Source organism: Eulemur rufifrons, chromosome 24 (genome assembly GCF_041146395.1).
Source record: "Eulemur rufifrons isolate Redbay chromosome 24, OSU_ERuf_1, whole genome shotgun sequence".
NCBI classification, from domain to species: Eukaryota; Metazoa; Chordata; class Mammalia; order Primates; family Lemuridae; genus Eulemur; species Eulemur rufifrons.
Genome location: NC_091006.1, coordinates 14848840 through 14914369, shown reverse-complemented (window position 1 = coordinate 14914369; position 65530 = coordinate 14848840). Strand labels below are relative to the sequence as shown.

At 55.7% G+C, this 65530-nt stretch overlaps 8 protein-coding genes across 9 annotated transcripts; 3 read left to right on the top strand and 5 right to left on the bottom strand.

Moving 5' to 3' along the window:
• Window positions 1–6912: 6912 nt before the first annotated feature.
• KMT5C (lysine methyltransferase 5C) lies at window positions 6913–15028 on the top strand. Its single transcript, XM_069457518.1, has 9 exons — window positions 6913–6999; window positions 8957–9211; window positions 9370–9535; window positions 9889–9998; window positions 10823–10986; window positions 11128–11147; window positions 13091–13227; window positions 13383–13570; window positions 13854–15028. The coding sequence occupies exons 2-9, from the start codon at window positions 9102–9104 to the stop codon at window positions 14345–14347; spliced, it is 1389 nt and encodes a 462-aa protein (XP_069313619.1). The 5' UTR covers window positions 6913–6999; window positions 8957–9101; the 3' UTR covers window positions 14348–15028.
• A 4344-nt stretch (window positions 15029–19372) lies between these two features.
• Window positions 19373–20152, bottom strand: COX6B2 (cytochrome c oxidase subunit 6B2). Its single transcript, XM_069458270.1, has 3 exons — window positions 20041–20152; window positions 19569–19669; window positions 19373–19477 (listed from the first exon to the last, which is right to left on the bottom strand). The coding sequence occupies exons 1-3, from the start codon at window positions 20150–20152 to the stop codon at window positions 19424–19426; spliced, it is 267 nt and encodes an 88-aa protein (XP_069314371.1). The 3' UTR covers window positions 19373–19423.
• Window positions 20153–20874: 722 nt separating this feature from the next.
• On the bottom strand, window positions 20875–26689 carry GARIN5B (golgi associated RAB2 interactor family member 5B). Its single transcript, XM_069456935.1, has 10 exons — window positions 26540–26689; window positions 26210–26364; window positions 25875–26133; window positions 25603–25627; window positions 25351–25415; window positions 25164–25267; window positions 25018–25070; window positions 24846–24922; window positions 22902–24658; window positions 20875–20887 (listed from the first exon to the last, which is right to left on the bottom strand). The coding sequence occupies exons 1-10, from the start codon at window positions 26687–26689 to the stop codon at window positions 20875–20877; spliced, it is 2658 nt and encodes an 885-aa protein (XP_069313036.1).
• Window positions 26690–28600: 1911 nt separating this feature from the next.
• IL11 (interleukin 11) lies at window positions 28601–31412 on the bottom strand. Its single transcript, XM_069458273.1, has 5 exons — window positions 31406–31412; window positions 30074–30249; window positions 29789–29875; window positions 29502–29663; window positions 28601–28771 (listed from the first exon to the last, which is right to left on the bottom strand). The coding sequence occupies exons 1-5, from the start codon at window positions 31410–31412 to the stop codon at window positions 28601–28603; spliced, it is 603 nt and encodes a 200-aa protein (XP_069314374.1).
• Window positions 31413–36207: 4795 nt separating this feature from the next.
• Window positions 36208–37748, top strand: TMEM190 (transmembrane protein 190). The gene is made up of 5 exons (XM_069458588.1): window positions 36208–36271; window positions 36360–36395; window positions 37139–37264; window positions 37347–37431; window positions 37520–37748. Exons 1-5 carry the CDS (start codon window positions 36208–36210, stop codon window positions 37746–37748), a joined length of 540 nt encoding a protein of 179 aa, XP_069314689.1.
• A 1354-nt stretch (window positions 37749–39102) lies between these two features.
• TMEM238 (transmembrane protein 238) lies at window positions 39103–43320 on the bottom strand. Of its 2 annotated transcripts, XM_069457454.1 has the most exons (3): window positions 43258–43320; window positions 41423–42697; window positions 39103–39220 (listed from the first exon to the last, which is right to left on the bottom strand). In XM_069457454.1, exon 2 carries the CDS (start codon window positions 41955–41957, stop codon window positions 41430–41432), a length of 528 nt encoding a protein of 175 aa, XP_069313555.1. In that variant the 5' UTR covers window positions 41958–42697; window positions 43258–43320; the 3' UTR covers window positions 39103–39220; window positions 41423–41429. The 2 variants fall into 2 exon arrangements, with proteins under 2 accessions (XP_069313555.1, XP_069313553.1); XM_069457452.1 differs by lacking the exon at window positions 43258–43320 and having other exon boundaries at window positions 41423–43215.
• Window positions 43321–43508: 188 nt separating this feature from the next.
• Window positions 43509–46477, top strand: RPL28 (ribosomal protein L28). Its single transcript, XM_069457451.1, has 5 exons — window positions 43509–43570; window positions 43908–43996; window positions 44123–44246; window positions 46036–46154; window positions 46343–46477. The coding sequence occupies exons 2-5, from the start codon at window positions 43916–43918 to the stop codon at window positions 46430–46432; spliced, it is 414 nt and encodes a 137-aa protein (XP_069313552.1). The 5' UTR covers window positions 43509–43570; window positions 43908–43915; the 3' UTR covers window positions 46433–46477.
• A 7530-nt stretch (window positions 46478–54007) lies between these two features.
• On the bottom strand, window positions 54008–59357 carry UBE2S (ubiquitin conjugating enzyme E2 S). Its single transcript, XM_069457599.1, has 4 exons — window positions 59189–59357; window positions 58388–58535; window positions 56741–56931; window positions 54008–54482 (listed from the first exon to the last, which is right to left on the bottom strand). Exons 1-4 carry the CDS (start codon window positions 59189–59191, stop codon window positions 54168–54170), a joined length of 657 nt encoding a protein of 218 aa, XP_069313700.1. The 5' UTR covers window positions 59192–59357; the 3' UTR covers window positions 54008–54167.
• Between the last annotated feature and the right edge of the window lie 6173 nt (window positions 59358–65530).

The window sequence follows — 65530 nt, the reverse complement described above, 5'->3', positions numbered from 1 at the left end:
AGCGAGACTCTGTCTCAAAAAAAAAAAAAAAAAAAAAAAGAAGTATGTTGATGTTTGTATATTGATGTTGTATCGAGCAACCTTGCTAAACTCTAGTATTCTAGTATTCTATCTATTCTAGTATTAATTCTAGTATTTTATCAAGAACTTCTTTTTAGATTTTCTAGTACATAATCATATCTGTGACCTTGTCATAAATTTTATTTCTTTTTCTTGCCTTACTACACAGGCCATGGTCTTTTTTTATTTTTTTGAGATGGGGACTTCCTTTGTGTTTTGTCACCAGGATAGAGTGTAGTGGTGTCATCATAGCACACAACTTCAAACTCCTGGGCTAAATGGATCCTCCTGCCTCAGCCTCCCAAGTAGCTAGAACTACAGGCATGTACCACCATATCTGGCTAATTTGTTTATCTTTTATTTTTGTAGAGAATGGGTCTCAGTATGTTGCCCAGGGTGGTCTCAAACTCCTGAGCTCAACTGATCCTCCCACCTCAGCCTCCCAAAGTGCTAGGGTTACAGGCATGAGCCACTGTGCCCACCCACCCTTTTAACCACTTTTAAGTGTTCAGTGGTGTTAAGTACATTCACCTTGTCATGCAACCATCACCACTATCCATCTCCAGAACTTTTTCATCATCCTAAACCAAGACTCCATACCCATTAAATACTGACTCCTCACACCCTCCTCTTCCCAGTCCCTGGAAACCACCATTCTACCATCTGCCTCTGAGTTTGACTACATTAGGTTCTTCATATAACCAGAATCATACAATATTTGTCCTTTTGTGTCTGGCTTATTTTCCTTAGCATGATTTCAAAGTTCATCAGTGTTGTAGCATGTGTCAGAATGTTTTTCCTTTTAATGGCCAAATAATATTCTGTTGCATGGATATATCATATTTTTAAAATTCATTTATCTGTTGATGGACAGCTGAGTTAGTTCTACCATTAGGTTATTATGAATAATGTTGCTATGAACATTTGTGTATGACTTTTTGTGTGGACATATGTATTCATTTCTCTTGGGTGGATACCTAGAATTAGAATTGCTGGGGAGTCCACTTGCTCAAGGCCTCTTGGGCGTGGCTCCGGGTCAAAAAAAAAAAAAAAAAAAAAGAATTGCTGGGTCATATGGTAACATTTTCAGGAACCGCTAAACTATTTTCCACATTTTTTTTAAGACAGAATCTTGCTCTGTCACCTTGGCTAGAGTGCAGTGACATTATCATAGCTCCCTGCAACTTTAAACTCCTAGGCTCAAATGATCCTCCTGCCTCAGCCTCCCAAGTAGCTGGGACTACAGGCACACGCCACCATGCCCAGCTAATTTTTTTATTTTTAATAGAGACGGGGTCTCACTCTTGCTCAGGCTGTTCTCGAACTCCTGAGCTCAAGCAATCTTCCTGCCTCAGCCTCGAGTGCTAGGATTACCAGTGCGAGCCACTGCACCCAGTCTATTTTCCATATTGCCTGCACCATTTTACATCCCTGCCAACAATATATGAGGGTTCCAATTTCTTCCCATCCTCTAGTGCTTGGTTTAATGTTTTTTTGATGATAATCATCCTAATAGGTGTGAAGAGGTACCTCCTTGTGGATCTAATTTACATTTCCCAAGTGACTAATGATGTTGAACATCTTTCTATGAGCTTATTGGCCATTTGCATATCTTTTTGGAGAAATGTCTATTCAGATCTTTGCCTATTTTTAAAATTGGGTTGTCTGTCTTTTTTATTATTGAGTTGTTTTTTTTTTTTTTTTTTTTGTTGAGACAGAGTCTCACTTTGTTGCCCAGGCTAGAGTTAGTGCCGTGGCGTCAGCTTAGCTCACAGCAACCTCAAACTCCTGGGCTTAAGCGATCCTACTGCCTCAGCCTCCCGAGTAGCTGGGACTACAGGCATGCGCCACTATGCCCGGCTAATTTTTTCTATATAGATTTTTAGGTGTCCATATAATGTCTTTCTATTTTTAGTAGAGACGGGGTCTCGCTCAGGCTGGTCTCGAACTCCTGACCTTGAGCAATCCACCCGCCTCGGCCTCCCAGAGTGCTAGGATTACAGGCGTGAGCCACCGCGCCCGGCCCCTATTGAGTTGTAAGAATTCTTTATATACTTTGGATTGCAAGGCTGTTATCAGATATATGATTTGCAAACATGTTCTCTCATTCAATAGATAACAGCCTTCTTTTTACCTAATATTTTCTGTCCCCTTCCTTTGTGTTGTTGTTGTTATTCATTTAATCATTCAGCAGATTTTTCTCAAATGCCAATGATATGCCAGGCACTGCCCTTGACACTGGAAACTCAACTGTGAACAAGACAAGAGTCCCCACCCTCCTGGAGCTTATGTTCCAGCTGGAGAGAAGGACAATAAACAAATAAATACTCACACCTGTAATCCTAGCACTCTGGGAGGCCGAGGCGGGTGGATCGCTGGAGGTCAGGAGTTCGAGACCAGCCTGAGCAAGAGCGAGATCCCGTCTCTACTAAAAATAGAAAGAAATTATATGGACAACTAAAAATATATATAGAAAAAATGAGCCGGGCATGGTGGCACATGCCTGTAGTCCCAGCTACTTGGGAGGCTGAGGCAGAAGGATTGCTTGAGCCCAGGAGTTTGAGGTTGCTGTGAGCTAGGCTGACGCCATGGCACTCACTCTAGCCCGGGCAACAGAGCAAGACTCTGTCTCAAAAATAAATAAATAAATAAATAAATAAAGAGATATCTTATGTCAGGCACAGGGAGATGCTATGCAGCGCCAGCTTTGGGGACTTGGAACCTGGGTAGCCGGCAGGGGGTGACCTGTACTCCAAAGGGACACACACTGGTTTAATGTTCTACTGTTACCTTGAAATTTCTTTTTTCTTTTTTTTTTTTTTTTGAGACAGAGTCTCACTCTGTTGCCCAGGCTAGAGTGTCGTGGTATCAGCCTAGCTCACAGCAACCTCAAACTCCTGGGCTAGAGTGATCCTCCTGCCTCAGCCTCCCGAGTACCTGGGACTACAGGCTAATTTTTCTACTTTTAGTAGAGATGGGGTCTCGCTCTTGCTCAGGCTGGTCTCCAACTCCTGAGCTCAAGCAGTCCTCCCGTCTCAGCCTCCCAGAGTGCTAGGATTACAGGTGTGAGCCACCGCTCCCAGCCAAAATTCTTAATAGCTATTGAGCAAAGCACTCTGCTTCGGCTGTGGCTGAGTGGGCTCTTCAAACTGGGGATGTCAGGAAAGACATCCCCAGGGAGGTGACATTTTAGCAGAGACCTAAAGGAAGTGAGAGAGTGAGCCCTCTTTGGGCCGAGCTTTCTATGCAGAGAGAACAGGGAAAGTGCAGCTTTCAGCAAGGAGGCTGATGGGAGGGACAGGCTGAGCTACAGAGAGAATAGTTGAAGATAAGGTTAGGGAGGTAGTGAGGGAACAGCTAGTCCAGGACCAGGAGGCCACAGTAAGAAAGTTAGATTTTAATCTGGGTGTGTACTAATTAACTACAGCAGCTTCAGAAAACAATAAAGATTTATCTCACGCGTTTTTTATGGGCCACTAATTCAGGAATGGCTTAGCTGGGTGATTCTGGCTTCGGGTCGCTAGTGAGGTTGCAGTCAAGATGTGGAGCAGGGCTGCAGAGCCATCTGAAGGCTTGGTGGACACTAGGGGAGCATTCCCAGGGTGGCCCTCTCACTCTCGACTGGCCACTGTTGGCAGGGGTGGGGGGGGCTCCGGAGTCTCTCTGACTATTGTCAGGAGGTCTTAGTTCTCCCCACAAGAACCTCTTGACATGGAGATCCCAGAGAACAAAACGAAAGCCGTAGAGTTTTTCCTGATTCAGCCTTGGACATGCCATCATTTTTGCAATATCATATTGGTTACACAGCTCTGCCCTATTCGATGTGGAAGGAGCTACACAAGGGCATGAATCCCAGAAGCGGAGGAGGGGGTGATTGGAGGACCATCTTGTTGGCTGGCTACCACAAAACAACAATTCATTGCAGAATTTTCAGCAGGGGAATGATGAGATATGTGTGTATGTGTGTGAGTATGCAAATGTCTATGCACATAGATGTAGCTATATAAATATATGTGTATGTATAAAATCAATATGTAGTATGCAATAAATGTATTTTATTATATACATTTTGTTATTATAAAGTAACACATGAAAACAGAGAGACAGCCACAGTCCAGCTACTTAGTTTACATATGCATATAAATAGATATCCCTTTCCTCCAAAAATATGACCATTCTGAGTTTGCTGTTTTATAACAAGCCTTTCCTCTTAATAATAAGCCATGCCTCATGCGGTCCAGTGCCTGTAGTCCCAGCTACTTGGGAGGCTGAGGCAGGAGCCTCGCTTGAGCCCAGGAGTTTGAGTCCAGCCTGGGCAACATGTGGAGACCTCATCTCTAAGTAAATAAATACATATGGCCAGACGTGGTGGCTCACGCCTGTAATCCTAGCACTCTGGGAGGCCGAGGCAGGTGGATTGTTGTAGCTCAGGAGTTCGAGACCAGCCTGAGCAAGAGCGAGACCCTGTCTCTACTAAAATAGAAAGAAAGTATCTGGACAACTAAAAATATATAGAGAAAAAATTAGCCGGGCATGGTGGCACATGCCTGTAGTCCCAGCTACTCGGGAGGCTCAGGCAGGAGGATCGCTTGAGCCTAGGAGTTTGAGGTTGCTGTGAGCTAGACTGATGCCACGGCACTCTAGCCTGGGCAACAGAGTGAGACTCTGTCTCAAAAAAAAAAAAAAAAAAAAAACCTTCATGTAAATGGCATTGTAGATTTCTATAGCTGGCAACATTGTGCTCTAGGGTTGTCCAGGGTGACACATGCAGTGCTGTTTCATCTACTTTCACTGACCTCTGATATTACTCTGTGTGAATGTATCATGATCTATTTGTCCATTCTTCATGTGATGAACACTGAGGCCATTTCTAGTTTCTCCTTGTTAGAAGCATTACCATGGTGAACATTCTTGTGCTTATCTTTTTGTTCCATGTGGGAGAGTTTCTCTAGGGTGTACCCACCCACCCATTAGTAGAGGGACTGTACTTTTAAGATTCATACATACCGATAGGACTTTTCCTGACAGCTGAGCTTTTTACGGAGTCCTTTACGCTTGCTGTCTCCCCTTCTCTCCTCTGGAACCAGTCATCTGTTTCTGTCCGGCTGATGACTAGTGAATTACAGCAGGGCTCACCCTGCCCTGGAGCGGCCACCTCTTCGACTCTGTCTCCTCACTAGACTGAGGGCTGCTCCAGGGCAAGTCCCCAGGCCTGATTCCTCTCTGCCTGCAAGCACCTGGCCAAATTGATGGTCCCTAGAAAGGTGTGTTCCCTTTAGCTGGAGTGATGCCTGGGCTGGGGGCGGTGGTTATTTCAAAGCTCAGGAGAGATTAGGGAGGTGGAACAGGGGCCTGGGGGCTAGTCCTAGTTGGAGAAGGAATTGCATGAACAATGGGAAGCTGGAAGCCAAACCAGTGTGTGGTCTTTGTTTTGTAGATGGAACCTGAAGCCCAGTGATGGCAAACCAGTTGCCGAAAGTCACAGAGCAATGCAGAAACCATCAGCCTCATCCTCATTGGTTGGTCATTCATACATTCATTCAACACATACTAACGAAGTGCCTACTCTGTGCCATGCATTGTTCTAGGCACACAAGATATATGGCTATATAGTCATGTGCTACAAAACGACGTTTCAGTCAACAATGACCGTACGAGGACCGTGGTGCCATGGTCCCATAAGATTATGATAACGTATTTTTACTATACCTTTTCAATACCATTGTTACAGCTGCCCACAGTATTCAGTAAAGTAACATGCCGTGCAGGTTTGCAGCCTAGGAGCAATGGGCTGTAGCATGTAGCCTAGGTGCGTAGTAGGCTGTACCATCTGGGTTTGCCTAAGTGCACAATGACGAAATCGCCTAAGGACGCACTTCTCAGACCGTATCAAGCAATGCATGACTGTAGTGATGCAAACTAGCAAACAAAGACCTCCTGTTCTGACCATAGAGCATATTATCCTGGGCATAATTATGATGAATTGCTAATTATGTTTGCCTCTAGGATTGAAGCAGGGGGGAATCCCAATTAGAGGGAGGGTGCCCAGGGGAGCGCCCCACGAGTTACAGCTTTACTCCAAAGCCCCCAATTCTCAGTCTCCCCTTTCCAGCATATCGCGGGAAAGCCCAAGAGTTCTTGCGGGTACTCCCAAAACGAAACGGGCTAATTGGGGGAGGGAGGGAGGGTGGTCTGGGAGAAAGACTGAAGAGCCCTTTGTAGCCAGGCAGGGCTGTCAATAAAGTTTTGTCGCCTTGGCAACCACAGGCCTCTGAGGGCGGGGGCCATGGAGGTGCGCATGCATTCACCTCCTCCCGCCGGGCCGCCCCGGGTTCTTCCCTCCTGCGGCCGAACGTTTCAACGGAGAGAATCGGGAGGACGCGAATGCAAGGTGACGGGCGGAGGCCTTAGCCAATGGAAGGATGGGCTGTTCCAAGGCCAGCCAATGATATAGGAGTTCTGAAGCTGACGGAGCCCGCCCTCTTCCCTCGCGGACCTGAATAACCCGACCCAACCCGAGTTTCGCCCGGAGCGACGGCGCTCTCGGCCAATGAGGGCGTCGACTTCGGGCCGTGGCAGATGAGGAGGCAGGACACGTCTCTATGGCAGCAGCCGAAGGACAGCGGTGTGAGCCACTGGCAGAAGTTGGCGGTGCTTGTCGGCAGAGAGGGCGTGGCGGGGTTTTGTCGGGGCACTGACTGGGGCCAGGAGGGGAGGGAAAGCGTGGGGCTCGGCCAATGGGAGCGGCGTGAACCCCATAGCAACGAAGGAGTGGCGGCGGCTTTGGCCAATAGGAACCTAAAATGGCCGTGGCGGGGCGGGCCTGTCGGGCAGACTGGAGGCGCGGCGACTGTGTCTGACGAGAGCTGAAGGAGGCAGTGGGAGGTGGTGGCGGCGGCGGCGCGGGCGCCTGAGGAGGAGGAGGAGGAGGAGAAGCGGGTGAGGGGCGGCGCGGGGCCCGACCTCTGAGCCCCCTCACGACCCCCGCCCCGCGCCGCCTTGGCTCCCAGTCGTCCCCCGCCCCGACTGCCCCCCACCCCGCCCGGCCTCTCCTCAGGTCCTGGCGCCCACGTCTCCCGGTCCCTTGGCTGGCCTCGGGCTCGTCTGCACTGCAGCCCCTTCCCTGTGGTTCCTCACCCAGGTCTCTCCTTGCACCAGGGCCATTCTCTCCCTGACCCCTCTGTCACCCCACCCCCAGGTCACTCCCTGTACCCCTAGGGTCTCTCGCATCCCCCAGGTTTCTCCTTGCACCCCCAGAGCCTCTCCCTGACTCCTCTCTCGCCCCCACGCCCCTCCATGCAACCCCCAAAAGGCCTCCCTCTGTGCCCCTAGGCTTCTCCGTGCAACCCCAGGCCTCTCCGTGCACCCCCAGGCCTCTTCTTGCACCCCTCAGTCCTCACTGCACCCACAGCCAGGCTTCTCCCTGTACTCCCAGGCCTCTGTATCCCTAGGCTTCTCCCTGCACCCCCTAGTCCCTCCCTGCACCCCCAGGCCTCCCTCTGTACCCTCCAGGACTCTCTCTGCACCCCCGGACCTCTTCCTGCCTTTCCCTGACCTCTCTCTCTCACTTTCCTGGCCCCTCTCTGGCCCCTCAGGCCTTCTCCAGGCTTTTCTCTGCCTTCCCTGGCCCCTCCTTGGACTCCCAGGCCCTTCCCTAGGTTCTCTCCTCACAGGATCCCCCAGAACCTCCCTCCCCAGGCCCCATCTGGTTCCTCAGGACCCTCACTGGACACTCAGGCCCTTAGTTGCTGGATCCCAGGTCTCCCCTCTGACTTTTCTAGGCTCTTCCCTGGGTCCCCAGGCTTTCTCCCAGCTCTCGCTGTCCTCCCTGGCACCTCCTGACTCCCCAAGCCAGCCTTTCTGCAAATCCGTCAGAGCGCCCCAGTCCCTGGTCCTGTAGCTGATGTCCTTCCACAGTCGCCTTCTGTGCCCATCTCTATGTGTTTTTGTCTTTACTCACAGGCCCCTCTCCAGCTTCCGCTCCCTCCTAGCGCCCCCACTTTATTTACCTTCAGCTTTCCAGACCCCTCTCCCAACCGCTCTAGCTTTTCCTGATGTCTCTGCAGCTCCCTGCTCCCTGCCAGTCCCCATCTCCTCTCCCAGGGTGCAGATGGGCCTGAAGCGCCATGGTGTGAGTACACGGCAGGCCCTCTGTCAGTGGTATGGGTTTGTTTATTTTTTCTTAATCTCTTTGTTTTCTCTCTTCTTGCTCCTCTTTTTAAAATTTTTAAACAATTTTTTACCTGTTCTGCCTCTGCATACTGTTCTTTTTCTCTGCCCTTACTCCTGCTTTTGTCCTGTGAGCACCCCCCCCCCAACTGGAATCCTTGGAGAGGGAGCAGGTGCCAGGACCCCTCCTCCTCCTCCACTCTCCCTCCCCTCAGCCTCCAGGCTGCCTGGGGCTTCACCCAGGGCCTCCTGACCACTCCTGAGGCCTGCTGAGGCCTGCTGGGGAGGGAGGGCAGGCAGGAAGCTTTGACTCTTCCTAGAGGTGGAGTTGCTCCCCACAGTGCTAAGCCTTTAGGGTTATCCCTGACTGCCAATTAGTCAGCCTTCCCTGGGCCCACAGGGACTTGTCTCTGCGCGTGTGCACGTGGGGGTGTGTGTGTGAGAATCTGCGTGTGCACACAGGTGGGCGTGTCTTGTGTGTCAGGCAGTCAGTGAGCATGTGTGTGGGGGTGGCTGGCTGCCCGTGCATGCATGTGCACGCGTGTGCACATAGGGGTTGTGTGTGTTTGGGGGATCTGTGTCTGCGCTGCAGAGCGTGTGGGGAGGAGATACTAATGGTGGTGGCTGTCATTTCTTGTGGGGTTCCCCACTGTCAGAAGTACTTGTTACATTTCATCTCTGCTGAACACCCTGTGAAGTCAGTAATGCTTTCCTCTCCGTTTTACAGATGAGACTGCAGGGCTCGCCAGAGGCACACACATCTCCTAAGTGGCACAGGGGCAAGCATAAGGCCTGGCTCCCTGGCCCTGCCCCTGCTTTGTCCTCAGGAGCTCCCTGCTCTCTGCCAGAGGCAGTATGGTCTGCAGGGCATCATGGGGCCTGACAGAGTGACAGCCCGAGAACTGTGCGAGAACGACGACCTGGCCACGAGCCTTGTCCTGGACCCCTACCTCGGTTTCCGCACCCATAAAATGAACATCAGGTGAGGGGGTCTGGGGGTGAGGGTGGGCCCCGAGGGGGTTAGGGACCCCTCTCCTTGCACCACCATCGCTCTCAGCCCGGTCTTCCCCTCAGCTCCAAGTGGGGGTTGGGGGTGGGGCCCGGGAAGGCCCTGGGACCCAGGCATGCCGTCTCCCCCAGCCCCGTGCCCCCCCTGCGGCGACAGCACCACCTGCGCTCAGCGCTGGAAGCTTTCCTGAGGCAGCGGGACCTGGAGGCTGCGTACCGGGCCCTGACACTGGGAGGCTGGATGGCCCACTACTTCCAGAGCCGGGGCCCGCGGCAGGAGGCTGCCCTCAAGACCCACGTGAGGGAGCCCTCCCTTCCCCCACCCTTGCCGCGTGTCATCCCTGTTCACCTCGGCCTGGCAGACACCCTAGAGCCCCTCAGTGCATCCCTTGGGGCCCCCTGACTTCCTAGCCCTTGGGACCATCTGAGGCAAGGCTCAGAGAATCCTAGGAGAGGGGAGTTGGGGGGGCCCTCTAAGATGGAATGCAACCTCTTCATTTGACAGATGAGGAAACTGAGGCCCTAAGAGGGGATGTGAGGCCCTGAGAGCACACAGTGAGTCAGTGGCAGAGCAAGCCTAGAGCCCCGGAGAGAGGGGGCCAAAGATGTCCCTGCTCCAACTCCTCACCGCTCACCCCTGACTGTCACCAGGTCTATCGCTACCTCCGTGTCTTCCTGCCAGAAAGTGGCTTTACCATCCTGCCCTGCACCCGCTATTCCATGGAGACCAATGGGGCCAAGATCGTGTCCACCCGTGCTTGGTAAGAGAGCAGGACTCCCTCAGGGGTAGCTAGAGAGGAGACCCTGTCCTATTGGAGGAGACAGGACCCAGAGGGGATGGGAGAGAGATCCTCATGTTCATGGGCTGCTGACCCGGGAGGAGAGAGGGCCTGGTCCAGGCACTGCCAGAAGGCCCTTGCTGCTCACCATAGTGCCACTGGAGGATAAGACCCAAGATGCAATCCCAGGGTTCCTGGGGCTGCCAGGAAAGAACTAGGCTGTGCTCAGGACTGCCGTCCTATCTATAATATATCCTGACCTGAGCCCCTCCCATGTACCAAGTACCACTGGGTGCAGTGAGGGATACCCATGCCTACCCCTGCCCCTGTGAGCACAGTCATGGCGGGAGGTGGGTGGCAGCCAAGTCAACGTGCGGTTACTGATCACAGCTGTTGGGGGGGGGTGCGGGCGGCGGAGCTGGCCAGGTAGTGCCCGGAGAGGTCACAGGGACAAACTGGAGGGCGTGGCAAGGCAAGGCACATGAGAGGAGTCCCAGCAGGAGGCAATGAATGAAAGCAGGGGAGGCCTGCAAAAAAGAAAAAAAAAAAAGAAAGCAAGGGAGAGAATGGGGGGCCCAGGGCTAGCCTGGCTATGTGTGCTGTCCTGGAGGCTTTCAGCAGAAGGGTCCTGGGCAGCGGTAAGAGAGAATCTGGGAGGTGGAGCCCAATGGCCGCACTGCCCCCGGGTTCTGCTCATAGGAGGCCTGCTCCCCCCCCCCCCCCCCCCCCCCGTGCTCCTGTGCCAGAGGCCCCGATGCCTATGGGAAGTGGTGTTCACAGCCCCACATGCCCTGGCCTCTTGGCAGGAAGAAGAACGAGAAGCTGGAGCTGCTGGTGGGCTGCATCGCAGAGCTGCGGGAGGCAGATGAGGGGCTGCTGAGGGCTGGAGAGAACGACTTCAGCATCATGTACTCCACCCGCAAGCGGAGTGCCCAGCTGTGGCTCGGCCCTGCAGCTTTCATCAACCACGGTGAGGGCCAGGCCATCAGAGGGGCAGGGTGGGGCGGGAGGAGGGGTGGGGCCACAGGAGCAGGGGCGGGGTGGGAAGGGGTTCTGATCACTCAGATCATCCTCCTCTTCTCTCCCCCGCCCTGCCCCCGACTGGCTGCAGACTGCAAACCCAACTGCAAGGTGAGACCCGGGACACCCAGAGAAGTGGGCACATGGGAAGTAAGAATGTCTGGGCCCGGGGAAAGGATTTTTGGTCAATAAGGAGCCAGAAGCTGTCACACGTCTCCATGGCTTCCCACTTACCAAAGCAGTTTTCCACCACCGGCAACCCCTTGGAATGGGCAGAGCCGGTGGTGTTCCTGAGGCTGTCAGGAAAGGAGGAAGAGGCTTTAGCTTGGCCAGTGTCGCCTGGCCGTTTGCACAGTCACACTGAGACCCAGGTTGCCAGCTGCTAGTGGTGATCTTGTCTGAAACCAAGGGAGCTGTGTCAATATGAGCAGGAAGTGTGGTGATGAGGAGACAGAAAGTGGTGGCAGGTCCCCATGCCCCAGAGGTCCCGGCCTCACGGGGAGACGGCACAAACAGCCATGGCAGAGCTGGGGAGGGGCTGGTTCACGCTACCTGGGGTGAGCCCAGAGGGCCCCAAGGGCCAGGACTTAGGATACTCTCCAGGCAGAGGGCAGAGCAGGGGAGTAGCTGGCCGAGGAGGCGCTGTGGTGGGGCAGAGGGGTTGAGGGGAGCCCGCCCCAGGAGGGCCTTGAGTGTGCACCCTGGGAGTGCAGATCTCATCCGGCCTTCAGTGGGTGTGACTAGGAGGGTGCAGGGCTTCAGCTCCAGAGCCAGAACTGGGTTTGAGTCCTGGCTGTGCTGCCCTGGCCTTGGGTTTCTCATCTCAGACAGGTTTGGTGAGAATCCTCACCTCCTAGGATGGTGGTAAAGGGCAAGGTGGTGCCACCTGAGACTACAGACTGATTTTGGGACAAATAACGTGTACCCTTGTCTGGCCCCACACACAGACACTGGGTGGAACAGAAAGCAAAAGGCAACATTCCTGAGGCTCTGGGAGGCAGCCACTTCGGGCACAGGAGAGGGTGGACACACTCCAGTGAGCCAGAACTGTCGGGCTTCACAGAAGCAATGGCGTGCTGGGTGTTGGAGCAAATCAGGGTGCAGGAGGGCATCCCAGGCAGGACATGGCATGCCAGAGGGCTGGGGTGCCCATGATGGCTCAGGGTGGGTGCCAGGGCCTCATGGGGCAGGCCAGGGAGCCATGGGAGTTCCCACCGAGGTGCACGAGGGGAGGCTTGGTGTTGTAGATCACTCTGGCAGGTGGTGTGCTGGAGGCTGGGCAGGAAGTGGAGAGGTAATGAGAGGCTGACTCCAGCTAGGGTCCTGGGGACCAGAGGACAGGATGCAGAAGATGACATGCTCAGGAGGTTCCTGCCGGTTGGTCTGGGGCCATCAGGCAGGTAGGCTGTGAGGGTCACTCCCAGGTGAGTGTTAGGCTCAAGTAGATGGATGGACAGACAGACGGATAGATGGTGGTCATGCCCCCTCCTGATGGAGAGCAGGGGGGCAGGTGCAGGCATGGGGGGAAGATGAGGAGGGTGAGGGGTTTGGGGGGCAGCCGCCAGGCGAGTGATCCCCAAGGCAGGGCTGGAGCGTGGGATGGAGGCAGACCCCAGGAGGGGAAGCAGCCCGAGGCAGGCAGAGCTCGACCTCAGCTGCCGAGGCACAGGCTGGCAGAGAGTGGGCAGCTCGGGAGGGGATGGGCTCCGGGTGTGTTGGAGGAGGTGGAGCTTGGCATGTGGCTGTAGAAGCCGGAGAAAGAGCACAGGAGGGAGTGGTCACTGCTGCTGGCACTGCACTCTGCCAGGAGGTGAGGTTAGCTCATCGTCCTGCAGGGAGGGGTGGAAACCACCAAAGGGGCAGATTGTCCAGGCACTGTAGGCAGAGGACAGGCCCTCGGCAGGGCAGCCCCTCCGAATGGTGCTGCTTGGGGGCTCAGCTGTCGCCCTGACCCAGGAGAGGACCCTTGGGGCCAGGGTGCCCAGCCAGGTGGGAGAGCAGGGTAGCCCCTGCCCTGTGCCCTTGGCTGAGGTGCTGAGTGGGCATGGCCCCAGTTTGTGCCCGCAGATAGGAACGCAGCCTGTGTGAAAGTGCTCCGGGACATCGAGCCAGGGGACGAGGTGACGTGCTTCTATGGCGAGGGCTTCTTTGGCGAAAAGAACGAGCACTGTGAATGCTACACCTGTGAGAGGTGGGGACGGGGTGAGGGGCAGGCAGGGCAGGCCTGGTCAGGACAGACCAACTGCCCCAGAGGCCTGGGGTCCCTGAGCCTGAAAATGCATCCTCTTTGGGGCCCATCCCTGAGCGCATCCACCCCCAGCCTCTCCCCTGCTCCTGGCCCCGCAGGAGAGGTGAAGGAGCTTTCCGGCTGCGGCCCAGGGATCCTATGCTGCCACCACGGCCCCAGGACAAGTACCAGCTACGGGAGACCAAGCGGCGGCTGCAGCAAGGCCTGGATGGCAGTGGCCGGCAGGGCCTGCTGGGCCCGTGGGCCTGTGTTCACCCATCCCCTCTACGCCAGGACCTGTTTTGCAGTGAGCACCCCTCCCTGTCATGCTGGCAGCCTGTTCCCGAGCCCCTTCTCTTACCTTCCTATATGGTCTTCTGTCCCCTTTCTCCTGAGCCCTCTGCCCAGCCTAGACCCTTCCCTCCCACTCTCAGTTCCCTGTCGGGGCCTTGCTGTTGAGCGTATCTCATTGCGTCTTCCTCCTCTGAGGAGCACAGCACAGAACTATCTCCTTGTCCAGAGGAGGGCCTGCCGGGTGGGCCCTGCTGATGTGGCGTCTCCTTTGTTTCCTCTTCTCCCCGCCCCCACAGCTGCCTGCCAACCCCTGCACCTGCCACCTTGCAGCGCCCGCCCAGAGAGCTTGCCCCTGTGGCTCCAGTGGCTGCCTCAGCCCCAGCCCCGAGTGTACCCCCGGAAACGCCGACGCCCCCGGCCCCGGCGGGCCTCAGCACCCCCCCTCCCCCATGCTGCCCGCATCTCCCTGCACCGATGGGGAGGCTGTGGCCCCCACTGTCGCCTGCAGGCAGAGGCCTTGGTGGCCCTGGGCCAGCCTCCCCGTGCCCGCTGGGCCCCCCAGCAGGACTGGCACTGGGCCCGGCGTTATGGGCTGCCTTATGTGGTGCGTGTGGACCTCAGCCGCCTGACCCCGGCCCCCCCAGCCACCCCTGCCCCCGCTGGGACTCCAGGCCCCATCCTGGTCCCCAAGCAGGCCCTCGCCTTCACTCCCTTCTGCCCGCCCAAGCGCCTGCGGCTGGTGGTCAGCCACGGCTCCATCGACCTGGATGTCAATGAAGAAGGGCTGTGATGGGCTGGACTGGGGCGGGGGTACCCTGGGCAGGAGGGAGAGGGCTCTCTCCTAGCTCCCCCCACCTGCCTCCAGAAAAAGCCCTTGGATCTCTGGGAGGGAGCTGAGCCTTGACCTCAGCATAGCTCTGACCCTGGGCTAGGGTTGGTTTGGACATCCCCAGGGATCTGATTCCCTACCCTTTGTGACTGCTGACCCCTGAGCCACCCCCACCCTGCAGGGAGCCCTGGCCATTTGCTGCCCTCCTCACCCCTGCCCAGCCTCAAGACTGCAGGAGCCATCCCCTCCCTCAGCCCTTTCCTCCCCAGGGAGCAAAGCCATAAGGCGGTGGGGGCCACCCCATGGCGTCTCCCCAGAAGCCCAGGCCTCAGGAGGAGGTAGAACTGACTTGGGGGTGGCACTCCCTAAATCTGCCCCCATGGAGGGGAGTGGGTTTGCTCTCAGCTCTGCAACTGTCTAAGGTGGGGGGAAGGTGGGGGGGTGTCTGGGGGGCATGTCCTCCTCACTGCCCCCAAAGGGTCTCAGGGAGGCCGGGTGCGACCTCATCTTTCTCATGGTGCTATCCCTGGTGCTACTGGGGTGGGGGCATCCTCCCCTCCCCCACACCAGAAAGGGGTATGTTGGGGGTTGGAAGCACTTGAACTTTTTATTTTATTTTATTAAAACCTTGTTATAAGGAGCGCCTTTGGAATTTCTTTATTTTGGCATATGTCTTGCGGGGCTGTCAGGAGGGCGAGGCCCTCAGCCGTAGTGGGGAGATGGGGCGGCAGCACAGGCCTTGGGCCCCGAGAGCTGTTGGGAGAGGGCTCGGGGCAGGTGACGTGCAGCCGGTTCTGGAGACTGGAGTGCTGAGGCGGGAGCTCTATCGCTGCTCAAACTGCTTAGGCTGGTGCAAAAGTAATTGCGGTTTTAGCATGGTTGAAACTTGCCGTTTGATATTGGAATACATTCTTAAATAAATGTGGTTAATGTTATACATCATTTTAATGTGCATCTCTCGCTTTATGTTTTTTTTGCTAACGACTTATCACTTGCTGTTTATTTGATATTTATTTTAGACTATGGAAATGATGTTAGACAAAAAGCAAATGTGAGCGATTTTCTTATTCGGGTTCACGGGTCGTAAAGCAGCGGAGACAACTCGCAACATCAACAACTCATTTGGTCCAGGAACTGCTAAGGAAGTTTTCCAAAGGAGATGAGAGCCTCGAAGATGAGGAGTGTAGTGGCCGGCCGTTGGGAGTTGACAACAAGCAATTGAGAGCAGTCATCGAAGCTGATCCTCTTACAACTACACAGAAGTTGCCAAAGAACTCAACGTCGAACATTCTACGGTCGTTCGGCATTTGAAGCAAATTGGAAAGGTGAAAAAGCTCAATAAGTGGGTGCCTCAAGCTGACCAAAAATCAAAATAATCGTCATTTTGAAGTGTCGTCTTCTCTTATTGTACGGAACAATGAACCATTTCTAGATTGGATTGTGACGTGTGACGAAAAGTGGATTTTATACAACAACCGGCGATGACCAGCTCAGTGGCTGGACCGAGGACCAGCTCAGTGGCTGGACCGAGAACCAGCTCCAAAGCACTTCTCGAAGCCAAACTTGCACCAAAAAAAGGTCATGGTCACTGTTTTGTGGTCTGTTGCTGGTCTGATCCACTACTGCTTTCTGAATCCTGGCGAAACCATTTCATCTAAGAAGTATGTTCAGCAAATCAATGAGATGCACCCAAAACTGCAACGCCTGCAGCCGTCATTGGTCAACAGAAAGGGCCCAATTCTTCTCCTCTACAACGCCCGACTGTACTTCCCACAACCAACACTCCAAAAGTTGAATGAGTTGGGCTACGAAGTTTTGCCTCATCTGCCATGTTCACCTGACCTCTCGCCAACCGACTACTTCTTCAAGCATCTCGACAACTTTTTGCAGAGAAAACGCGTCCACAACAAGCAGGATGCGGGAAATGCTTTCCAAGAGTTTGTCGAATCCCAAAGCACGGATTTTTACGCTACAGGAATAAACAAACTTATTTCTCATTGGCAAAAATGTGTTGATTGTAATGGTTCCTATTTTGATTAATAAAGATGTGTCTGAGCCTAGTTATAATGATTTAAAATTCACTTCTGAAGCCGCAATTACTTTTGCACCAACCTAATAAAAATGTCCTCAGACCCATTCTGTCTCGTGAGGAGGAATTCTCCCCTCTTTCCAGATGAGGTGACTGAGGCCAGGCCGAGCAGATTGACTTGCCCAAGGCCACACAGGGACTTGGGGGCTCTTCCCTCACTTCTCAGTCAGGCGCCCTCCCACACCTCAGCCCAAACAGGGAGAGGTGGGTGGGGCCTGCCAGAGCCTGGTCTGGGGAAGGTGGTGTTGACAGGGGTGTCAGCTGGGTCAGCTGGGTCATCTTAGGCTTCAGGCTTCACTCTGAGTGTGAGACCAGGACAATGAACCTCATTGCTTCAGGTCCAATCCCGTATCTTGATTTTGCCATGGTCTCTTAACTCTCATAGCAACCCTTTCTTACAGAACCGAATAACAACAGCTGACACCCCTGGTGCCGGCTCCACCAAGCCTCCTGGGCACAGAGTCTTCTCATCTGCCTCAATGTCATCAGCTTGAGCAAGCTTACCCTGGAGGTGGCCAGGCTGCATGTACCAGGAACCCGTTCTCCGCCCTGGTAGAAAGGGAGCTGGGGGAGATAGGGAGGTGGGAGGGAAGGGCAGGCTGCTTCCAGGGCTCATGGAGCAGGGGGTGAAGTGCAGCAGCTGGTTTTGTGGTCCTGCCTGGGAAGTACCTGAGCCTGTGTGCAGACTGAGAGGAAGGAGGAGGTTCAGAGGAGAGACTGCAGGGGGAAAGAGGGTGCTGCATGGAGTGAGGGAGGGGAGGAGGAAGAAGAGGAAAAGGGGGAAAAGGGGAGGAAGAGGGGGCAGTCGGGAGAGCAGGGATACAGGTGCTGGGGTGGAGGCAGGAGCAGTTGATCACCTGGGCTTTCTCTGACCTGGGAGGCTACTGGTGACAGTGAGGCTGGCATTGGGGGTCTCAGGAGGTGGCTGCTGTGGACACCAGCAGGGAAAGCTGGCCGAGGAGCCATGAAAGAGGTGTTCAGAGTTTTGGGTGGTGACAGTCCACCAGGCTGGAGGCAGGCGGGTCTGGCCCTGTCCTTGGCTCAGGCATCCTTGGGCAGTGGTGGCTGCAGGGGAGGCCAGGTGTGTAAGAATGCACTGGAATAAAACCTGGAAGCATCACACTCCTCAAGTGACAGTGGTGGGCAGGACCGTGGGCCCAGAGGGGAGGAAGAAGAAGGCTGGCCTACAGGGCAAAGGCAGGCTCCAGGCTCTGGGCTCTGGGGAGGTCAGGAGGCTGGCATGGCTGCGCAGGTGTGGAGCCCCATGCATGGGTGGCTACCTGGGTGACCTCACTGAGTCCTCGGGCAGTCTGTAGCCCCATTCTGTGACTCACAGAGTGGCCTTGCCTGCTGCCAGCTTTCATTGCTGCAGCAGCGCAGCCTCTGCGCAGGCATCATCCGAGACTCTGGAGATGTTGCATGAACAGGGAACCCTCCTGTAGCCGAGTCCCCACCCTGCACCCTCACCTGTCAGAGACACGGAGCCAGGAAGCCCAGATCTCAGAGGTGGAGTCATTCCAGGAGATGGCCCATCTGAGTGTGCCCTGGATTGGGTGACATGGGCAGCATGGAGGGCAGGTGGTGAAAGGGTCATCACAGGGCAGAGCCAGCCCTCTGGGCTCACCCAGGCCCTCCCGCCCCACCGCTCCTGATAACGGGACTCTGAGCTATCTCGATTTACAGCTGGGAAAACTGAAGTTCACGCAGGTCAAGAGGCTTGTCCAGGGTTACCCAGCAAGTTGTCATGATTAGTCACAGTCACCTCTTGAACTCTGGGGTTGAACAGGGCCTCACATGACCGCTTCTGCGACTGCAGGTGGAGCCTGGAGGCTGCTAGCCTCAGGTGGCAACAGTCAGGATACCAGTGAGCCTGGCAGACTGGTCTCCTGGCCAGTCCTCCACAGGACCAGGCTACAACCTCTCCACTCCCCTACCCCTGGCTCTGTCAAGGGTCACTCCTCATCCTGGGGAGAGGTGGCACTTCAAGGGGCATGAGGAATCAGAATGCAGCTCAGTGTTGTCGTCACTGGATGGGGAAGGAGGGAAGGATAATTCAGAGAGGCTTTGAGGGTCCTCAGGGTGCTCGCAATTTGAAAGGGCCACAGGGAGAAGCTGGGTGATGTGTGTCATGGGAAGACAGACAGGACGTGTGTATGGGACTGGGGAGCTGGCCTGTTGCGTGGGAAAGAAGAGGAGGAGACTACTCTGGCCCTGGACGCAGGTGCTGACGGTGTGGAGGTGAGGGGTCCAGGCGGACCCTGTAGGGAGTAAATAAATGTTCTCATGTGATGGGGACCTTGATGTTCTGGGAGGGAAATGGGGCCCAGGCGGGATCCCGGGCATGATGGAGAGTGGTGGAGAGCCCAGAAAGTGGGGGCGAGGGAGGTGGTCAGTGCTGGGTGGCACAAAGACGACCCCTCAGGACCCGAGATAGGATGGATGGGGGTGGGGTGGCAGAGGAGGCTGGGGAGACGGTCGGGGACAGGGGAGGGTGGGAAAGACTTGGTGACTGGTAGGCGTGCGGATTGAGAGGCAGGAGCACCCTGGAGCCCTCTGCGTGGGAAAGTGTTGGCATCTGGGGCCCCGGAGCTGGCTGGCAGCTGTCAAGAGGAGGCCCCTACCTGCTGGAACGGAGAGGGAGGGGGCGGGAGCCTTCGGCTTGATTCTACCTTCCTACCTCGGGCCCTGACTGCCCTCCCTCCACCTGATGGAGCAGCTCCTGCTCCCGCCCCGCTTATCAGAAAAAGCGGCGTTAGCCACCACCCAGGCACGGAAGGACCCCCAGCGCCCACGCATCACCAGCCAGGCATTAAGAAGAAACATCAGCAACAACATAACTTTATTTGTGGCTTAGAGATCGGGGTGGGGTGGGTAACCGAGCCCAGGTCTCCGCGAGAAGATGCAGGGCCACGGGGGCCGATCCCCTGGAGGAAGCCGGGCTCTGGCAGTCAGATTTTGCCGGCGAAGGTGCCTTCTTTGATCTGCTCATTCCAGCGCTGCACCTGCGCAGCAGGAAGGCAGGGGGCGGGGCGCCGGCTCAGCCTCGGCCCGAGCCCTCCCCCACTCCCGCTGCGCGCCCCTCTGCCCGCTTACCCAGCTGATGGGGCACAGCGAGCGGTACACGCGGAAATAGTACTCGCAGGGCTGCTCGCTTTTCCCGCGGCGCCTCATGTTCTTCACGCAGCGGTGGAAGTCTGAGGCCAGCAGTGGGGGGCGGGACCATCCGGCAGCCACGCCCAGACCCGACAGGTCCCGCCCCTTTGGCTCGGGCTTCGGGGCCAGGTACCCGCCCTGGCATCCTAGCCCCGCCCCTCGCGGCTCGGTCCCTCCCAGCCAGGTTCCGCCCCTGCTACTCTCGCCCCGCCCTCAGGCTCCGCCCCCCGGCACCTTCGCTCCGCCCCTCGCAGCTCGGTCCCGCCCCCGTCAGCGCAGGCCCTGCCCTTTCCGACCTCGGCCCGCCCCTCTCCCGCTCCAACGGTCTCGGGGTCTCCAGGTGGGGCTCGCCCCTTCTGCTTTCCCCCGTCACGCACCCTGCTCCCTCCAAACCTGGCCCACCGGATCTCACCCAGGAAGTTCTGGTAGCAGTTACGGGTCTGGTTCTGGTTGGGAAAGCGCGGGTCGAAGGGCGGCGTTGACCAATTTCCCCTGGGGGACTTCTGCGCTGCGACGTCCAACATAAACGGAAGAGGCAGCTCCTGCGGAGCGGGAGGGGGGCTCTGTGGGGCCCAGGAGGCGCCCCTCGCCCCGACCCACACCCGGCTCCCGGCCCCCACCCTGAGACCCCCGCTCCCGCCCTCACCATACTTCTGTCGGCGGGTCACTGGATCGGGCGTGCTTGCGGTTGCCCGGTGCCTCTCCCTTCTGATGGGGGGTGGTCGCACCCCCTCCGGAAAATCACGACCCCTGGCCGGATTGGCTGGCGGCCCCGGAGCCCCAGCCAGTGGGCGCGCCGCGCAGCACCCACCCCTCCCTGCACCCCCCGCTCGCGTCCGACGGCCCCTCAGCAGCCTGAGCGCGCGCAGCCACAGAGGCGGACTTTGCTGAGTCTGAGATTCAGGCTTTTAATCTCTTCGAAGCTGGGCTACTCCGCGGGCCTCTCCCCCTCCCCGCCCCCCTCCCCCCCAATATATAAACGTATCCATAGTTCTGGTCTCTCCCAGAGAGGGAGGATCCCCCAACCGGCCTTCCCAGCACTCTGCTCCTTACAGTAGCGATGCACAGCACCCTGGGGGCCTGTGGGGTTAGAGGAAAGAGCGGGGGTGGGGTCCGGGCTCCTGGGACCCCCGACCCCTACCCCAAGGCCAGGTCTAAAGCAGGTCTTCAGGGTCTCAGGGGTTACCTGGCCATGTTGGGCTCCTTTGAACAGTTTGCCGACTACGGTTGAGTCTGTTGCATCCTGCTACTGAAATTCGCTGCAGGGAGAAAGAAAGCCGAGAGGGCTTTGGGGGACTGGGCCGGGAGAGAGGGGCACCCGGGGCTCCAGGAGTTGCTGCTGCAAGGCTCAGGAAAGAGCAGGGCTTTCTGTGTGCTTAGTTCACTATTGCATCTGCCTAGGGCAGAGCATGGCTGTAGTAAATGCTCAGTAATTCCATGCATGAGTTCTGGCTCTTAGGGGTGAGCCGACAAACCCTGGAATCTGGAAAAGTGGTTTCATTCACTCTGGGACCCTGCTAGGTCCCTCTCCTTTCTGCCTTGTTGACATCAGGCCTGACTCTGGATTGCTCACGCCAATAGCCAAATGCACTACTTAAGAAGCCCTTGCTCTGCCCACTTCTTGCAGCAGCTGGCTCCCCACGTCTCTCCTCCCTTCACTGCAAACTCGTTAGAAAGAGCAGGTCTACTCCCGGTCTCCAGTTCCCCTCTTTGCAAACATACACGTGTGTCTATGTGTATCACGGGAAAATTCCCGTGACGTCAAATTTGTCACCATCACCATTTTAAAGTGTACCCTTTGAAGTGGCATTTGGTACACTCACAATGTTGTGCAACCACCACCTCTCTCTAGTTCCAGGACGTTTTCATCACCCTCGAAAGAAACTCCCATGCCATTAGCAGTTCCCACCACCAATCCACTTTCTGTCTCTACGGAGGATCTGCATATGCCGCGGAACCCTATGCCATGTGGCCTGTTGTGTGGCCACTTTCACTGGGCATGCTTGCAAGGCTCACTTGTGTTGCAGCTGGGCAATGCCCCTCTCTCTCTGCCCTTCAGCCTGTTCCAATCAGGTCTTCATCCCCCCAGTGTCACCCTCTTGCTGATAAATCCAGAGGTCCCACCCCAGTACTCACCTTCCCTCAGATGCCACGGTCGGTATCCCCAACTCCTGCCGCTCTACCCACTCTGACTTGGGCTCCTCTTTTTCTTAAATACCTTGGACCTTTTCTCTTCTCTGTCTCCACTCACTCCACTCACTCACTGGGAAACTCCTCCAACCTCACAACTTGAAGTAACCTGTTCACACACCGACGACTCCCCAAATCGCTTCCCCTGACCTCCACACTCACATATCCAGTTGCCTATCTTGCAATTGCCTGGACATCTCAGAATCCAGATGCTCAAAAGGGAATTCCTGAGCTTCTTCTGGAAACCTCCCCACTGCACCCCTGCTGCACCTTCTGGGTCTCTGGGCCCCAAATCCTCCAAGCCATCCGCAATGCCAGCCTTTCTATCGCACCACACGCCCAATCTGTGAAGTGATCTGCTGGCTCATGCTTCTAAGTCTCTCCAGAGCCCACCACTTCTCAACACCTGTCACCATCATCTTCTACCTGGGTTATTGCTATGGCCTCCTCTGGCTCCCACCCTTGTCCCCTCTGCATTCTCTATGTTCCCACCAGAGAGCCCTTTCAAACATAAATTGGTTCCCACCACTGTCCTGCCCCAAACCCTCCAGGTCGCTCAGAGTCATAGCCAAAGTCCTTAAAACTGTCTGCAAAGTCCAACATCATGGGTGCCCCTGTTACTCCTCTGACTGCATTTCCTCCTCTGGGATACCCTGGAGCTCACTCTTGGTCCAGCACATTGTGCACACTCCTGCCTCAGGGACTTTGCAGTGGCTATTCCTTCTGCGGGGATGCTTTCCCCCGACATGTCCTCATGGCTTCCACCCCCCTCCTTCAGATCTTTAAACCAATGATCCCAGCTCAGTAGGGCCTTCCTAGACCACCTGTGCTGTGGTGGGGGCTGTCCTGTGCACTCTAGGATGCTTAGCAGCATCCCTGGTCTCTGTCCACCAGACACACATACCCCACCACCGCCACTCCCATTGTTGGACGCTATATCCCTGCTGCCTAGAACAATGCCTGGCACATAGTTGACACTCACTATATATCAAGTGCATGAATAAAAGTGAAACCAGGGAATGATGGTCTCTGCCTTGCAGACAACAGAGCTGACAGTAAATGCTCACTGTTAACCCCAAATACCTGGGTGGAAGATTGAAGATGGGGGATTCCTCCTTTATCTTCTCTACCTTGATGGTCGTGTCCCCTGTATTCTCAATTTCTACTGGCATGGGCAGGATAATCTTCGAGGATGACCCAGCCATGGCCAGAGGGCTCTGGTTTGGCACCACCACGGGCTCTTGAGATGTCCTCGTGGGCTTCTGGAGCACCCTGGCTGTGGCCTCCATCTTTGAGACAGGGGTCTCCACAACGGGCGATGGTGGTAAGTCCTCCCACTTAGAGGCGGGCAGGGGGATGGGCACCTGGGAGATACCTTCCGTCTTTGGACTGCCAGAGGTGGCCTTAGAGTGGATCCGTACCTTGGAAGCCTTCGCTCTGTCCCAGGGTGGCTCCTTCATCTCCGTCCATTGCTGTTTGTTCTCTTTCACCCAGGTGTGGGACTCTGGCCACTCCCTCACCATCACTGGCGGCCCCTGCAGCTGGTTGGGGTTGAAGGGTGTTGAGCCCACTGTAGACATGGCAGAGGTGTGGGAGGTCACTGAGAGCCAGGAGGGAAGTGAGACCAAAGTGGGTCTCAAGCGCTGCTCCTTGGAGTTGGCCATGATCATCATTTTGGCAAGGGCAAGCCCCTCCACTGAGAAGGGTCTGCTGTGCTCCTTGGGAGGGCCCTCGATGGCCAGCTCCTTCACCTTGACCCACCTCCTCTGCTGTTCCACCTCCTTGGACCTCCCGCCAGGCAGGTTCAGGGACACCTCCTCCTTTGCCCGGCGGGTCCTGTCCTCTGACTTTCCCCAGCCCCTCAAGCCCTCCAGGGTCATCTCCCGGGTTTTGCTGATCACGATGTCCTCAGACTCCTTTTTGGTCGTGGTGAAGGGCAACTCCAGGGCCTTCGTCTGGGTCCTCATCTCCACCACCTCCGTTTGCTTGGTGCCCACCATCACTGCCGGCTCCGGCTTCTCTTCAGTCTTGCTTCTCTGGAGCGCGTCCCTCCCAGGAATTCCTGTTGGCAACAGGTCAAAATTGGCAGGGGCCTTCCCCTTTGAGGTGGATGAGCCATGTGTCATGTGGTGTTGGGTAGGTAAGGTCGGAGCCTTCTGGGATGAGCCAGGGAGGAATAGAGACTCGGCCTTCAGGGAACTAGCAGGTGCAGGTGAGGCCTTCTGAGGTGGGGGTGGGGCGTGTACAGCTGGGGCCTTCTGAGGAACAGCCAATACAGGTGGGGCCCTCCGGGATGGAGCAGGTATGGCTGGGGGCTTCCGGGGGACAGCTGATACATGTAGGGCCTTCCGGATTGGACCAGGCATGGTGAAGGCCTTCTGAGATGGCCCAGGTACAGCCAGGGCTTTCTGGGGTGGAGCATGGAGCGCTGGGGCCTTCTGGGATTGAGCAGGTACAGCCGGGATCTTCTGGGACTGGTCAACAATGAATGGGGCCTTGAAAGATTGGACAGGGACACACGGGGCCCTCTGGGAGGAGGGTGGCCCCTGCCCCTGCTGGGAGCCTGTAGGCCTAGGCTTTCTGCTGGCCCTGGGGAAGGAGGAGTAGGGTGCGGATAGGTATGTAGCGGGAGGGTAGGGAACCAGGCTGAAGGAGGTGGAGGACAAAGTGCTGGATTCAAGGTCCATGAGGTCTTTGATGTGGTGCTGCAGCAGGTACGGGTCCAGGTGATTGTAGGAGCACGGAAAGAAGAAATCAGGGTTGTTCTCCGAGATACAGTGTGAAGGGGTCTCAAGCAAACGTCTCTGGCCTGTGGTCTCATCCGAGTCAGACGTGCCAGCCTGTCGGTGGATGGATGTCAAGGCTGGGGGAGACCTCAGACCCAGAGATCCAGCCCCCAGCCCCTCTTCCCTCAGACCCACGAGTCTAGAACCCCAGCCTCCTCCTCCCTCAGACCCAGGGGTCGGGCCCCAAATCTCTCCCCTATAAGACCCAGAGCCCGGCCATGGCCCCTAGTATGTAGCTGGCCTTTGCAGAGGACTGCATCTGGTTGGCGGTGCTGGAGACAATGCTGAAGATGGTCCGGATGGTGATGCTGGTCTTCTCTGCATGGAGAGCAAGTGGGCTGAGCCCTGCCGAGAAAGGCCCGGCGCCACGGCAGGCGCCACACGTGGTGGCAGGGGGAGGGGGCTGATCTTACCAGAAGCAGGGATTTGGGTGTAAGAGCCATCAGGATGGGTGTCTGGCTGGGACCTGTAGGAGCAACATTGTGGGACTTTGGTGGCGTCTGGGCCAGGGTGCCCATCCTTCTCCCAAGCCCCACCAGCTACAAGACCCCTTGCCCACTTCTTTTCTTTAGATTTCTTCCTAATGTCATCATGTTCCATCTGCGACCAGATGAGGGGCAAAGAGTCACCCACGGCCTGAGACCTGAATCTGCGCTTGAGGGCCTGGCAGTGAGGGAAGGAACAGAAAGTCAGAGAAAGGGCAGCTGTCAGGCCCCAGACCGCTGGGCCCGCCCCAGCCAGCTCACCTCGGCCTTCTTTTGTCTGTGAGCTGTCTGCATCTTATAAGGAAAGGTGGACTGGGCAACTGTGACTGGGAAGAGAAGGGGAGAGACTCCAGTCAGGGACCCCGAGCAGAGGACGCAAGGACAGGCCCCGAGGAGCGCATGAAGGGCTCTGCCAGGGGAGAGGGGAAGAGCCCAGGTGCTGGAGCTCTGTCCTCGCCTGGGCTGGAAAACCTGAGGCCCAGAGGAGGACTGAGGACGGCAGGGCCTGCTCACCTGTGCGTTTCCAAAAGGACGGGACCTGTGGAGAGAGAAGGGGAGTCAGGAGGGGCCCAACCCTCCCTGTTTCCACATTTCCATGAGCAACTCAGCCAGCAGTCTATGTCCCCAGTCCCCAGTCCCTCCTTCCTCAGACCCAGGGGTCCTGTCCCCAGCCCCATTCCCCCAAGGATCCTGGACTTTGGGCTGTTCGTCCCAATTCCCTCTGGAATCTAGATGGTGGGTTCCTAGGGCTGCTGCCCCGGGGGTCTGTGGAGTTGGGGTCCCACCTGGAGATGCCAGGTGGAGGCAGGTGGTTCAGCCAGGGACACATCCATCGGGGGCGTGTGCATGGTCCTGGGGGCCCAGGTGGTTGCAGGCTCCCGAAGCAGGTTGATGAGGTGGATCCAGCGGTCGAACAGGAAGCCCAGCTCGTTGTCGGGGGCCTCCAGCTCCAGGTAGTAGTAGCGGCCGGTGACCAGGCGCAGCTTCAGGCGCCAGGCGTAAAGGTCGTGGATATAGAGGTGGACAAGGTCCAAGGGGATCATCCTGGGGAGGCAGGGGAGGGGACGGCTAGAGCAGGGGGCGGCAGAGGGGCAGGCCGGGGATGGGGGCAGGAAGGCACCTGGTCAGGACGAGGCCTGCGCCCTCCCTGCCCTCGGGGGGCTGGGCGATCAGCAAGATGTCTGGCAGCATCAGGCCTGGCAGGGAGGCGGCCACACCCATGGTCAGCCGGTTGGTTCCGTGATGCACATACACAGGGGCCCCTCGATTTGTCACCTGGGGCGGCCAGGGAGAGGGGCTGGGACTACGCCTTCCTCCAACACGCCTCTGGCAACCCCAGCCCGAACCCCCAGCTGTGGAGGCCCCGATCCCCCGTCCCTCTCAAAATCCCCCAAGCCGGGTGGTCTTGCTCCCCTCCTGCCCCTCTCAGCCCCCAGGGTGCCTGGGGGACCTGGACAAAGTTACTCTCGAACATGGGCAGCGGGCGGAGGGGCAAGTACTCGCCCTTCTGGAGGGTCTTCTGCAGCTGCCCCAGAATGGGGACCCACTTTTGGGGGCCCTGGGGCGGCTGGAGGCGCCTGATGTTCCGAAGGCGGTTCATGGTGGCTGCAGAAGTGGTGGGTGGGGTACTGACTAAGGGACCTGGGACCCAGGCGTGCAGCCTGCCCTGCCCCAGCCCACTGGCCTTGGCCCCTCGGGCTTCTCAGGTACCAGGAGCTCAGCGGTTACAGAGAGCAGAGCTGCCCCAGGGTGGGGAGGCTCGGGCCTGGGCCATGGCCCTGCCAGGCGGGGGTGGACAGCTCTGGCCTGGGGGAGGGGCCTTCGGTGGAGGGTCTTTGTGACCTCATCAGACCCACAGGGCCCTCTTCCTAGGCACTCTCCAGGACCGTGGGCGCCTTCTCTGGTGTTAAAACCTGGAGTCTTGAGGGCTGGGGTGGGTGAATCAGAACCCCAGGCCCAGGCTGGGCACTCCCCACCCTAGACCCAAACTGGTGACAGCACAGGTCCCCCCAGGGGAGTCTCTCTGTGTTGCTGTAAAAGAATGATTAACCAAAGGGTTTGCATTATAGTCCCAACTCTGATGCTGACCCTTCCTGAGACCCTGAGTAAGACACAAACCCTTACCTAGCCTCAGTTTCCCCACATGTAATGTGCATGTGCCCAGGTCCATGGCTCCTGAAGACTGAGGTGCAAAGAAAGGGACCTGAGGTTTGGAACAAGCCAGACCTAGAGCAGAACCACCGCGCCCTCTCTCCTGAGTCATGGGACCTGGACAACAGAACCCCTCACGCCTGTGGGGCCTCAGTTTCCCTCACCTGAAAATAGGGTGTATTCGAGGGGCCAGGAGAATTGTTTAAGGAGCCCAAAAGCAGAGCACAGCCCAGAGCAGGGGCTCAGTTCACGGTCATTCTTATGCCCTCCGGAGGGCTTTTCTTGGGGGAAGGGGGAAGGCTGGTGTATGTCATTCTAAAAATAGTGTTTATTATTAAATGTGTCATGCAAAATACACAGTCATGGCAGAAATTCCAAAAAATACAGACAAGCACTAACAATAAGTCACCCACAATCCCCCCTCTCACCTTTGACCCCGCCAAGACAGTCATTGTCAACATTTTGTTGTATTTCCCTCTGGGATTTTTGTTTAATCCACATATATATAAGGAGAAATGCAAAATGGGGATCCCTCAGTGGTTTTGAAGCCTGCTAGCTCATGTCCCAGGACACTTTCCCGGCTGCTGTCTCGTGGCCTCCCTTTCAAGACTGGCGGTGTTCCATCACGCAGTGCGCCGGATGTTATACGTAATGATCCCCCAACGTTGAACATCTAGGTTGTTTCCAATTTGCTATTGTGAACATTGCCATAATGAACGACCTCGAACTTGCAGGACCTTCTGGAACCTTCCATTAAATATTTTTTGAGGACCTATGAAGTGCTGGGTACCAGGTGAGGCTTAGACTCTGCCTTTACAGAGCTCTCTGGACAACTGACCAGTCTCCCGTCCCCTGTCTGCCCCAGGGACCCCAGAGTCCAGCCCCAGCCTTCGGAGACATCACCCCTAAGTGGATCTGTGTGACAAATTTAATTCCCCATTCTCTGTCTCACAAAGATTTCTCACATTTTTGTACAAAAACCCAGGCTTCCCTCTTCCCTCCCTCCCCACCCCAACACAAAAAGTAACTGTTTAATAAATAATATATACGTTGCTGCCCGGGCCCAGAAGGTGGGAGCCAGGAAGGCTCTGTGGACAGACTTCTCAGAGAGCCAAGCACCCGGGATCCCAGCTGCCTCTTCCTCAGGGACCCGGGAGTCCCCCTGCCTCCCACACCCCACTGCTTAAATAAATAAGTATAAATAGAGCACAGATGTCCCCCACCCCCCAGGTCTCACGGAAGGACTGTATCTGACTAGGGGGAGAAAAGGGGGTAGCACCTGCTGCTGCGCCCCCAGTCCCGAAATAAATAAATAAATAAGATCTGGCTTTGAAGGACGATGGTGGCTTTGGATCCGGGGTCACAGCCGAGTCTTCAGCAGCAGCAGCCCCCGCACGGCCCAGTCCAGCGTCAGGTGCAGTCCCCCCAGGATGGCATGGGCCGCCCTGACTCCTCCCCAGGCAGAGGCAGGTGGGGCCAGCGGGGGCGCCGGTGGGTCTGGGGGCACCTGGGGCAGGGCCAGGCGGGACATCTGTCAGGAGAGTTCAGAAGGTTAGCAGCAGGTGGAGGGTGCAGTGGGGTCCAGGGAAGGGATCTTGGAGGCTCAACTGAAATGGGGTGAGGGAAGTACGGGCTGCATATTTGCAGAGTCTCTGGGTGGGGGATGAGGCGTCTGCAGGGAGCTCTACAGGGTCCTGGGTTCACAAAATTGAGGCTGGGGTCAAAAGGTTGCTGAAGTAACCTGAGGTCTTAGGATCTAGGTTCTTAATGTCTGGGGTGTGTAGAGCCAGGGTCTTGAGGCTGGCTTCGGGTCATGATCTTACATCTTCGGGTCTGGGTCTGGGGCCTTGAGATGTCAGGATCTGGGCCAGGGGCTGGGGTCTGATAGCCTGGAGGTTCATGGTTTTTGGTGTCTTGGGGCCAGAGTCTCCAAGTCTTGGAGTGAGTGTTTGGATTCTTAAATCTTAGAGGTTCAGGCTGGGGGTCTTGGGTCTCAGGGGCTACAATGCTAGGCCCAAGCGATCGTGGACTATGGAATCTCAGGGTCTTGGGTGAGGGTTTGGAATTTCTGGGCAGGATTTGGGGACCTGGGGCCTCAGAGTCTCAGGGCCACAGGATCCTGGAGACACAGAGTTAAGGGTCTCAGAGCAAGGGTATTGCAGTTGGGTCTGGGGTCTTAGGTCCTGGGGTCCCAGGATTCAAAATCTCAGGGTCTCAGGGATCAGGGCCTGGGGGGGTCAGTTGTCAGAGCCAGGACATACCAGGAGCTGCAGCCGTCGCAGTAGCCGGTCCAGCCGGGCCTGCAGGGTGCCCAGCTCGGGCTCCAAAGTCTTCAGGGAAGGGCCACCTGATCGGCGCAGCCACTGCACATGCCGCAGGTAGGAGAGCAGGTCAGCTCGCAGTCTTGTCAGCACACCAGGGAGCTGGGGATGGGGCAGGGGTGTCAGGGAACAGCTGGCCGGACCCACTCTGGCCCCCACACTCCCTGCCCCCTTCACTGGCTGACCCCCACCTCTGCTCCTGCTCCACCCCACTCCCCTGCCCTTACCTGCAGGGCTCCCAGCGCGCCAGCACTCATGGCCAGGGTGGGTAGGGAATCCAGGTTGTGATCCCCTTCAGCTGGGAATTTGTCCCTCTGGTGGGAAAAAAGCTGTGAGGGGACCCTCCACCCAGCTTTGGGGCTCCTCCAGCCCCCACCTCAGGCCCCACACTCTTCCTTCCCCTGGCTACCACCCCCAGAGCCCAGAAGCCCTCTAGGCGGCTGCCCCAAGAGCCCTCTCGGCGGCTCTCCATCCCTGTCATCCTGTCCTGGCCCGGGCCCAGTCTCTCCTACCAGCTGTGCGGCCAGCTGCCGGGTGTCCGCCAGGAGGGAGCGGGTCAGGAGGACGGTGCTGTCCAGCTCGGCCCGAGGGTCTGGGGAAGCTCGAGGAGGGCCAGGAGGTGGTCCAGGGGCAACAGCTCTATCTGGCCACAGGCTCAGTACGACCAGGAGGACCAGGCGGCAAACACCTGGGGGGGAGGGGCGGAGGAGGCAGAGAGCTCAGGCTGGCGCTGGACCCCTGGGTCGGAGGGAGGAGGGGCTGGAGGTCTTAAGTCCTCGGGTGGAGCGCCCGGAGGCAGGTCGCAGAGCCGGGGCGGGCTTCCCTCTCCCTCCCCGACTCTGGCTGCCCCGCCCGTCGGAGCAGACGCGGCCCGGGGCGGGTAGACTGGCCGGGCGTCTCCCGTCCGCCCCCGGACGCCGGAATCTGGGCCCCGGGGCGGGGCATGAGGGGGGAGGCACAGGCCAGAACCTGCCCCCTCCCCGGGCCCCGGGAGCCCGCGCTGGACTGGGAGCAGGGGAGGGAGCCGGAGACTGGGACCGAGACCCCGACACGCGCAGCCTCCCGGGGAGACCCCACGGCACCCCCTCCCAGGAGCCGCGCCAAAGGGGCCGCGGTGCTGGGCGGCCCGCAGCACACCTGGGCGGGGAGCGAGGAGCCGGCTGCGCCCGGCGGGACAGGCGAGCCGCACGGGCGGCGCGGCGCAAGGGTGCGGGGGTTCAGCGCGGCTCCCCGCAGCCCACCCCACCCGCCACGCCCACCCGCCCGCCAGCCAATCAGCGCCCCCGGGCCGCCCGCGCCGCAGCACACCTCCAGCCCGCCCCCTGGTCGGGTCCCGCCGGGGCCGTCCTCCCGCCCCTCCCCGGCCGTCCGACCATCCGTCCGTCCGTCTGTCCACCCGCATCTGTCTGGCTCTCCCAGCTTTCTGTCCATACCCCGTCCCTCTGCCTCCCCCGGCCAGACCGCGTTCCCGGGCTTGCTCTCTTCTTCTCGGACTCTGCCTCAGTTTCCCTCCAGGAGCTTCTCTCTCAGGGTCCCCGCGGACTCCCTGGGGGCCCCCGAGCCATTTGGGAAAAACTCCCGGCATCTGTCCCTCCGTCCCTGTCTGTGAATCCCCCTTTCTCTCTCGTCGCGGGGCCTTGTCTGGCCTGCCTGTCCCTTGCTTTCGTCTGTCTCTGCGTCCCTCTCTGCCCATCTCGTCTCAGCCTCCTGCTTTCTCTGAATCGCCCTTTCTCCCCACGGCGCGCTCTCCTCTGTCCCTGTCTGTCCGACTCAGCGGTGTCTGCCCCCCTTCGGTCCCTCCCTTCCTCCCTGTCCCCTCCACCCATGAACTTGAACCAACTTACAGTTCATGTCCCCACAGGGCCAGGGGTTCCCCAGGGCAGAGGGCAGGGAGCCTGGGGCCTTTAACCCTTCCCTGTCCGCTGCCAGGGGGAGCCCCGGGGGTCAGCTGGGCCGCGGCCTGGGGAGGGGAGGCATGTGCTGTGAGCAGCAGGGCCGCGGCAGTGAGGGAGTGTGTACGCCTGGGGGTTATATAGGGGGCCGGGGCGGCGGCGGGGGGCAGGCGGCAGGGGAGGGCGGCCTGACACATCCTGACTCACCCTCCCTGCCTGCCTTTTCCATTCACAGGGAGCCGCTGCCTCTCAGGGCTCGCGCGGCGCTCAGAGGAGGGCACGGAAGGAAAAGTTGGAAAAGTTGAAAAGGGAAAGGGGGGGTGGTCGGAGAGGGTCTGGTGAGGTCATTGGCGTCCCCTCCCTCCACCTCCACGGCTGGAGCAGACACACATGGCTCCAGAGCTGGGGCCCGACTGTGGGTGGGGGTCCGGCTGGACCGGGACAAGGAGAGAGATGGGGAGCAGGAGAAGGGGGAGGCCAGGCCAGGGCACCAGGACAGGGGCCTGGGGAGATGGATGCGCAAGGGAGAGAGACTCCAAGGGACAGTGTGTGTGGGGGGGGGTGGCACGGGAGACAGGGAGACAGAGACACAGCGATGGGGACACTGAGACAGAAGCCAGGGAGACAGCCCAGAGAAGCAGAGAGGCAGAGAGGGCCAGAGACAGAAGGGAGAGGCTCTGGGAGCCACAGATCAGAGAGTGACATAAAGACAGCAGGAGGGACTTGCGGAGACCCAGAGAGGAGAGTGACAGAGACACCAAGATGCAGTGAGAGGAGGCAGGCAGAGGAGGAAATGCACAGAGATGTGGGGCAGAGCTACCAGGATGAAGAGGCCCCAGGGGACAGAAACAGGGAGATGGAGACATTGGAGATGTTGGCGACTCAGCGATGGGGGCAGAGAGAGGGGAAGCTTCTCTCAGAGAGACAGGGAGAGAACCAGAGACGGAGACCCGACCAAGAGAAAGAGGCGTGGAGACACCGTAGAGGTGGAACCTCGGACTTATGGTTGCCCCTCCAGGCCTCAGTTTCCTCGTCTGTGAAATGGGAACAGCAAGAGCCCCCCAAACCCCACCATGAGGATGAAGTGAGCTCATTCACATAAAGCACAAAGTCAGCACTCAATCACTGTTAACCAGCGTTTTTCTCCTCGTTAATTTTTATTAACACATCTGGGAGACAAAGAAAAAGATGTAGCCTTTGGCAGACACGGGGAGGCTGGGTGAGAGGCGGAGCTGGTGAGCAGGAGAGATGGAGTGAGGATGGTGGGCATGGCCAGGGGACAGCGCCACTTGGGGGAGATAGAGGCAGGAGAGGTGTCCGGTACGAGAAGGGCACACAGGCTCGGGGCGATGGTGATGCCCACCCAGGCACGCAGTGGGTGAGTGCCAGGTAGATGGTTGCAGCAGAATCTGAGACTCATAATAGAGCAGGGGAGGGACAGGGACACAACCTAAGTCCCCAAGTGCCCCCCCATGTAGATGGCAGAGAAAGATAGCATTGGACAGTGGACAGAGAGCACAAAGAGGTAGAAGGACCTCCCGAGGTCTCCCTGCAGACTCCGTGCCCAGCCTTGGAGGCTGCGCTGAGCTGGCAGGGGGCTCTGGGGGTAAATGGCAGCTGGAGGCCTCCCCCTCCCCATCCACTACTCCTGGAGGGGCGTCTGCTCAGGTCCCCAAGGAGGTGAGGTCACAGCCCCCCCATGGTGGGACATGACCTCATCGCCTCAGGTAAGAGCCCTCTCTCTGCCTCTTTGGTCTGTCACAGCCACCCCTTCCAGGGGCCCCCCAGGCCCGGCTCCCGCTGGGACCCAGGCCTCTGACCACTGGGTCTCCGCCCCTCAGGGGGCCTGTTTCCGGCTGAGTCAGCGTGGGGGGCCCAAGGCTGCGTCAGTGAGGGGAGAGCTGACGTAGCCCCCCCCCCCAGACCGGCGGGGCCAGCCAAGGTGACTCAGGCCACCAGCTTAGGGGATGGACTAGCCTGAGGGGATGGGGGACTGGCCTGGGGCCAGCCCGGGAGCAACAACAGGGATCTGGTAATGCCAGCCCTTCCACCTACAGGGACCCAGGGGTCTGGGCCCCCAGCCCCTCCTTCCTCAGACCAAGGAGTCTGGGCCCTAAATCCTAGTTGGAGAAAGATGAAGGAAAAGTTTGTGGCTCTTCTGCACTCTGGAGAGTGCTCTGTGTGGGGGAGGTCATGAGTTAGGGACAACTCAGGGGTCCCAGTTTCTTGTCCTGGCTGGGCCCCTACCGTGGGGGTTGTGGGGTCAGACTTCATCCCCTCCCCAGTGTGGCTGCAGGAGTGGAGGCAGATGCGGTGGCAGGAGGGCAGGGAATTGCTCGGGACTCCTGGGTCTTCCCCAGGCCAATGGGGGGACACCTGGGCGACTTCTGCAGAAACAAGGGGTGAGAAAGAAAGAGAGAGAGAGAGAGAGAGAGAGAGAGAGGTGAAGACAGGAACAGAGAACCAGAACCCAGAGGCAGGTTTGGGAAATCCCAAGAAATGACAGAAGACAACAGAGACAAATAGAAACAGACAGGAAGACAGAGACCCAGAGGGACAAGAAGGCAGGGACGCCCAGAACAGTGGAAGCCTGAGACCGGCTCAGAGATGGGGGGAGCCAGGGTGCCAGAAGCCCCAGGGTGGGCACGGCTGGGAGAGATGCTGCTGGGATGCGGGGGACAGAGAGTCCCTGTGCATGTGCTGGCCCTGGGGGAAGCCGGCCTGGCAGGGTGTGAGGTCAGCAGGTCCGAGGCTGTGTGTGTCCGTCTGTCTGTCCCTGGGGGGTCCTGTCTGGCCTCTGGGGGGTGACGGGGCACGTCCAGCCACAGAGGCAGCCCAAACCTGTCATTAGCGGTGAGGGCTGTGACGGCGGGGGGCCCCCAAGTCCCAAGCCGCAGTCCAAGGCAATCCGGCCCCGCCCCCCCACCCCCTCCTTGATCCCTGAGGAATCCCGGGAATTGGGAAGTGGGACCAGATGATGTTGACACAGGAAACGGTCAGCAGCTGCCCAGCCTCAGCCCCACAACCCCTTTGACCCCCACCCCCGGCCCCCTGCCGAGCCCCCTCTGACCTGTGTCATCTCTGACGAAGGCAGCCCAGGGCCCACTCAGCACACACCAGGATGTTTACAGGAGAGCAGGGTAAGACAGGGAGTCAGCCTCCTGGGCTTACTGGGAATGGGCTCTGGCTCCTGGATTGTCCCCGTTCAGACCACGCGTCCAGGCCCCCGGCCCCTCCTCCCTCAGACGCAAGGATCCCCTCCAGCCCCTCCTCCCTCACACCCAGGGGTCCCCAGCCCCTCCTCCCTCACACTCTGGGGTCCCCCCAGCCCCTCATCCCTCACACTCTGGGGTCCCCCAGCCCCTCCTCCTCCTGCACACCCAGGGGTCCCCCCAGCCACTCCTCCCTCAGACTCAGGGGTATCCCCAGCCCCTCCTCCCGCACACCCAGGCCCCCCAGCCCTTCTTCCCTCAGACCAAGGGGTCCCCCAGCCTCTCTTCCCCCAGACCCAGGGGTACCCCCAGCCTCTCCTCCCCCAGACCCAGGGGTCCCCCCAGCCCCTCCTCCCCCAGACCCAGGGGTACCCCCAGCCTCTCTTCCCCCAGACCCAGGGGTACCCCTAGCCCCTCCTCCCCCGGACCCTGGGGTCCTGCCAGCCCCTCATCTTCAGACCCAGGGTCCCTCCAGCCTCTCCTCCTCAGACCCAGGAGTTGACCTTCCAATTCCTAGGCTTCCTCTAATTCAGGTGTAAGGGCTCCCCACCCCCTTGTCCCTCAGACTCAGGAGTTGTAGCCCAAATAGAGACTGCCCCAGGGGAGAGGAGATTCCCTCCTCACTGTGCTGCAAAGCTGAGTGGCTGTTGAGACGGGGTGAACCAGAACTGTGGTTCCAAACCAGTCCCTAGTCTGGCTTCCTCCTCTTGGGAGCCAAGTCTCTCTGTAGCCACTGGGGGAGGGCAAAATGGAGGCTGGATGATCCCTCTTTCCTCCACCCATGGGAATCCTTCCCCAGTCCCCACCCTCTGGCCACCAGGCAGGCGGGGAACTGTGACCTCCTCACCTAGGAGTGCCCTCCACGATTCCTCCAATCTCAGAAGGGGCTGGGTAGAAAGAAGGTGGCCTGAATGGAAGAGCCACTCTCAGGACCCCTTGGAACCAGGGGACCAGCCTGAGGCTCTGGCCCCTGGCTCCAGCCCCATGGTCTCATCCCCCTCCTGGGTCTCCTGGTTGCTAGGGGGACCTTCCCTAACAATGGGACTCAGTGAGGCCTTCTGTATCTCAAGACCCGCCCCCCTGGTTGCTAAGGGGAAAGACTCCCTAGCAACGAACGGGGTTTCCTGAGACTTTGGGCCACTGGAGTGACCTCCTCAGGCATCAGGTTACTAAGGAAAGGGATTCCTCAGCCAGAAGGTCTCTCAGATCCCCATCCCCAGGGTTCCCTGGGTGACAAGAAGTAGATGCCCCAGACCCCCAGGCCCTTCTGGACTTCATTTCCCACCCAAAGTTGCTAAGGTGGCTCTTCTAAGCCTGAGACCTCACCCCACCCTGCCTCTTCCACTTGGTCCCTAAAGATTTGATTCCCTTGAGCAGGGCATGGCCAGGCCAGTGTGAGCCCCTCCCTGCCATTGCTAAGGGGGCTCCCTAGCAACAGAACTCAGAATCTTGGGGGCCAGGTGGGTGGGGCTCAGCTGGTTGCTGGGGTGACATCCTTCTAGGACTCTTCCCACAGAGGCCCCAGGAGTCTGGGGAGGCAACATGGTGGGCTCTGGGATCCCAGCTTTGGGCTTGAGCCTGCTCCTGCTGCTGCAGGGCTCAGCAGGTGAGAGGGCTGAGGAGAGGGTGGGGAGCTGAGCAGGGGCCTCCTCAGCCTCCACACAGCCCCCAACCCCAGCCCTTTTCTCTCACAGATGGGAATGGAATCCAGGGATTCTTCTATCCATGGAGTGAGCAGTGCCCGGAAATCTTGGGTCCCCCAGGGAGGCGGAGCCCAGATAAGACCCCTGTGTCTGAGGGAGGAGGGGCTGGGGGACCCCTGGGTCTAAAGGAGGAGGAGCTTGGAGACCCCCTGGGTCTGAGGGAGGAGGGGCTGGAGGCAGACCCCTGGGTCTGAGGGAGGAGGGGCTGGAGGGGGACCCCTGGGTCTGAGGGAGGAGGGGCTTGGGGGGACCCCTGGATCTGAGGGAGGAGGGGCTGGGGGGGACCCCTGGGTCTGAGAGAGGAGGGGCTGTGGAGGACCCCTGGGTCTCAGGTAGGAAGGGGCCCCCTGGGTCTAAAGGAGGAGGAGCTTGGGGACCCCCTGGGTCTGAGGGAGGAGGGGCTGGAGGCGGACTCCTGGGTCTGAGGGAGGAGGGACTGGAGGGGGACCCCTGGGTCTGAGGGATGAGGGACTGGAGGGGGACCCCTGGGTCTGAGGGAGGAGGGGCTTGGAGGGACCCCTGGGTCTGAGGGGCTGGGGGGGACCTCTGAGTCTGAGGGAGGAGAGGCCGGGGGGACCCCTGGGTCTGAGGAAGGAGAGGCTGGGGGGGACCCCTGTGTATGAGGGAGGAGGCCCAGAGTCCTGGAGTCCTGGGTCCTGCACAGAACAAGCACTGGGCAGGTAGCCCCTTAGCTTGGCCTTGGGACCCTCATGTCTGAGGTCCTTGGGGCCAGGCTCTGTGATGAAGCCAATCATTCATGGTGTCCCCAGGTTGTGAGGGTGATGTGTGGGACCGGCAGAGCTGTGGCGGTCAGGCGGCAATCGAGAACCCCAACCTCTGCCTGCGCCTACGATGCTGCTACCGTGATGGGGTCTGCTACCACCAGCGTCTGGATGGTGAGAGCCCTGAAGCCTGGGTCCCTGGGGCCTGGGTCAGGTGGCTGAGACCCCTGGGTCTTAACCTCCCCCCCTTGTGCAGAAAATATGCGAAGGAAGCACATGTGGGCCCTGGGCTGGACGTGCGGCGGCCTCCTCTTCCTGATCTGCAGCATCTGCCTGTTCTGGCAAGTGGGGTTGGGGCTCGAGGGTGCCGGCATCCCGCGAGGAACAGGCGGGAGGGCCTGGCTGAGTGTGTCTGTCCCTCCCTGCCAGGTGGGCCAAGCGCCGGGATATGCTGCACATGCCACAGTTCTGGTCGGGTAAATGCAACCCATCGAAGACGGTCTCACTGCTCTCTAAGGACCGAGGGACAATAAGTGAGAAGATGGTGGCATCTGTGGCCAGCATGCCAGCCTCCGTGCATTCGGAGGCAGAAGCCTCAGGGGGCACCGAGGGGGAGGGGACAGAAAGGGACGAGGAAACGGAGGGTGCAGAAGATTAGGGGCATCCCTGGGGGACCCCCTCAATACAGAGATAGCCTATAGGCGCGTGGTCTCTTTTCTGAGAGCTGTGGGGTGCAGGACGCACAGTGAACACCTGGGGCAGGGGGCCAGGTGCACATGCCCTGGGGGGCCTTGGGGGACCCGGGCTGAGTCGGGGGTGCTAGGCTGTGGCCATGGGGATGTGAGCTGACAGGGGCTCTGGAATGAGAGAAGTGGGAGGTGAGTGGGGAGAATTTGAGCTAAGGAGGACCCGGGCTGAGTCGGAGGGGGGGGGGCCCGGGAATCTGGGCTGAGTGGGGGCCCTAGGCTGTGATTGTGGGGGCCATGGACTGAGAGGTGGTGGTATGCTGGAGTGAGGAGTGTCTGAAATGAGTGAGTGGGGGGTGGTATGTGGAGGGAGGCCGGGGCCAGGGGTACCTGAATTGGGTGGGGGGAGGTGACATACCATGGCCTGGAAATGTGTCCTCAGCAGTCTTCCTGCAGGGAGCTCCCCCACCCACCATGTGCCTCCATGGCTGACTGTGGCAGGACATGGCCCTGGGGGAGGACTTTGGCTCTTAGAAGCCCCACCGGCCAGCTGAAACTTTCTCAGAAGTCCAAGACTCATTCTACACAACCCTCCTCCCCTGCCTCCTTGGGAGTGACAGACCTGCACCAAGCCACCCTCCATAAGTGTTTCCCCTAATAAATATCTTGCAAGTCCAATTTGTCTCTGTGTCCATGCTTCTTTTTTTTTTTTTTTTTTTTTGAGACAGAGTCTCACTCTGTTGCCCGGGCTAGAGTGCCGTGGCATCAGCCTAGCTCACAGCAACCTCAAACTCCTGGGCTCAAGCAATCCTACTGCCTCAGCCTCCCGAGTAGCTGGGACTACAGGCATGCGTCACCATGCCTGGCTAATTTTTTTCTATATATATTTTTAGCTGTCCAAATCATTTCTTTATATTTTTAGTAGAGATGGGGTCTTGCTCTTGCTCAGGCTGGTCTCGAACTCCTGAGCTCGAGCTATCCTCCCGCCTCGGCCTCCCAGAGTGCTAGGATTACAGGCATGAGCCACCGAACCCGGCCTGTCCATGCTTCTTGAAGGACCCAGGATGGCCTGGGCAGAGGGAGGTTGGGTTGGGTGGGTGGGTCTGGGCCCAAGGTCCTCACTCCCACCCCACCCTGTTCCCCTCTGGGAAGGGCCAGCAAGAAGCTGGGCTGCTACACCCCAGTGGCTTCAGGTCCCCCCAGGGCATGGGCAGCCTCACTTTGGGTGTGGCCAGGCCCACCTGGGCTCCGGGTCCTAGAAGGAAGCAAGCAACCGTCCCCCCACCCCAGCACTGTCCCTCTCCCAGACAGACATGCAGTGTTGTGAGGCAGAGCTGTTTATCCCAGTGAGATAGAGGGGGGATAGGTAGCATCCTGGTGGCAGCGCTGTAGGGGACAGTTGCACATCTCAGTCCAGTCCTGACAGGTGGGGCCATGGGGTCATCTGCAGGAGGGAGGGTGGGGTTAGTGACTGCTCAGCACCCCCCCATCCCTGTGCTCCTGGGCCCACGACCTGGTGGCCTCGGGGGCAGGGGCAGGGCGCTGCTTCCTCCTGCCTGCATCCCTCATGCCCTGACTCACATGCTTGCTCCCTTGCTCCTTCCTGCCTGCATCTCCTGTTTGCTGCAGAGCCCGCAGCGTGTGTGCATGTGTGCACGCGAGTGTGCACGTGCATGCGTCCCTTCAACTCCTCACAGCCCATGGGTACAAGACGGGGAATGTGAGACGTGGGGGTGAGGGGGGAGGCAGAGAGTAAGAAAGGCAGAAAAAAAGACAGGCACAGGGACAAAGAGAGAAAGAGACCTGGGGAGACAGAGACAAAGAGACTAAGAGAGACAGGGAGACAGGCTACTCAACTCACATTGGTCTCAGAGGGAAAGGGGAGCTACCACAGCCGGAACCTATGGGTCCCTCTGCTAAAATTCAAGTTCTCTGTCCTTCATGTGCCAGAAGCACTTCACCCTCCCCAGTAAGGAGGAAGCCCAAGTTGAAACAGGCCCATTGTCCTTGTAAAAGGGGTCTACACTGGAGTCAGCTTAGTCCGGGTGTCCAGCAGGTGGTTCCAGGTGTAGAGGCCCACCCAGCTGTGTCAGACTTTTGGGCAATGTAAAGAATTTTCAATGGTAATTTTAACCACACATGGTTATTTTTGATTTTTGCATCATATGGCAAATTTTGCATTAGCTCATGCTTCACCTGTGCACACAGTTGTTCATCCTTTCTTAAATCAGTTTCCTCATCTGAACCACAGAACATAGGATATGATCAGGGTAACTATTCTCTCAATTCTCACAAAGAATAATATATAACAATATATGTCAATATATGTCCTGGATGCATAGGGAAAAAAGCTTATTCATTACATACAGAAAATGTCTTAGAACAGTAGTGTTTAATTCTTGTAAGAAATCCCTATTTGGGAAACTGATTCAGTCACCCATCCATCCATTGTTCCACCCATCTGTCCACCCATCAACAAACCCATTCACCCATTCATCCACCTCTCTCTCATCCCAAATCCTCCAACCACCCATTCACCCATCTACACAACTACCAATCCAACCATATCCATTCATCAGCTAATCCATTCACCAATCCACCACCCACCCACTCATCCACCCATCCACATCTGTCCATTAAACAATCCACCCATCCACTCATCCACCCATCTCATCTATTCATCCATCCATCCTTCCACCCATCCATTCATCCATCCACCCATCTATGCATCCATCTGTTCACCCATCTGTTCATCCATCCTTTCCTTCCACCTAGCTACCTAACCATCAACCTTTCCTGAGTTCACACTTTTTGCTGGGCAATGAATGCTGGGAACAAAGACACCACACACCCAGGTCTTACCCTGAAGGCCCTCCTTGTCAGGTGGGAGAGGAAATTCCAACACAGGCAGACACAGCGCAGGGTCACACAAGCAGCAATCAGGGAAACAGATAATATGAAGACCCAGAGAAGGGCAGAGAAAGCGAGTCAGATCTTAACGAACACAGGAGAAGTTTGCTGTGTGGGGTGGAGACAGCAGGGCACTCCTGGTGCAGAGAAGGCTGTCTATGAGTGTGTTTAGGAAAGGGGACAGAGGTCGAGGAGAGGGAAAGGGGAGTGAAGGAGCGGTTGTGTTACTCCTCCTGCCTCAGTTGGCTCCCTCACTCTTTCCTGTCAGGAGAATCCTGGCTCCTTCACCTACGTGCCCTGTGGCCTTGGGCAAGGGTGGCACCTTCCTGGGCCTCGGTTTCCTCCACTGTGCAATGGGGATGGTAATAGCAGTGACGTCAGAGACCGGGTTACACCGAGAGGACTAAAAGCGTCCTGGTGCACCTGGAGGCTGGAGCGAGGGTGGTATTCCCCAGGATCGGGGGCGAGGGCGCTGTGATTCCCCCCAATCCCACGCGCAGCTTATCTTCAGGGGCAGGGTCTCATTGTCTACCCCAAGTCTGCACCTGTGCCCGCCGTCTGTGCGGCTCCGTGCGTGCCTCTGGGTCTCTGCTAGCTCTGCCAGACTTCTTCCGTCCCATCTCCACCCCATTCCGTGTCTCCACCTCCCCATTGCCACGCTCCTTGTCTCCCTTTCCATCGCTCCGTCTGTCTCTGCCCCTCTGCCGCTGCCGCCACGGCCCCGCCCGCCCCTCACCTGGGGCTCACTCGCTGCCCGCGCCCGCCGCCCCGGGCCCGGCCTCGAGCGTGGCGAGCTGCAGGCGCACGCGGCGGGAGCCGGCGGCGGGCGGCGGGGGCGCACGGGCGACTCGGCGCGTTCCCCGGGAGCCGGGCGGCGGGCGCGGGCCGGCGGCGGCGGGCGCCGACCAGCGGCGGGACAGCTTGCGCGCGAGGCGGGCGAGTGCCGAGGGCCGCAGGCCGTAGTCGCGCTCGAGCTCCTGGCGCGAGATCTCGATGTTGCCGGTGTACCAGAGGATCCAGCCGAGCAGGCTCAGGAAGACGAGCAGCGCGCCCGAGTAGATGAGCAGGTCGCCGAAGTCGCGGCCGCGCACCTGCAGCTGCGCGAACACGCCGGTCAGCAGCGCCGCCATGCCCGCCACGTCCAGTGCCACCGCCAGCAGCAGTGCCATCCGGCAGCGGCCCAGGCCGGCCGCGGCCGCGGGCACGACCGCCGGCGCGGACGGGGCACCGGACGGGGGCCCCTGCGAGGTGCACACCGCGGGCGCCGCCATGGCCTGCACCGCCGCCGCCGCTGGCTTCGGGAGAGCTTTCCGGGTGCGGCCGGGGCGGGGTCAGGGGACGCGGCCAGGTGTGCCCGGCGCCCGCCGGGCCACCTGAGCTGGGCTGGGCGCGGGCCGGCCGGCTGGGGGCTCCCTGGCGGCGGTTTCTGTGCAGGGCAGACGCCGGCGCTGGGGGCAGCCCAAGGCCCGGGCCACCCAAGGGGATAACACAGGGTCAAAATCCAGGGCACTTTAACGGTGGCAGCGTAGGACACTGTGGGAGCCCAGGCGTTGTTCCTACTCAGTGCCAGCTTCCCGAGGCCTGCGGCGTAGAAACAAACCCAGACAAGGCCCCCGGACCCCAGGGAGCTCTGGGACGCAGAGAACCAGGTGCTCTGAAGGGGAGGCGCGAGGCTCTGCGGGAGCTGACAGTTTCTTCCATTCAACGTGTGTCTTCTGGGGCCTACCTTGTGTCCGGCCTCATAGCGAATGAACCCAAGGGCTCAAAGACGGATCCGATTCGCAGGAGCTCCCGACACCACAGTGCTCTAATGGAGGCAGCGGGCAAACCTGACTGTCAGGACTCGCTCAGGTACCGGCCAGACAACGCCTCCGCGCTCAGGCACTCCCAGGTGTGATCCCCAGCCCAGTCACTCCTTTCGTTCAGGGGGCGTCTCCGAGGCCTCCACCGGGCTGGTGGAGCTGAGGCCTCAGAGAGCATCAGGCCAGGCTCCTGCTCCTCGAGGATGCCCCTGACAACGAAAAATAAACTTCAGGGACTTTCATGGATGCGCCAGCTCACACGGGGGCGGGAGGGCAGCCGGGCACAGGGAACAGGCTGGGAACCAAGAACTGCCACATGCTAATCTCTCTTGCTCCAAACAACCCGCCCTTGGAGGGAATCCACGCTCTCCTGGCAGTCTGCGAGAAGGTTCCGTCTGGGCTCTCCCCAAACTCTGAACAGTTTAAGAGTTCAGGAAAACCCTGGGGAGAGCCAACTGCACGGAGCTGCCGGGATTAGCCGAAGGGTTCCGAACGTGCCCGGATGGAGACCGAGTGTTTCCGAACAGACCCGAACTGGTCACGAGCGAATGGGGGAAAGCGGCCACCCCTCCAAAGAGGGTTTGCGGAGAGTTTCGAAGATGCCCAGACGGGCCTCGGTGCCCCCATAGGGCATAGCCGAAGGCTTACGAAGAAAGCCGGAAGCACCCGAGGGCGCCAGGGCTTAAATAGTTCACGGGTTCACACGTTTAAACATAAAAGAAATGCTTATTGAGCGCCCACTATGCGCCAAGCACTGGGTGAGCAATACCGGAGAGAGGACGCTGAGGAATGGGTCTCTGGACCTCTAGCGCCGGAGTCACGACAAAACCCAGCCGTGGGCGGCGCCGTTCCTCCGCCCCGAGCACGCCCGCCGGTCTCTAGCCGAAGAGTTCCGAAGATTCCCGAGCGGCACGCGGCGGCTCGGCGGAAACAGCCGAAGACCACTGAGCCTCCTCAGAGGCGGGGACGGGCGACTCCAGGCGCGTCCCCGGAGAGGAAGCGGAAATGCGTGTGCAGTATTAAAGGCGTGGCCCCGCCCTCTGCCTGCCTCTTTCCGTCTCCGGCCGCCGCAGCGAGGGGAGGTGAGCGCGAGCCTCCTGTCTGCCCCGCGCGGCCGCCATCTCGCGCCCGCCGCCCGCTCTCGGTGTCCCCTGCACGCCTTCTCTCTTGAAACCCAAGAGTCCTTGGCGTCCTCCCTACCCCGCGCCTGAAGTTGTGGGTTCTCACGTTGTCCCCCTCCCCACATTCCCCGCAGTGAGTCTCGGCAGCCTGAGAAAAGTTCTAGGTCGCTGTCTGTCTGCCCCGAGGGCTGCTCCCATTTGCCCAGGTTCCCAGTCTCCCTCCCTCTCTCTGCTCCCGAGCGGGCCGCGGCCGACGCGCTGCTCCGCCTGCCGCCTTTCACGTGCCGTTTCCCCGCAGCCGCCGCCATGTCCGCGCATCTGCAGTGGATGGTCGTGCGGAACTGCTCCAGCTTCCTGATCAAGAGGAATAAGCAGACGTACAGCACCGTGAGTGGGCCTGGCTCCCCGGGAGGAGGGCCCAGGGTCCCCGACTCTTCCTCTGGGTCAGAGGGAGGGGTTTTCGCGTGTCTCGGTGTCCCCTCTTCACGATCACCTGTGCCGTCTCCTTCCCAGGAGCCCAATAACCTGAAGGCCCGCAACTCCTTCCGCTACAACGGGCTGATTCACCGCAAGACTGTGGGGGTGGAGCCGGCGGCCGACGGCAAAGGTGTCGTGGTGGTCATGAAGCGGAGATCCGGTGAGGGTTTGTCCTGGCCTGGCCCAGACGGCAGGCCCCCTTTGGGCAGGGAGCTGGGGCTTTTGCGCTGTCCGGCAGGAGGAGTAATTCTGCCGTTGAGTCGAGCATCCCTGGCATTGGGCCGACTTGCCAGCTATGTGAGTCGGGCACGGTTTTAGCCTGTTACCTCACCTGTAAAGTGGAGAAATGAGGAAGAACCTGGACTTCCCAGTGGTTGTGAGGCCTGAATTACAGGGTTGCACAATTGTATGTGCTCAGATTAAATCCTCAAAACAACTCGGGTGGGGGTGGATGGCTTCATCTTCCAGGTGAGAAAATTGAGGTGTAACAGAGTCAGGGCCCTCGCTGCCATACGTTGGAGGTGACAGGCTGGGTTGAAAGCAGCAGTTTTACCCCTATTCTGCCTGTGTGGGCTCAGAGAAGAGATCTGGAAGACCCCAGCCCCGTAACTGCGCACAGTCAGGCACAGGCCTTTTTAGGGTCTCCCTGAGTGTCTTGTGAGAGGTGAAGGGGAGGCAGGGGTCTCTAGAACAGGAGCCTGTGTCTGCATTTGTTCTCCACTAGGGTTTTTTTTTTTTTTTTTTTTTAAAAGAGTGAATTTTTCTTGGTTTCTTGATTGGGATTGGCCTCTGTCCCCATTCAGAACTGAACACCCTTCTATTCAGTGGCAGCAGCAACCCCAGCCTGTGACCTCAGTGACTGCTCCCCACCCTGGAGGAAGGTGATCCTCCTGCATCAGGAACACACTGCCCAGGGAGCAGCTGGGGGCTTGCCCAGATTTCTGAGGACCCCCTTCTGGAGGGCTAGGTCTTAAAGCTTTCCTCTCTTGAATTGCTAAGTACATGGGTGGCTTTTCCTAGACTTAAGGAATTGGACTGGCATGAGGGGGCAATATGAGCCCCACTCTGGGGTCGAGCAGCATTTCAGCGGACCTGATATTTAACCCCTGCTATGGTGATGGCCTGGGCTTCCCATTGCCAGGAGCACAGGGCTCTGGCCAGACCCGATCAGATCCTGACTGAGGCGACAGGCTTCTGGCACAAGAAAAGGGTGTTTTTTGTGTTGGACACGATTGGGCAAGTGTCAGGGAGTTGCTTTCTTTTTCATCCAGGGCAGTGGAGTCTAGACTTTGCCTTTGTCCCAGGGCTCTTTTTCACACCTGGCATCACCTCACTGTCAGTTGCTGACTTTGCCCCAGCTCTGTTCAAGATTGTTCCAGCAGCGTGGTTTGGGCCTTGGGAGGGAGAGGAGAGCAGAGCCGCAGACCTGGTCAGTGTGGGTGGGTCCAAGCACCCACCTCACCTACTCCCTGGAATGTCCACATTCAAAACAGCAGCTCTGCTATATGTGACAGAAGACACAGGGCCCGGGAGGGTGGCTCACACCTATAATCTCAGCACTTTGGGAGGCTTGAGGCCAGGAGTTCCAGACCAAGCTGGGCAGCATAGTGAGACTGGATCTCTTAGGAAAAAGACACAGTGAGGACAAGATGTACATACAGGGCTGTCCAGAAAGTATCCAGCCATTGTTAATATGTAATTTTCATACTACATACTACAACCCTGGTATGTAGGTACCCAGGACAGGGCCTGGCCTGTGTGTCTGGACAGGTGGAGAGACAGGGCCATCTGCTGGCCTGGCCCAGAAGGCTAAGGGCTGGTTGGAGGCAGTGGCCTCCCCAGGATCACCCCATTGGCCCAGGGTGCTCAGGTCCTTGGAGTAAGGTCGTGTCCTCAAACCAAGAGGTGCACCAAAGGCCTAGACAGACTGACCTTGCCCTCCCCTCCAGGCCAGCGGAAGCCTGCCACCTCCTACGTGCGGACCACCATTAACAAGAACGCCCGGGCCACCCTCAGCAGCATCCGGCACATGATCCGCAAGAACAAGTACCGCCCGGATCTGCGCATGGTGAGCGGTCTTGGGGCTCCTGGTCCAAGGCTGCAGTTGAGCCATGGGGGTGTGGGGGGTGGGCTACGGGTGGGGACTGGGTGGAGGAGCCACACCCCACAACAGCCACCCCTGTGTGGACCTGGGAGGCTGGCAGGTGGGGGCGGCTTGTGGAGTGGGTGTACGGAATCTGTGTGCCTTCCCCCCAGGCCGCCATCCGCAGGGCCAGCGCCATCCTGCGCAGCCAGAAGCCTGTTATGGTGAAGAGAAAGCGCACGCGCCACACCAAGAGCTCCTGAGCCCCTTCCCCTTGAGCAATAAAGAGTCAGCTGACCTTTTCTCAACCACCACGACTGAGCGTCCTTTTGTGGGGTGGCCTAAAGAATCCCAACCAGACCCTCAGGGTAGAGAATGGAGGCTTTTGCAGCCCAGCAGGGCACAGGCTGAGGGGCTGTGGGCCCCTGGTGCCATGGCAAGGTTTGTGGACCCTGGAGGAGCAGGGAGTGAAGTGAAGACCATCTCCACACCCTGGGAGCAGACAGGGCCATCAGGGAGGCAGCTGAGCCCAGAGGATAAATTGACTCTCACCTTCACTGGCTTCGCAGGAGGGCAGTGGCAGCCCCAGACTTAGAGCAGGCAGGTGTCACGAAACGGCCCGAAAGCCCCCACCCATCTCCCCAAGGCTGGCTCAGCTCAGTGTCTCCTCAGAGAGGTCTTCCTGGACACCCTTGTCCAGAGTAGGTTCTCCCTGGTTGCCCTGCTCTCTCTCCCTTTCCGGGTCGGTTCCTAGTGTTCCTAGTAGTCTGAGGTGGCAGCAGGCATAGACACTGGGCTGGGGCTCTCTGGGTTCTGCCTCCAGCTCAGCCACTAGCTGTGTGGCCTTGGGCAAGTTAGTGGACCTCTGCCTCTGTCGTTAGAATGAAGCTGGTGGGCTGGGTGGGGTGGCTCATGCCTATGATGCTGGCATTTTGGGAGGCAGGAGGATCCCTTGAGGCCAGGAATTCGAGACCTGCCTGGGTGACATAGCAAGACCTCATCTCTACAAAAAATTTCACAAATTAGCCAGGTGAGGTGGCTTGCACCTGCAGTCCAGCTACTCGGGAGGCTGAGGCTGGATCACTTGAGGTTATAGTGAGCTATGATGGCACCACTGCACTCGAGCCTGCACGACAGAATGAGGCCCTGTGTCAAAAGTAAAAACAATGAAGTGGGGGCCAGGCGCGGTGGCTGGCATGCCCCTAATCCTAGCACTCTGGAAGGCCGAGGCGGGCAGATTGAGCTCAGGAGTTCAAGACCAGCCTGAGCAAGAGCGAGACCCTGTCTCTACTAAAAATAGAAAGAAATTATATGGACAGCTAAAAATATACATAGAAAAATTAGCCGGGCATGGTAGCGCATGCCTGTAGTCCCAGCTACTCGGGAGGCTGAGGCAGGAGGCTCACTTGAACCCAGGAGTTTGAGGTTGCTGTGAGCTAGGGTGATGCCACGGCACTCTAGCCCGGGCAACAGAGTGAGACTCTGTCTCCGGAAAAAAAAAAAAAAAGATATAATTCACATAACATCACATCCACTCTTTTATAGTGCACAACTTCATGATTTTTGTAGTCTTCAAAAAGTTGTGCAACCACGGCCACTGTCTGATTCTGAACATTTTCATCATCCCGAATGGAAACCTTGTCCCCACAAAAAAGCCACTTCCACCTGTTGTCCCTCAGGCCCCTGGCAGCCACCAGTGGACTTCCTGTCTCTGTGGATTTGCCTTCCTGGACATTTTATATGAACAGAATCACACACTACATGGCCTTTGTGTCTAGCCTCTCTGAATATCAGGGTTCCAATACTCTTCCACATTGCAGCCCATCCCAGGCCTTCGTTCCCTGCGTGGCTCGGTGCTGTGCCACTGTACGCCGCTAGGTTTTGAGGTAGTTTGAAAGCAGAGAAGCTAGTGGACATGGGGTCGCCCATCACTCAGCGCACTCTGAGCCCATCTTGGTAGGTTTGTGGTTTACTGGTTTAATGTCTTGTCTCCTGGATTTACATGTAAATCCACAAAAGCAGGTGCCTACATTTTCTTCTGGTCTGCACCTCCGCACCTACCACAGTTCTGGCACGTAGTAGGTGCTCAGGAAATATTTATTGAGTGAACAAATGAATGAATGGATCCATTTCACCCTTGCTCCAACCAGTGGACGATTCGTTTTTGCTGCTGCACCCCACAGCACAGCAGGCTCTGCTGCACGCCAGTCTCTGCATACCTGTGTGAGCATGTCTGTCGGATAAAGTCCTAGAGGTAGAAGTGCTCCATCAAGGGAAATGTGTAGTTTCCGTTTTGCCGACAGTTGCCGTGTTTCAGAGACACCGCATCGACTCTCGCTCCCACAAACAGCACGTCCAATACCTGTCTCCCCGTATTCTTGACGGGGCTGCGCAATTTTAAACTTTTGCCAGGTTGATGAGTGAAAAAATCCTATTTCACTTTCACTTCAGTTGGCATTTCTTTACATGAGGGAATGCCCCAAACCTCACCCAAATAGTTATTTTAATCAATTATTTATTTTTGAGATGGAGTCTCACTCTGCCACCCAGGCTGGAGTGCAGTGGTACAGTCATAGCTCACTGCAGCTTTGAATTCCTGGGCTCAAGCGATCCTCCTGCCTCAGCCTCCTGAGCAGCCGGGGCACACCCCCCAGCTGGACTCAAATAGTATTTTATTATTTATTTATTTATTTATTAATTTTGAGAGCTCCTGTAGTCCTGGCTACTCAGGAGGCTGAGCCAGGAGGATTGCTTGAGCCCAGGAGTCGGAGGCTGTAATATGCTACATGCCACTGCACTCTAGGTGACAGAGTGAGACCTTGTCTAAAAAAAAAAATCAAACAAAACCATGAGATATTATTTTTATAACATCATGATGGACAAGACCTTCCTAAATAAGACACGACACCCAGATGATGTAAAAGAAAAGATTAGTAAATTTAATTACATAAAAAATGACTTCATGGCAAAAAAAAAAAGGTTAAAAAAAATTGAAAAGAGATATTTGCAACTCATTTCATACTGTGCTAGTTTTCTTGATATGTAGTTTCCACAGAAGTATGAAAGATTTACAAGCCAGCAGAAAGATGGTCAAAGGCCGTGACCAGACCACTCACAGGAAAGTAAATACAAATGACTTCTGCACGTATGGAAAAAAATCATCTCACTAATGCTAAGGGAAATGCAAATTAACACTGGGGCTTTCAAAGCATGCAGTATGTGAAGGGGGAAAAATGAGTAACTTTACAGTGGAGAAACCTGACAAATCCTACCTCAGCCAGGTGATCAAAGTCCACATCGACACCGACAGGGCATGTTGATAGGATGTGCCCTTAATAGGATGTGATGAAAATGGCGCTTTACCTCTGTGGTCCTTTCTTGCTAAAACCGATACCCCCAGGCTAATCATGAGAAAAACATCAGACCGATCCCAACAGAGGAGCATCCCACAAAATACCTGGCAAGCACTCCTCAAAACTGTCAAGGTCGTCAACTACAAGGAAAGTCTGAGAAACCAGTGTAGCCAAGAGGAGCCCAAGATAAGGCAACTGTATATAAAGTACTATTACATTTTGTAACGTAATCAGGGTATTACATATTGAATGTGGTATTATGTTTCTAAAAGACATTAGGTCCAAAAAAGGAAATTGGAATAAAGTATGGACTTCAGTCAATAATAATGTATCGACATTGGTTCATCAATTGTGACAAATACACCATACTAATGTAAGATGTTAACCATAGGGAAACTGTATTGGGAGTCCCCAAAACCACTTCCAGAACTGAAGATTTGCTAGAAGGACCCACAGGACTTGGATACACTGTCCTGTGATACACTCACAGTTATGGTTTATTACGGCAAAAGGATACAGATGAAAATCTGCAGAGAAAGGTGTGTGAGCCAAATCCAGGAGAGTCCAGACACAAGCCTTCACTTAATTCTCCTGCAACAATGTGTGACAACACAGCAACACATACGAAATATCACCAACCAGGGACGCTCACCTGAGCCTTGATGTACAGGGTTTTTATTGGAGGCGTGGGACACCCATGTAAGGCAGTCATGCGGAACCCAGGTAAGAGTCCCCACCTCCACAGGTCAAACTGATAGTGTGGCCCAAGGTGCAGGCAAACAATGACACCATTATCAGGCAGCATATTCCAAGGGTCAGAGGTCATCTCCCAGGAGCCAGTCAAGTGCTAGACTCCCTAAAAACAAGCCTTTCTGGGGAATGTGTGGGGGTTTGAGCAACCCAGGTCTGCTGAGTTAATCCTTTACTGTACAGTCCACCCTCCGGCCCTTAACTCAGGCTCTCTTACAGCAAAATGATTGCGTGTGTCTTAGCTTCTACATCTGGTATGGTATTTACATAAGAGATTCGGCCACAGGAAACACTGTATTATCTTCACATTTTTTTCTGTAAATCTAAAATCGTTCTAAAAAATAGTCCATTAAAAATATACTGGCCAAGCGTAGTGGTTCACGTCTGTAATCCTAGCACTCTGGGAGGCTGAGGCGGGAGGATTGCTCGAGGTCAAGAGTTCGAGACCAGCCTGAGCAAGAGCGAGACCCCATCTCCACTAAAAAATAGAAAGACATTATCTGGACAGCTAAAAATATATATAGAAAAAAATTAGCCAGGCATGGTGGCACATGCCTGTAGTCCCAGCTACTAGGGAGGCTGAGGCAGGATTGCTTAAGCCCAGGAGTTTGAGGTTGCTGTGAGCTAGGCTGACGCCACGGCACTCTAGCCTGGGCAACAGAGTGAGACACTGCCCCCAAAAATAAATAAATAAATAAAAATACTTAGATATTTTTTACCTCTCAGATTGAGAAAAATCCAAATGTGCTGGTTACAATATGAGGAACAGGCACACTCACACATTGCCCAGAGTGGAAATTGGTATAAACTCTACGGGGGGCAATTTGACAATATGTGTACGAGATTACAAATGAATGTACCCTTTGGCACAGTAATTCCTCTTATAAGATTTATTCTACAGATATATTCCTTTTGTGCCAAAGGACCCATGTGCAAAGGCCATTCATTTCAACATTGTTTGTAATAAATAACTGACTGGCCAACCAGTACAGGGGGTTTGTGATATAAATTCATGGTACATCTACTCAATGAAATACTATGCAGTCACAAAAAAGAGTAAGGAAGTACTGATATGGAGAGACTTCCAAACCTCATTGTTAAGTAAAAAAAGCAAGGTGCAACACGTTGTGTTCAGGACACTACCAGTTGTGTAAAGAAAGGGGAGGAGTTTAAAATAATATATATTTAAATTTGCTTGTATTTGCGTAGAATTTCTCACAAAAACACACAAGAACCTGGTAACATCAGTTGTCCCTGATTAAGGGAACTGGGTGTCCCAGAGATGGGAATAACAAGGAACCATTTTATCGTAGAAACATTTTTTTTTTTTTTTTTTTTTGAGACAGAGTCTCACTCTGTTGCCCGGGCTAGAGTGAGTGCCATGGCGTTAGCCTAGCTCACAGCAACCTCAAACTCCTGGGCTTAAGCGATCCTACTGCCTCAGCCTCCCGAGTGGCTGGGACTACAGACATGTGCCACCATGCCCGGCTAATTTTTTGTATATATATATTTTAGTTGTCCATATAATTTCTTTCTATTTTTAGTAGAGACGGGGTCTCACTTTTGCTCAGGCTAGTCTCGAACTCCTGACCTCGAGCGATCCACCCGCTTCGGCCTCCCAGAGTGCTAGGATTACAGGCGTGAGCCACCTCGCCCGGCCGAAACTTTTATCTTTATTTAAAATTTTATTTTCTTAGAGATAGGGGTCTCCTCTTTTGCCCACACTGGAGTATAGTGGCACAATCATGGCTCACTGCAGCCTCGAACTCCTGGGCTCAAGCCATCCTCCCACCTCAGCCTCCCAAGTAGCTAGGACTACAGACACAGGCCACCACGCCTAGCTTTGTTCAAGTGTTTTTGCAGATTTTTCTTCTGTGTTCTTTTCATTGATTTGTAGGAGCTCTTTATATATTTTGGATTAGTCCTTTTGTATAGGGCAAGGTATGAAGACTGTACCACCCTTTCAGCACTTCCATGTGTTCACCAACCCAGAAGCATTTCCAACCCCATCATTTAGGGTTTATATGGAGGTTTCACGATGAAGGCATGATTAAATCATCAACCAACAGTGATTCAACTAAACCTCCAGCCCCTCCCCTCCCAGAGCTTGGAGGGGGAGGATGGGACTGAAATTCCCAACCCTCTAATCTTGCCTTGGAGCTATCTGGGGGCCCACCAAGGGGGGAATTCATTAGAACAAAGAATGCTCCTACTACCTAGAAAATTCCAAGGGATTTAGGAATTCTGTTGGGGACCAAGGCCAAATATGTATTTTTATTGTATCACAGCAGCTCCTTGCCCTTGTTAATTATTGAGTAGGCTCCCCAAGGCCTAGGATGAAGGTGCCTTCCTTGAGAAAGGACTGTTTACTTCTCTCTCTCTCTCTCTCTCTCTCTCTCTCGAGAGAGAGAGAGAGAGAGATTTCCACCACCACAATGTGGATTTGGTCTGAAAATCGGATGGATTTTCTTCCCTTCTGTCCTGCCCACTCTCCCTGCCTGTAGTCCTGAAGGCAGTGGTGGGGGGTACAGATTTACTTCTGCTTCACCTTTACCCTGGGGGTCTACATTGGTTGCAGGGGTGGGGTGGGATTCCAGCTCAACATGGGGTCAGTCACTCCTTCTTGAGGCTAAGCCCAAGGTGTTTGGTTTTTTTTTTTTTAAAGAGACAAGGTCTGCCTCTGTCATCCAAGCTGGAGTGCGGTGTGATCATAGCTCACTGCAACCTCAAACTCTTGGAGCCCTAGGTTTTGACCTCACCTGCTTCATTATAACAGGAAAATCCCCTCAGGACAAGTTTTCCACTTACCCCACTTTAGATTTTAGCATGGACATTCTTTACTGTAATGTAAACAATGTAATGCTTTTAAAATGTTGATTTAGCATTTTTTTAAAATGAGACATTAGTCCAAATAACCTAAGCCCATCAGTAGAATGTGAAGTTTCCCCACCCAACTGCAGGCACACCCAGGATAATCCCTCCCCCATCCAGGGCAGAACCTGAGAGGACGATGGGATCTCACCTGAGACTAGATCATTATCACCTGACTTCAGAGTCAGAGTACCTGGATGGGCCTGGCCAACTTGGTTGAGCACATCAAAGGGAATGGAACGGGCAGCTTCTAGGAGCTGAGAGGAGCCCCCCAGTGCCCTAAGAACTGAAATCACCCACAATGACAGGAGCTTGGAAGAGGACCTGACAAAAGAACATGGCCAGTGGATGCCTCAATTTCAGCCTGCAAAAGCTCAGGCACGCCCAGACTTCCAACAGAATCTCTCAAACGGCTTGTGATCTGCTAATGCAAAAATATACGTGACAAAGGCTTTTGTTGCCCACAAGAAAAAAACCAATCAAGGGTAGAGCAGGGATCAGATGACGCAGGGGGATGGGGGTCTGCCCCAGCCCAGAACCAGATGGACAAGGCTGGCCAGACACAGTAAGCTAAGGCAACACACACCTGGTCATACAGGACAGGAAGGGACACAGCCAACTCCAACTTGCCATTTTAGAAGGAGAGGTGCAGAGCAGGACACCGGGCTCCAGGCCCCCCACTCCATTTTAGATTCGAACTCTGACTCTGGGGAGGTGCTGTGACTTCCACATTCCCCCAGAATGGAGAGGTGGTCCCAAACCCCAACAGGAGACTCGGCACATGGACTCAGGGACAGAGAAAGGACACCAACTGCCCTGAAACATGTGGCAGACACAATGGTCCTGGGGCATCTGCAAGGAACAGAAGCTGCTTTTCCAACTTTATTTAGAAAAACAAATCCAGGTCCCAGCGCCCCCTGTGCCCTCCCCCACCCCAGCCATAATTTAAATAACTTAGAGACAGGGTTGGAAGGAGGGGACAGGAGAGGATGGTGGGGTCAGGGTGGGAGGAAGGAGAGCCCCACTACAGCCGCCGGAGTGCCCGCTTCTTGTCCGTCTTTTTCTTGGCCGCCAGCTTCTTATCGCGCTCCCCGGCATGTTTCTTGGCCATGGGACCCTCGGCCCCTCCCAGCCCCGCGGGGGCCCCAGGGTCAGTGGAGGAGGCTGCAGCGCCACCAGCCAGGGCCCTGCCACCACTGGGCCCGCCTGCACCCCCGTGGATCTCTGTGAGCAGGCGGGCCCGGGCCGCGTACTCCTCGTAGTTCTCCAGGAGCAGGCGGCCTGCCTCCTCGTTGAGTGCAGACTCGGGGTTGGGGTGGATCAGCAGGCACTTGATGGTCTGCGGGGAGAGGCCCAGGGTCAGGGACGACTGGGTAACCTGCAGGGCCCCTCTGCCCTCAACTCAGACCCCAGGATCGGGTCCAGGCCCGCTCAGCCAGCATCCTCCTCATCTTTGCTCTGTTCTCCCGAGGCTTCCTTCCCATTGCCTTGCTCACAGTAAATGTCCCAAAAAGGACATGATGCCACAGGCCCAATGGTTTAACTACCCCGGTTCTGAGGCTCTTGGGTGATGGAGAAAAAGCCAGGCCCCTCTCGATGAGCCCACTGCCTGCCTGAGCCCCAGGCTTGGGTCCTATCCTGGCCTCTGTGCAGCTCAGTGTGACCTCAGAGGCCCCCTGGTTCATGGAAGGCCTGGATAGAGAGGGAGGGGACTTGCCTCAGAAAGTCACACCTGGGTCTACTGGAGTCTAAGGCTCCCTATCTTCCCACAATATCATGGTTAAGATGAAGCCTAAATCCTGACCTGTAAACCTGCCTTAACGGGAATCCCAAGTTTAGAGCCAGGAGACTGGCTGGGCTGGAATGGCACCAGGATGTAAATAAAAGGGGGACCGGAGGCCTGAGGGGCATCTCAAGGGCGGTCCACGAAGGGGCCAGTCCTCTCAATAGCCCTTCACCAGCCCATCCTAAGGAGTACAGTGAAGGGCAGAAGTGTGACCGGCAGCCAGGCCTCTAGCAGCCCTAGGTGGACCCTCCAAAGTGACATCTGCCCCCTGCCCCACTTTCCTTCTCAAAGGGAACCCAGAACACCTCCAGAAACAAAGAAACAAGCCTGGCTTTGAGCAGGTGACAGTTACAGGTGCTCCCTGGGGCTGCTGTGACAAATGCATGAGGAGCACCAGGCTCAGCAGTCATCACTGATGACCAGGAACACAAGATCCAACCCCTAGTTCTTATCACTGTGCCCCCAAAGTGGAGGCCCAGCGCAGACCCACTAGCCAGCAGGCCTGGAGGTCAACACCAACATCCCTAGCAGCTGCCACTGCCACCCCAGGGAGAGGAAGGTGCTGCAGGTGGAAAGGTGTGGGGTCTGTTTACCTTGGAGCTCAATTTTTCCCCGTGCTCTGCAGGAAACCCCAAAGCCCCATCCTCTCTACCACGTGTCCCAGAGGATCATTAGAAATTTAGTAAAAAACAATAACATCCCCCCCCAACAGAAGAAAAACCCACTTATTTTTTTTTTTTTTTTTCCAGGTGCAATGGCTCACACCTGTAATCCTAGCACTTTGGGAGGCTGAGGTGGGAAGATCGCTTGAGGCCAGGAGTTTGAGACCAGCCTGGGCAACAAGCAAGACACTGTCTCAAAAAAAAAAAAAAAAAAAAAAAATTAAAGACCTAGCCGGGTGTGGTGGCATGAGCCAGTAGTTCCAGCTACTTAGGAGGCTGAGGCAGGAGGATTACTTGAGCCCAGGAGTTTCAGGTTGCAGTGAGCTGTGATCATGCCATATTAGCCCAGGCAACAGAGCAAAACATGTCTCAAAAAAAAAAAAAAAAAAAAAACCAAAAAACAAAAACCAAAAACCAAAAAGAAACAAAAAACCCACCAAAAAACAAAAAGTTTTTGAGCTTGGGTGAGGGAGGCAGCAGGTGACTGAAATGCTTTAAGAGGCCTGTGGAGACCTTGGAGCAAGGGCCTGGTCCAGGGGGCCTGCACCTTGCCCAACACGGGGGCTGGATCCTTCTGTGCTACAGGGCCGTCCTGTGTGCTGTGGCCTCCACTTGCCAGATGCCACTAGCAGCCCCCTTCAGTTGTGACAACCAAAAACGTCCCCTGACAATGCAAAACGTCCCTGGGGAGACAGAATCACCCAGCTGAGAAACACTGGTTTATGAAAACATTCTAGAATTAAGACAGTGGCGACAGTTGCACAAGCCTCGCCACTATTAAAAGACCACTGAACCATATGCTTTAGAACAGTTTTAAGGTATGTAAATTATACCTTTAAAAAAACACTCTTTTACCAGACCCTTGCCCTTGACTTCTGTCAGAAACTGGCCTACGACACAAACCGGTCACTTGTTGCACAGCAAGGTACCCTTGGACACTGCACAGCAATCCTTTGTGCCCTGGGTTCAACGCGGCCAATCCTTCCAGAATTTTTCACAGAAGCTACGAACCTGGATTTTTACATGGAAATTTTCCACTACTTCAGAGTTGATTTAAAAAAAAAAAAAAAACTAAATAAAGCAGTTTGGCTCAAACACCATCGGGATGTCCAGAGAGGGAGGGAGGCCCAGGCCCAGCCCGGAACTCACCAGTAGCACATGTCGGATGCCCAGCTCAGCTGTCCAATCCCTCTTGAGCACATTGACGCAGATCTCGCCGTTGGCACCCACGTTTGGGTGGAAGATCTTGGTCAGGAAGTAGCCCTTGGGTGGGGAGGCAGGGAAGTCCTTCCCCAGCAGGAGTTTCATGCGGAACAGACCTCCAGCATATGGGGTCCCCTCTGGAGTGGAGGTGGGGAAACAGGTCAGGGTACTTGGGACTCCCAGGCACTGCACCACAACACCCCAAAGCCCAGGTGCCACGTTCTGGCTATGAGGCAGGTGCCCTGCAGGCTCCTCTACCAGGCTGGGGGAGTCTTGAGAGTTAAAAAACGGTTGGGTTCCCAGGACTCATCACACAGATATGCCCTGCCTTGCAAGACCCCCCCGTGAGTCACCACCAAGCCCTATTCTCCACCCCATGAATGTTTCTTCTCCCTCAAGTGACTGCCCCAGTCACATGCCCCTCCCAGGAGTGCCCACTTGTCTTCCTGGAAGACATCTACTTAAAAGCCTTTCAGGCAAACGATCTGACACTTTCTCAACTCCTTGGCCTTCCGCGATAAGTGAATGTTTCTCTCAACCACTTGTTTGGGTCCGAACAGGTGCCCACACCCCGACCATCAGGAACCTGGGCACCTGCCCTCCAGGTCTTGAGTCCTGACTGGCCTCCAGCTTCTTCCCAGGCCCTCTCTCCTCACTACAGTCAAAAGCAGCTCTGGAGCGACCCGCCACACCCTTGCTTTAAACTCTTACCAGCTTCCTTGCCAAACTCCTTACAGGGGCCTAGAAGCCCTCTAAGATCTGCCCCTGATTGCTCCACAATCAATTTTCTCCTTTCTGTTCCTACAAAGCACCCAGCCTCGCCTGCCTTGGGGCCTTTCTGGGAGTCTTCCCATCTTCCTGATCCCCAGCCCCTAGCCACCCCATGCAGCAAGGCCTGAATTACCTCAAATGTCACCACCTCAGGAAGGTCTAACCTGACCACCTTCCACCATCACAATGGATAAGACCCTTCACATGTTCCTCTAATATCTTGGCTTACATTGTAGAAACTTAGATTATAACAGAAATGTAGTTTGCATAAAACAATATTCTAAATCGCTGCACATATGTCGGATTAAACAATCACATGCAATCATTTAATTATTTATTACCTCTCTCCCCCACAATGATGTGTCTGGCCTGTTCCCTGCTATGTCCCCAGAGTCCCTGACACTGACTACAAAGTGGAGTTTGAGATCATCTGGCCCAACCTCCAGGCCTTTGCTGATGCTATTCCCACCACCTGGAACTCTCTTCCCACTTCTATGTAATTTCTACCCATTCTCAGGTCCAGAGAAGCCACATCTGACAGCCTCACCCCAAACCTAGGAAAGGGCCTCAAATATGCTCTCTCAGTGACCAAGTACACCTCAACACTTACGGCAAAAGGATCCATAGTTATTTGTCATTTGTGGTGTTCTGCCCTGCTGACCATGAGCATCACAAAACAGCAATGCCTGTCCTAACCACCACTGTGTCCCCAGCACCTGACACAAGGCCAGCCTGTAATGGGTACTTCTGGGCCATCTGTTCTAGATCAGGATGAGGGAGGAATCTACAAAGCAGCCCCTCCCTCTTTCATTCCAAACTCACCAGGGCCCTCAATGGTGACCTGCAGGTCGGTGAGGTCCTCCTCGTTGGGAAAGACCTTGATGCCATCAGGTGGGTCCGCAGTCAGCGTTGTCACCTCTTTGTACACTAGACGGATGATGTGGGGGGGCAGGTTCTCCACGTTGGAATTCTGGAAACAGATGGGAGAGGAAGGTGAGCAGCTGGCAATCTGGTCTCCTGCAGGGTTTAATGATGTGGTGGCAACCCTGGGCTTGACCCTGTGGTCCCAGGCTCTCAATCACCCCTGGGCTCCCAAACTCCCATTCAGGATACTTCAGACTGCTTTAGGTTATAGGAGCCGACCTCCCAACAGAAATGGGGGCAAATTTCCGTGGGGAGTTGGGGATAACTGCACCTACCCCAGAAACCCCAAAAGCCCGATCACAGGCCCACGTTAGCCCACGCTAGCCCACGCTGGTAACAGGTAGGCCCTAGACCTGACCCATCCTGTCCCCTTTCCCCATCTAATTTTGGTTAAACCATCCTTAAAACCCAGGCTCAGGCCTGGATATGGCGGCGGGGCATCCTTGCTCCAAGTAACACCCACAAACGGCCTGCAAAACGCCCGGAGCCATCCTGGAGTCTCCGCCGGGCCTTCCTGGTCTGGGAGACTGGACGGCCGAGGCTCCTGCCTCGCCTGCAGGAAGACCCTTGGGCCCATTCTGGCCATGTACCCACAGGCTGGCCCTCAAATCCCTCAAAGCAGCCCGCGAGAGGCCCTTGAGACCCCTCCTTCAGGGAAGCCCCCGACCGCCCCTCTCAAGCCCCGGCGCCCGCTCTCACCATGACTGCGGCCGGCCGGGGGCGGGTCCCCCCGGCCCACTTCCTGCTCTCTTCGGGCCGCTGGCCGGGGCGCGGGGCCCCACTGCTGCAGCTGCGACCCTGGCGAGGCCCCGGCGGCCCCGCTCCGCTCCCCGCTGCCTCCTAAGCACACAGCACCCAACCTGCACCCGCCCCGGCCGCGCTGAGCCTGCCGCGCGCGCGCGCACCACGCCCGTTTATAGCCGCCCGCAGGCCACGCCCCCCCCCCGCGGCCCCAGCGCCGGGTCACGACCCGTGACGTCAGCACGCACGTTCCTTGGCGTTCGATGCGCTTTCCCCTTTCTCCGCAATCTGCGGTCAGAAGCGAGCAGTGGGCGGAGGCAGTTGTGCGGCGGGCCGGCCAGTAGGGGCGCGTGGGGGTCGGGGTGGGGACCCCAGAGAATGGAAGGGTTGAGAGGGGGAGTAGAGAAGGGGACGCGGGATGCAAAGCGGCCGCTGATTGGGCCGTTTGAATGAGACGCCGCTACGGCACGGAGTGCGCGCACGCGCGCGCGCACGCCCTGACGTCGAGGAAGTCGCGCACGCGACTAACGGTCGGCCAAGGGGGGCCAGGGCGGGGCGAGGGGAGGCGGGACTCGGGGGGGGGTTTTAAACGCGTGATGGAAGGGTTTCGGGCCAATAGGTACACGCGCTCGTGATGAGTCACGAGACTCGCATGGGCCAATAACTAACAGAAGATTTTGCGGAGGGGCGGGCAGGAATGGAGAGCCACCAATGGGGACCCATTTTAGTGCGGACCTACTCTCTACCGGCCAAAGAAATTCGTTGATTTTCTGTATATGCAAATGAAGTGTGCCTTCCCGCTTGCGTCCTCTCATCGCGGCCGTGGTGGGGGTGGGCGCTGGAAATCCGTCTGCATTTTTCTACGAGGCGCCATTTTGTGCTAGAAATGACCTGTGACCATGTCCTTTATTGCGGAAGCTCAAATACCAGTGAGAATGACCTTAGAGATTTGGACGGCCTGGCCCTGAAGTGTGTGACCCCTGACCCCTGCTTGGACTCATCGAAAACTCCTGGCCTCAGTTTCCTTATGTGGCAAATGGGCATTGGGGATCTCTTGTGATGGCAGGGAGAGAAGTCAGGAGAGTCCAAAGTGATCCAGGACGTAGTTCTGCCTGTGATTGACCCATGGCCTCCAGCCACACAGGATTCAGTTTCCCTGTCTGGAAAACAGACACACAGTTGCCTGGAGAGGGCACCTAATCACCTCTTAAAGTTCCTACCTCCCAATACTGTTACATTGGCAGTTGAATTTCAACGTGAGTTTTAGAGGGGACATTCAAACCATAGCAGCATTTTCCCAAACAAGATGTACAAATGGCCAATAAGCACATGACAAGATGCCCAACATCATTAGCCATCAGGGAAATGCAAATCAAAACCACAATAAAAACCACTTCCCACCCACTAAGGTGGCTGTAATCAAAAAGACAATAACAAGTGCTGATGAAGACGTGGATAAATTGGAGCCCTCATACACTGCTGATGGGAATATAGAATGGTAGCTACTTTGGAAAACACTCTGGCAAATCCTCAAAAGGTTAGAGTTACAATGTGACCCAGCAATACTATTCCTAAGTAATAAAAACATATGTCCACACAAAAAGTCATACCCAAATGTTCATAGCAACATTGTTCACAGTAGCCAAAAGATGGCAACAACCCAGATGTTAATCAACTGATGAGTGGATAAATCAACTATGGTATATCCATACAATGGAATGTTATTCAGCCATAAAAGGAATGAAGCACTGATATACATTACAATATGGATAAGCCTTGAAAACATTATGCTAAGTGAAAAAAGCCAGACACAAAGGACTACATGTTATAGGATTTTATTTATATGAAAAGTCCAAAATAGTCAAATCCATACAGACGTAAACTAGATTAGTTGTTGCCAGAGGTTGAGAGTGGGGGATGGGAGATAGGGCAGTGATGGGTATATATTTTCTTTTTTTTCTTTTTTTTTTCTTTTTTTTTTTTTTAGATAGAATCTCACTCTGTTGCCCAGGCTAGAGTGCCGTGGCATCAGTCTAGCTCACAGCAACCTCAAACTCCTGGGCTCATGTGATCCTTAGCTGAGACTACAGGCATGCACCACCATGGCCAGCTATTTTTTTCTATATATATTTTTGGTTGTCTATATAATTTCTTTCTATTTTTGGTAGAGATGGGGTCTCGCTCTTGCTCAGGCTGGTCTCGAACTCCTGAGCTCAAAGGATCCACCCGCCTTGGCCTCCCAGAGTGCTAGGATTACAGGTGTGAGCCACTGCGCCCAGCCACTTTTTGTTCTAAAATTGTGGTGATGGTTGCACCACTTTGTGGATATACTAAAAACCATTGAATTGTGCACTTTATTTTATTTTATGTTTTTATTTTTTATTTTTGGAGACAGAGTCTTGTTCTGTTGGCCAGCTAGAGCACAGTGGCATCGTCATAGCTCACTGCAACCTCAAACTCCTGGGCTCAAGCGATCCTCCTGCTTCAGCCTCCCAGAGTGCTAAGATTACAGGCGTGAGCCACCGCACCCGGCCTAGATTTATTTTTAAATTCAAAATTCTTTGGGTGGTTCTCCACAGGGAGGGCTTAGAGGTGAAAGGGTAATCAGGTTACTACCAAAGGAAAGGTGTCTGGAACGTTCTTGATGTCTCCCTTCCAGCTGAGTGAACAGATTACTGCGGTTTTAGGCCTGGAGAATCAAGGAAGTGACATTCGGTAGTGAGACTTTTATTATCAAATAGTATTGACTGGGCCAGGCGCGGTGGCTCACGCCTGTAATCTTAGCACTTTGGGAGGCCGAGTCGGGTGGATCATTTAAGCTCAGCAGTTTGAGACCAGCCTGAGCAAGAGTGAGACCCCGTCTCTACTAAAAAAACAAACAACAACAACAAAAAACAAAAAAAAATAGAAAGAAATTAGCTGGACAACTAAAAACATACAGAAAAAATTAGCTGGGCATGGTGGTGCATGCCTGTAGTCCCAGCTACTCAGGAGGCTAAGGCAGGAGATTGCTTGAGCCCTGGAGTTTGAGGTTGCTGTGAACTAGGCTGACGCCACGGCACTCTAGCCCGGGTAACAGAGCTAGACTCTGTCTAAAAAAAAAAAAAAGAATAGTATTGACTGAGAAATTTTATCTTCCTCTTCTTGTGAGATGTTAACCTTGTGATGGTATATTTTTTTTCAGGGCTACTCATCAAAACATGGTGTGATGTCATTGAAGAATTTAGTTCCTTTTCCATTCCTTTTGTGACATCTGAAATTTCTTCTTTTTTATTAGCAATAATATCATCTGCTACTCCACCAGCAAGAAGAGGCAAACTCATTATTTCACTGGGTAAACAATTCATTTCAAAATTTATCTTATTTTCATCATGGTTCACTTCAATTAAATCTTGTAATCCAGGACACTGAGCCTCTTGTACTATGCTGTTCCTGCTTTCAGGAATACTTGAAAATAAAGTCTTCCCATCATGATATTCATGTTGGTGTTCTGAGGATCAGGATTCTCTGGTGATGATGTTTGTCTTAGGAGGACCACCGTATCCCTGTTCTGGGACACAGCTTTGCCGACAGACTTAGGTGTTCCAAGTCTTTGAGAAGGACATTCAGAAGAGATAGATAGTTCTGAGAATGATTTAACAGGAGTTTCAACTCTGGAAAGTCCAGCATTTAAAAAGAATTTTAAAAAATTACTGTGATGGGAGGAATTGAAGGAAGGCCAGAGGGCGGGGAGAAAAAGAGAGATCTGAGGGAAGGATGTTCCCAGCCGGGAGAGGTGGCCAGGCAGGGCCTCGCAAGGCCACGGTGAAGAGCTTCGGAGAGCCCTGCGGAGCCACCGAGGAGTTTTGATCTGGAGGTGTGTCTGGATTTGGTGCTCGTATTGAGACTCTAGCTCAGCGCTGCTGGGTTGAGACTGGATTGGAGGGGCCCAGTGTGTTGACTGTGGCTCGGGCTAGGGTGTTGGCCATGGGGGAAGAGGGTGGAGGAAAGGAGCAGACTTGGGAACTCCTTAGCCCATGGTCTAGCGGTGGGCAGCCTTCCCAGTCCTTTGGGAGACAGGAACTGTCAGAGGATGCGGTGGGGAAGGGGTGCATTTTCCTTGCTGATACTGGTGACCCATAAATTTACTTTTGTTCAGTGAACACTAAATTGTCCCTTTGGCTTCAGAAACTAATCTTCACTCTGCCTATCTGTATTATTATAAATTACAAAAGACACACATGCTTGGAGGAACATCCACACAGTGACTGAGGCACAGGAGGTAACAGCTGGAGGTGCTCTCTGGCCCTCCTTACTCTCCTTCCCTCCACATCCCTCTCGGGAAGCCGCTGTTCACATGTCACCGCGTGTTCTTCCTTGCAATTCCTGAGCATTTCTGTAGAGGCACAATTATCCACACACAAATACCTCTGCCCCTGCAGTTTGTGTTGCTCAGCTGCCTGCAGTTCGCAGTGAGCATCCTTGTCCATGTTTCTGTGAGTACAGCTGTGCGCATTAGTGAAGGAGAAACTCTTAGAGAAATTCCTAGAAATTTGCGAGACGAAAGAGCACGTAGGTTTGCAATTCTGCCATGTGGCCCTCGGCAGGGTTCTCCTCCTTTGGCTCCCCACCATAGGATGTGATCTGCTCCTTCAACCCGTATTTATTTAGCACCAACTATATACCGGGCACTCTTCTGGGTGCTTGGGACACATCAGAGCACAACATACGAAACAAAAAAAAATCCCTGCGCTCCGGGACTCCCATTCCACTGGGGAGACAGATAAACAATCAGCACTGAAAATAGGGGGGCAACCATCCGGTTTTCCCAGGACTGAGGGGCGGCCCAGGATGCAGGACTTGCTGTGCTCACACTGGGGAGGTTCTGGGCTAACAGGTAAGTCCAGTTTGTATATTAAAAGATATTAATTGCTGTAAAACTTAGTGTAGGCTAACGAGGTTCAGGAATTCTGGGGGCAGTTTTAGAGAGAGTAGGACTCATTGAGAAGGTGACTTGTAGGAATCTGGAGGAAAACCATTCCAGGCAGAGGAAACAGCCAGTGTCCAAGTCCTGACCTAGGAGGGAGCCTAAATACTAGCAGTCTTCAAAATGTTTGGCAATCATGGGCAAATAAAAGTCTCTAATCTTATTTGCATTTCTTGTCTTCCCAGTGAGGTTGGGCGTCCTATCATGGGCTTCTGAGTCCACCGTCTGTGGTTCTAGCAGGTTCTCTGCCCCTTAGTAGCCTTAGGACTTCTGAGCAGTCACTTGTGACCCAGGAGGTGAGTGGCTGGGTCGAGAGGGCAGGTGTGTTCTGATGACTTTGCTAGACAGTGCTAACTACAACCCAGAAGGCCTGTGCCAAGTCCACATATGTGAGAATGTCTGTTTGCCCCCACCCTCACCAGTACTGTGTGCTTTTGTGTTTACTCTTGGTGTGCATCAGAGGTGTTGGTGTTACAGTCGGTAAAGGAAACTCCCGGTGCACTGAAGAAGTCTCTGTCTTGACTTCTGGGCAACAGAGTGAGACTCTGTCTCAAAAAAAAAAAAAAAAAAAAAAAGAAGACAATATCAGGACAATTGGTAAAACTCAACACATGGACTTTATCAATGTTAAATTCTTGATTGTAATAATTATACCGTGGATGTGTAAAAGAACATCCTTGTTCTTCAGAACTATTCCCTAGGGGTAAAGGGGCATGATGTACAAAAAATACTCTCAAATGCCTCCAAAGAAAAAAACATAAATATTTATATGGAAAGAAAACCATAAAGTGATGCAGTAAAATGTTAACAATTGGCGAGTTGGTAAAAGTGATACAAGAGTTCTTTGACTTATTCTTAACTGTTCCATACGTTTAAAGTTATTTCAAAATATAAAGTTAAAAAGAAGCGAAATAAAAAAGCACATGCACACAACGTCTGGTGTAGATTTTAGAAGTTGGCAAGCCCACCCTGTGAAACGCAGGTTAAGAATAGCTGCTCAGAGGCTTGTATTTATTGACAGGAGAGTTGCGAATTGAGCAAGTGTTAGGTTACAAAGGCAAAGATACGAGGCAGAATGCTTCTGTCAGATCTTATCCCTGACTTGCCCATCTAATGCAGCGTGTGTGAAGCAGATTGCTCTTTTCTTGTTGAGCATAAATGAAGCCATTGGCTGGCATGTAGAGTCCATGTTGAATGAAAATACATGCATTTAAGCACTGGAATTACAACTCGGAGTGGGAAGTTAATCACCCTACGCGGGAGAGGACTGGGACTGGTACCTCCCATCTCACTCTCGCTCCTGGACGTATGCCCAGTGAGGGGAATGGCAGGCA

What these genes read in the sequence shown, in the direction of transcription:
- TMEM238 (XM_069457454.1), bottom strand. Translation starts at nt 41,957, where the DNA reads ATGGCGGCGCCCGCGGTGTGCACCTCGCAGGGGCCCCCGTCCGGTGCC.
- IL11 (XM_069458273.1), bottom strand. An exon ending in GGCAGCTGGCCGCACAGCTG is followed by an intron (nt 29,876 to 30,073) that starts GTAGGAGAGACT and finishes TTTTCCCACCAG; the next exon opens with AGGGACAAATTCCCAGCTGA. An exon ending in GCGCGCTGGGAGCCCTGCAG is followed by an intron (nt 29,664 to 29,788) that starts GTAAGGGCAGGG and finishes CCCCATCCCCAG; the next exon opens with CTCCCTGGTGTGCTGACAAG.
- COX6B2 (XM_069458270.1), bottom strand. Translation starts at nt 20,152, where the DNA reads ATGTTGGACGTCGCAGCGCAGAAGTCCCCCAGGGGAAATTGGTCAACG. An exon ending in CTGCTACCAGAACTTCCTGG is followed by an intron (nt 19,670 to 20,040) that starts GTGAGATCCGGT and finishes TGCTGGCCTCAG; the next exon opens with ACTTCCACCGCTGCGTGAAG. An exon ending in CGCTGTGCCCCATCAGCTGG is followed by an intron (nt 19,478 to 19,568) that starts GTAAGCGGGCAG and finishes CCTGCTGCGCAG; the next exon opens with GTGCAGCGCTGGAATGAGCA.
- RPL28 (XM_069457451.1), top strand. Translation starts at nt 43,916, where the DNA reads ATGTCCGCGCATCTGCAGTGGATGGTCGTGCGGAACTGCTCCAGCTTC. An exon ending in GGTCATGAAGCGGAGATCCG is followed by an intron (nt 44,247 to 46,035) that starts GTGAGGGTTTGT and finishes CCTCCCCTCCAG; the next exon opens with GCCAGCGGAAGCCTGCCACC. An exon ending in ACCGCCCGGATCTGCGCATG is followed by an intron (nt 46,155 to 46,342) that starts GTGAGCGGTCTT and finishes CCTTCCCCCCAG; the next exon opens with GCCGCCATCCGCAGGGCCAG.
- UBE2S (XM_069457599.1), bottom strand. An exon ending in GGTCACCATTGAGGGCCCTG is followed by an intron (nt 56,932 to 58,387) that starts GTGAGTTTGGAA and finishes CCTCCACTCCAG; the next exon opens with AGGGGACCCCATATGCTGGA. An exon ending in GCATCCGACATGTGCTACTG is followed by an intron (nt 54,483 to 56,740) that starts GTGAGTTCCGGG and finishes CTCTCCCCGCAG; the next exon opens with ACCATCAAGTGCCTGCTGAT.
- TMEM190 (XM_069458588.1), top strand. Translation starts at nt 36,208, where the DNA reads ATGGTGGGCTCTGGGATCCCAGCTTTGGGCTTGAGCCTGCTCCTGCTG. An exon ending in GGGATTCTTCTATCCATGGA is followed by an intron (nt 36,396 to 37,138) that starts GTGAGCAGTGCC and finishes TGGTGTCCCCAG; the next exon opens with GTTGTGAGGGTGATGTGTGG. An exon ending in TGCAGCATCTGCCTGTTCTG is followed by an intron (nt 37,432 to 37,519) that starts GCAAGTGGGGTT and finishes CCTCCCTGCCAG; the next exon opens with GTGGGCCAAGCGCCGGGATA.
- GARIN5B (XM_069456935.1), bottom strand. Translation starts at nt 26,689, where the DNA reads ATGAACCGCCTTCGGAACATCAGGCGCCTCCAGCCGCCCCAGGGCCCC. An exon ending in GCAGGCCTCGTCCTGACCAG is followed by an intron (nt 26,134 to 26,209) that starts GTGCCTTCCTGC and finishes CTGCCTCCCCAG; the next exon opens with GATGATCCCCTTGGACCTTG. An exon ending in AGATGCAGTCCTCTGCAAAG is followed by an intron (nt 24,659 to 24,845) that starts GCCAGCTACATA and finishes ATCCACCGACAG; the next exon opens with GCTGGCACGTCTGACTCGGA.
- KMT5C (XM_069457518.1), top strand. Translation starts at nt 9,102, where the DNA reads ATGGGGCCTGACAGAGTGACAGCCCGAGAACTGTGCGAGAACGACGAC. An exon ending in AGGCTGCCCTCAAGACCCAC is followed by an intron (nt 9,536 to 9,888) that starts GTGAGGGAGCCC and finishes GACTGTCACCAG; the next exon opens with GTCTATCGCTACCTCCGTGT. An exon ending in GAATGCTACACCTGTGAGAG is followed by an intron (nt 13,228 to 13,382) that starts GTGGGGACGGGG and finishes CTGGCCCCGCAG; the next exon opens with GAGAGGTGAAGGAGCTTTCC.